The sequence below is a fragment of the Pongo pygmaeus genome, chromosome 13 (assembly GCF_028885625.2).
Source record: "Pongo pygmaeus isolate AG05252 chromosome 13, NHGRI_mPonPyg2-v2.0_pri, whole genome shotgun sequence".
Taxonomy (NCBI): domain Eukaryota; kingdom Metazoa; phylum Chordata; class Mammalia; order Primates; family Hominidae; genus Pongo; species Pongo pygmaeus.
In genome coordinates, this window is record NC_072386.2 from 97,721,252 (window position 1) to 97,793,340 (window position 72,089).

General features: G+C 40.7%; 1 protein-coding gene across 3 annotated transcripts; it reads left to right on the plus strand.

The window, feature by feature from the left end:
* Positions 1-4,423: 4,423 nt before the first annotated feature.
* RAD23B (RAD23 homolog B, nucleotide excision repair protein) lies at positions 4,424-53,349 on the plus strand. 3 transcript variants are annotated; one of them, XM_054501251.2, is made up of 10 exons: positions 4,424-5,239; positions 21,594-21,675; positions 23,485-23,564; positions 27,820-28,088; positions 33,143-33,198; positions 40,167-40,294; positions 43,299-43,434; positions 45,203-45,330; positions 46,140-46,310; positions 51,999-53,349. In XM_054501251.2, exons 1-10 carry the CDS (start codon positions 5,174-5,176, stop codon positions 52,110-52,112), a joined length of 1,230 nt encoding a protein of 409 aa, XP_054357226.1. In that variant the 5' UTR covers positions 4,424-5,173; the 3' UTR covers positions 52,113-53,349. The 3 variants fall into 3 exon arrangements, with proteins under 3 accessions (XP_054357226.1, XP_054357230.1, XP_063505865.1); XM_063649795.1 differs by lacking the exon at positions 4,424-5,239 and adding an exon at positions 5,661-5,736; XM_054501255.2 differs by lacking the exons at positions 21,594-21,675; positions 23,485-23,564 and having other exon boundaries at positions 4,779-5,239.
* The last annotated feature ends 18,740 nt before the right edge of the window (positions 53,350-72,089 follow it).

Genomic DNA, 72,089 nt, shown 5'->3' on the forward strand with positions numbered 1-72,089 from the left:
TTGACCACCCTAAAGGCTTAGGCTAATGTGTGTTTCTTAGTTCTTAACAACAACAAAAAGTTTAAAAAGTAAAAAAACAAAAAAAGAAAAGAAAAAGAAAAAAAAATGGCCAGAGGCAATGGCTTGTGCTTGTAATCCTAGCATTTTGGGAGGCTAAAGTGGGAGGATCTCTTGAGGCCAGGAGTTCGAGACTGCAGTGAGCTATGATCATGCCACTGCCCTCCAGCCTACATGACAGAGCAAGATCCTGTCTCAAAAAAAAAAAAAAAAGCTTATAGAATAAGGATGTAAAGAAAATATTTTTTATTTTTTATAGCTGTACAATGTTTGTATTATAAGCTGTTATTACCAGTCAAAAAGTTAAAAAAAATTAGAAGTTCATAAAGTTACAGCAAGCTAATTTATTATTGAAAAAAGAAACACTTTAAATTTAGTGTAGCCTAGGTGTGCAGTGTTTATAAAGTCTACAGTAGTGTACAGTAACACCCTAGACTTTCACATTCACACACCAGTCACTCACTGATTCACCCAGAGCATTTTCCAGTCCTGAAATCTCCATTCATGATAAGCACCCTATACAGGTGTGCCATTTTTAATCTTTTTATACCACTTTTTTAACCATACCTTTTCTATGTTTAGATACACAAGTACTTACCATTGTGTTACAATTATCTACAGTACTCAGTACAGTAACACGCTGTGCAGGTTTGTAGCCCAGGAGCAATACATTACACCATATATCCTAGGTGTGTAGTAGGCTATACCACCTAGGCTGTATATGTACATTCTCCGATGTTTGCACAACAACTGAATCGCCTAACGACACACTTCTCAGAACAAATTTCTTCATTAAGTGACGCATGACTGTATTTGCGGAAACATATTCTTTTTTTTTTTTTTTGAGACAGAGTCTCACTCTGTTGCCCAGTGCAGTGGCACTATCTCAGCTCACTGCAACCTCTGCCTCCCGGGTTCAAGCGATTCTTTGCCTCAGCCTCCCAAGTAGCTGGGACTACAGGTGCGCGCCACCACGCCCAGCTAACTTTTGTATTTGTACTAGAGATGGGGTTTCACCGTATTGCCCAGGCTGGTCTCGAACTCCTGAGCTCGTGATCCACCCATCTCGGCTTCCCAAAGTGCTCGGATTACAGGTGTGAGCCGCCACACCCAGCTGGGGAAATATATTCTTTTACATATCTAGAAAGTTTCTAAGAACTCAAAACAATGCTTACTTCTAGGGAGGTGGGAGGAGGACTTTTATTTTCAATCAGTCCCTCCCTTTCTACATGGGCTTTTTTTTTTCCTTTTGCCATGAGCAAAAAAAACTTTTTTTTTTTTTTTTGGATGCACTAATATATGGAAAGGCATCTCTCTTCTTTTTTTTCTGCAAACAATAATAGTTGTAGAAGGAAGCTTTTAATATTACAACTGTACAGTATATTTTTAAATATTTTCACATTTTCTTACAACTGTGGTAAATTATAACTAAAATGACCTTACCATGTTTTCAAACAACATGTATAGAGTATCCACATTGTGCTAGCTCCTTCAGATAACAAGATGCACAGGACTGACTCAGCCCCTGTATCATGGAGTTTACAACTGAGTTAGGAGTCAGTCAGCATACACTATTGAGCACCTACTGTGTTCTAGGCACTGTTGTAGGTGAAAACAGTCATGAATACGAGAGTCAGTGTCTCTCCCTAAAAAGTAAGTGGCTTGCCTAGAAAAAAGGCTTAGGCCAGGCCTTTTTTCTTACGCCTATAATCCCAGCACTTTGGGAGGCCAAGGCGGGCAGATCACAAGGTCAGCAGTTCCAGACCAGCCTGGCCAATATGGTGAAACCCCATCTCTACTGAAAATACAAAATTAGCCAGGCATGGTGGCGGGCGCCTGTAATCCCAGCTACTCGGGAGGCTGAGGCTGGAGAATCGCTTGAAACCAGGAGGCAGAGGTTGCAGTGAGCCGAGATTGCACCACTGCACTCCAACCTGGGTGACAGCAGAGCGATACTCCATCACAAAAAAAAAAAAAGAAAAAAGGCTTAACACATGTTTAATATATATTATTAAATTTGTTGGAGAAGTCCTCTCTAAAAAAGTAAAATTTGAATTGGAACCTGAAGATGAAAAGGAGTTAGTCATTCAAAGATCTGGGAAGATAAGAGTTTCGAGCTGAAGGAACCTGAAGTGCAAAGGCCCTGAGGCTAGAACCAGCTTAACCTGTTTGAGGGCTGAAAGGGAAATGGATGACAGTGAATGAGTGGGTGAGAGAAGGAAAGAGATGAGGTCAGAGAAACTGGCAGGAGTCAGATCATGTGGGCTCTCCAAGGCCACATAAAGTTTGACTTTTATTCTAAAATGTAATTAGGTACTAAGCATAGATACAACATGCTCTGATTTATGGGTTTAAAAGGCCACTCTGGCTGCTGGGGAGGCTGTTGGGGGTAAAGGGTGGAAGCGGAGCGACCAGGTGGGACACAGGTGAAGGATAATGATGGATTAGCTTAGGGCTGTAGTAAGTAGAAACGGTGAAAAAAGGCTGACTTGGGGATATACTTTGGAGAATAAGGTTGACAGGGCTTGATAATGAATTGCATGTGGTGGCTGGGAATGGGTGAGTGAGGGAAGAGAGTTATCAGGGATGAAGACCAGATTTTTGATCTGAGCACCTGGGTAGATTGAGGCCATAAACTAAGATGGGGGAAAACTGGGAGAGGAGCAGTTTGCATGGGTGAAGGAGGTCCAGAGAGAAATCAGTTGTTCTCTTTGGCCACATTAAGTTTCAGAGGCTTGTTACATATTCAGGTGAAGATATTGCTTAGGCAATTGGCTAACTCTACAGCTAAGGGCAAAGGTCCAGGCTGGAGGTATTTCAAAACAAGGGCCAAGATGAAACCACCTGGTGACTACGAGTAGCTACAGGAAGACAGAGGGCAGAAGATTGCATATTTAATTACTATGAAGGGAGTTATGTGTTGTGAAAGGAGAAATATCAGGTTAGTGGAGGGAGAAGCTGGTCAAGGAAAGTTTCTTGGAAACATTAAACCCAAGCTCCTTGAAGCCACTGAAAACCAAGCAGTGACATTGTATTAGTGAGGACGCTGTCCCAGAGAAGTAATTTGTAATTGGTCATAGAGCTAGTGGCCTGACTAGAACTGTGTTTTATACTTGAACCAAATCAAATGTGCCACAGGTACAGTATAAAACAGAGGCGAATAGCTGGGCGCGATGGCTCACATATAATCCCAGCACTTTGGGACTCCGAAGCAGGAGGATTACTTGAGCCCAGGAGTTCAAGACCAGCCCTGGCAACATAGGGAGAACATATCTGTACAAAAAAATAAAATATCAGCCGGGAAGCAGTGGTGTGTGTCTGTGGTCCCAGCTACTCAAGAGGCTGAGGTGGAAGGATCTCTTGAACTCGGGAGGTTGAGGCTGCAGTGAGCCGTGTTTGTGCTACTGCGCTCCAGCCTGGATGACAGAGTCAGACACTTTAAAAAAATAAGTAATTTTTAAAACAAAAAAGAGGGGAATAGTGGCACACCCTGGGACACAGACTCTGGAGTCATTCTGTCTGAGGTCACATTGTGGATTTGCCATTTATCACTGGCTGGGTGATTCCAGGTGCATTACTCAACATCTCTGTACTTCAGTTTTCTATCTGTAAACGGACTTTCTACTAATAGCTAACTGCTTACAGACTGTTTATCATGATTCTGGTACTAAGATTTTACATACGATATTCAACTTCCCCCTCCAATAATCAATGAGTGACATTATTGTTCTCATTCTACTGCTGAGGATCCGGAAGCACATTCACCCATTCCACAAATATTTACTGTGCACCTGCAATGTGCCAGGCATGTTCATGGGTGAACACAGCAAAATATTTGCCTCTGTGCAGCTTCAGTCTGGGGTTTACAGGAAAAGGATAAAGATGATAAACAAGAGATACGTACATTACACGGTAATTATAAGGGGATACCCACTATACAAGAAAACAGAGCAGGATAACAGAGATAGCAAGTTGGGATTTTAAGTAAGGCAGCCAGAGCAGACCTCACCAAGAAGGCAATATCTGAGCAACGATGTTAAGGGAGCCGGGGGCAACCTAGAATCCACCAGTGGGGAGAGTAAGGCGACTCGGAGAAAGGCGAGGGGCTAATGCATCCGTTCTAATAACTCTGACTTTAACTCGGGGCTAGATGGGGAAACACTGGATAGTTCTACCACGAGGTGTGACAGAACTTGACCTTCATTTTAAATTGGTCCATCTGTTTAGGCCCAAGGTCCCAAGGCTAGTGAGAAAAAACAATATTTGAACGCGGGCAGTTCGGCTCAGGAGTCTGTGCTGTCGGAATTAATCACTCGACACCCCCAGGGCTGAGCCCCGCAGCAAGCGCCCCGCGGGTGCTGGCCCCAGACTGCGGTTACCGCCATCCTTTCACTTAAACTCCGCCCCGATTACTTCCCCGCTCCAGGGCTCCGCATCCACTCTGCCGGGTCTCCACGTAGCGCTTCCCGGGCTACATATTGCGTAACTTCGGCCGCCTGGCGGAGCCGCGGCGGGCGGAGAGAACGCCCCAGCAATAGTCGCTAGGAGGAAGCCCCAAGAGCACTTGCCGCCCACGGAACGCGCCTGCGTAATCCGGGTCCGGGCCGCCGACATTCCAGAGCCGCCTTCCGCCCCGCCCCCAATTCCGGGGCGGAGTCCTCGGCCGCGCCGGCGCAAAGCGTCGCCGCACCCCACGCCTGCGCGCTTCGCCCGCCTGGCCCCATCCCCCCAGGTTTTTCGCGTGGGGGAGGGGGCACGTCTCGGCGAGTCACGATGATGGCGGCCACCATCCTGTGGTGAGCTAGCGGATTCCCTGCTTGTTTCGCCGAGCCCCTCTCGCCTTCTGCAGACTCGGTGGCTGGCGCTCGGCGCGTGAGAAAGCACGGCGGCCCGAGTTCGCGGGGAAGGCCGCAGTCGCGGACGCAGCGGCGCGGTCCGGGGCACGGGCTGGGGGAGAGGCCGCTCCGCTGGGCGAATGTGACAAGCCCCCACCCCCACCGCCTTCCTCCCCAGAGCGCGAGGAGCGCGGGCGACCCCGGGGCCCCGCCAGGCCACAGACCCCGCCCAGCGGCCAGCACCCGGCGCAGGCCCGGCAGCCGAGCTGCGCGGCGGCACCATGCAGGTCACCCTGAAGACCCTCCAGCAGCAGACTTTCAAGATAGACATTGACCCCGAGGAGACGGTATGCGCGCGGGCCGGGGGCAGGGGCAGCCGCGTGCGGGCCGCGGGGAGCGCCAGGAGCTCGTGGGGCCGGGCGGCGCTCTCCAGCGGGGGAAGCCCCGGAGGGCGCGATGAGGGCCCTGGGTCCTGGTGCCGGCCCTGGCCCTGGCGGCGTACAGCGGAGCCGATCCTCCTGTCTTGGCCGTGGGCTTTGTGGCAGGAGAATGGGGAAGCAGTGGCCGGACGCCGAAGGCCTGGTGGCAGATGGCGTGGAGCGCACGCCCGCGGGCCTGGGCCTAGGAGCTCGTGCTAGCGGGGCCGGAGGGGGATGGGGAGGTCCAGGCCGTCTCGGCCGTGGAGCCTGGCTTTCTGGTATGGGTGCACAGGTGGGGGAGGGAGACAGGCGTCGCCACTACCCCTGTGTGGACCTGGTTAGCCGCTTAGTTCCCAGAGTTGGTAACCCGAGAAGATGAGCCTTAAGAAAAAAAAAAAGTATCAGGTTCCTTTTGCCGCCGAGAGGTGAGTGGTGGTGAAAATGAATTTGCCCCTTTCGCCTCAGAATTGTTAACCCTTTTATTTGCAAATGAATCGTTCTGCTGCCTTCCTCCCGCCACCAAACCCACACCCTTGCGTAGATTGTACTTTGAGGCCTCTTTGGTGATGGTTTTAGCTGTTAGAGCTCTTCAAATCCATCCAGGCTCAAACTAAACTTCAGATTTAACGGGTTTTCTGTGTTAGAAATCTTGGAATTGTAGGATTGGAACCCTGCAGCCACCCTCCCCTGATCCCCCAAACAGTAGCGGTTCAAGGGGGAAAAAAGAAAAAAAAAAAGCAAAAAACAACTTTGAATCCTTTCTGCAGTTAAAGCCTTAAACATTTCAGAAGTCCACATTATACATTTTTCTGTATTTGTGACTGCATAAAGAGACACTGTTGAGGTCAGTACAACTTTATGCCAAGAATCTAAAAACGCTGTGAGTGTAAATTTACTGCTTGTGTTCGGAAATACACCGGTAAGATTGTCATAATACTAAGTTTAAACCAGCAGCTTTCTGCCCAACTCTATTTTTAAAAGTAGTTTATTCTATTTTGGGTGGAGATCAGGGGCTTTGGTGTTAAGTAGACCTGAGTTCCATTTGTGGTTTTGTAACTTATTTGCTATGACCTTGGGCAAATGACGCTTAGTTTCATCCTCTGTATAATAGGGATAATACCTGCCTTGCAGAGATGTGAAGATTAAATGGTATGTATTTACTTGGTGGTCAGTAAATGGAATCGATTATTTAAACAATGGATTCCTTTGAGTGGAGATACAGTGTTTACGTTTTACTTATCTCATTTAATCTTAAGTTTTGTACATCTTTAATTTTTTAAGAAACAGCCTTTTTGGGATTTTGGTACAAAATTATTTGATTTCAGAATATTTATATGTAGGTGTATGCTGTGTGATTAACTTCTTGAAAGTACAGGAGATCTCAGTTATACATGAGAAACTTTTCAGTGTCCTCAGAAGTAATTGACAACACCCTGTGGACTGACAGTACTAATAGAATCTAATTTCTCTTGAATATTTCTTTACTGCTTAATGTGCATTAATAAGTTGAAGGGTGAAAGTTAAAATGGAGTTTGATGATTTCAGACAAACTACATAAAATGCCTATTTGACTTTGGTTCTTTGTGGTAACAAATGTTGGTGCCACAGTAACTTAATCGGCTTATAATACTCAGTTAATTTCAGAATTATTGAAAGCTAAAGAAATATTGTGGCTTTTTGGTAAATATGTGTGGGTGTATTGAAGTTATGCAGTGACTTGACTCTTTCAGCAGCTCCACTGAAGTATTTATGTTCTGTAAGATTTGTTTACCGTTTTAGGCACTTTACACATACAGTGTTAACTGAGAGTCAATGCTGTACCTGTGTTTGTATGAATTCTTAACTATTTTTGCTGTTTTCCAGTTTATTTCTAAGGAAAAGTAATATGTTATACGTCTGGAAGTATATTTTTGAAAAGCCCATTGTTAGGGAGCGGTTTCTACGGCTTTCGCTGCTATTTGTATACATATAATTTTGTTGCTGTTAGTATAAAAAAACTAATACTGTTAGTCTGGGGCAAGAAATTAAAGCATTTCCCCTGGGATATGTGGAACGTTTGCATTTAATGACTTGTCAGTTTTTATTTTAATGACTTTAGGAAATATTTTCATGACAACTGTTTCAATTCTATGTTTGTAGTGGGTTTTAATTAGTATTTGTTTTTGATACGACACCTTACAATTCCAGTAAGAAAATAAACAATGAAAATTATGTTTTCTAGGGCAACGCTAAGTGTCCTGTTTCTAAGTTGTTGTGAGAACGAGGTAACCAAGGATATTAGAAATAGATCTAAAATAAAGACAAGATAGGATCTTATTGAGACCTGTTTTTGGTCTGGTCACAGATTTGTCCTTGTTTAATTTTTACCTAGAAGGAACCAAGGAAATTAAGTAACTTACGTAGCCAGTATAGCAACTTTTGTGAGCTTGAGATGAGCATGAGCAAAAATGGAAGAAAGGACTGTGCGATAAGTGGAGTCATGGGAATGATTCATTTGTTGAACAAGTAAATGTTTAGTGAGCTTTGCTGGCAGAACTGGAGGAGTACAGGGACCTGTAGAACGTGGTCTGGGGCTTCTGGGAGCCTTATTGACTTAGTCAAAGCTCAGTGGCTATAGAGTAGGGGGATATACAAAATGGAAAAAGGAAGATAATTTGTTTTAGGGTGTTTTTATTTGCCCTAGTTTTAACAAAACTTTCTTAGACTTATTAGGCATTTTGTACCATTTACTTGACTATTAACCGTGATACATTACATGACCACTGCATGACCACTGCCTTTAGTGTTAATCTTTACAAAGATCTTTTTGTTTTTACAATCGTAATGCAAGCCTTCTTACAAAATATTCAAACAATACAGAAACAAAATGAGAAGGTGGTTTGTGTGGGGTAGGGAGACCATTGCTAGGAGATTTTCTTCATTATGTGCTTTTTTTTTTTTTTTAACTGTAAAAATTGTGGGAGACTTTTAAGTAGCCTACATATTAAAGCATTTTGAGATGTGTGATAGAGCACTGCTTCTCTGAAATTCTTAAAAATTCTGAAGTTTAGGCTGGGTGTGGTGGCTCATGCCTGTAATCCCAGCACTTTGGGAGGCCGAGGTGGGCGGATCACGAGGTCAGGGGATCAAGACCATCCTGGCTAACACAGTGAAACCCCGTCTCTACTAAAAAAATACAAAAAATTAGCCGGGCATGGTGGCATGCACCTGTAGTCCCAGCTACTCGGGAGGCTGAGGCAGGAGAATCACTTGAACCCAGGAGGCAGAGGTTGCAGTGAGCTGAGATCACTCCATTGCACTGCAGCCTGGGCGACAAAGCAAGACTTCGTCTCAAAAAAAAAAAAAAAAAAAAAAAAATTCTGAAGTTTAATGGTGTGATGGACATTTAGAGGGAAATGGAATACAGTTTTTAAGCTCAGTTTTATAGTCAGTCAGTGTTTTATATTACTGTTGCTTAAAGCCATTAAGAAAGGTAGATTTAAGAATAAACCTTTTGAGATTAAAAAAAATACAGTGCAGTATTTTATTGCATCACTGAAATGGTGACAAGAAAGAGTATGTGATATACAAATTAATCCTGCAGTCTAACTCTTGACACTGTTTGCCTTGAACAACTAAAAACCAAACTCAGTAAATTTGAGATGAGACTTTAAATGTAAAAGCTGAAATGTGATTGGATTAGTATGTAAGTGACATTAAAATTCTACATATACATTGGATGTTTTTGCTAAGAGAACTGCAAAGATATCAGTTTTAATATCTATAAATAGCATATTAGTGTGCTGTGAAGAATTACCTAATTTCGTGGTTTATCTCTATAATGTGATTGTTATAAAATACTGCTTTACCCAGCACTTTGGGAGTTCCGAGGTGGGTGGATCACCTGAGGTCAGGAGTTCGAGACCAGCCTGACCAACATGGTGAAACCTGGTCTCTACTAAAAATAGAAGATTAGCTGGGCATGGTGGTGCATGCCTGTAATCCCAGCCACTTAGGAGGCTGAGGCAGGAGATGCGCTTGAACCTGGGAGGAGGAGGTTGCAGTGAGCTGAGATCACACCGTTGCACTCCAGCCTGGGTAACGAGCGAAACTCCATCTCAAAAAACAAACAAACAAACAAAAAAACTGTGTGTGTATATTGCTTTAGTACTTGCTCTGTATTATACAGTATTTACTAGCCATCATTTATTAGTGAAGTATTCCTGTGGTGGTTTATTGTATTTTCATCATAGTCATGCTAGATACAATTTCATATTATAGAAGCTTCCTAGATTAAGGCAATGAGTAGTAAATGTATTAAAAATACTATATCACAGAGGTGAAATTAAGAGTTCTTGGCATATTGGTAGAACAAGATACAGGAAGAAACTGAGAAATCTGGTACATTTTTGCCAGACTTTTGCTGTTTTGATGCCGTGCACCCAGTAGGCGTTCAGTAAAGATCTTTGAATGAACTGAATATATTCTTTTGGTGAACTGGCAAGGCAGTGATCCCCCAATGTAGTGTGTTTACATGTTGATTTATTTATTTAATAAATACTTGCTGTGTTCTTACTAGATGTCAGGCCCTGCTATGATGGTATGTGCATTCTAGTGGGATAAAACCGTCAAAAAATAAATTTTAAAAACCAGGTAATGGTAAGTGCTATGCAGAAAGTTGAAATAGGATAAAGTATTTGATAATACTTCACTGGGTGGCTACTTTTTTTTGTTGTTTTGTTTTGTTTTTGAGACGGAGTCTTACTCTGTAGCCCAAGCTGGAGTGCAGTGGCGCCATCTGGGCTCACTGCAACCTTCACCTCTGGGGCTCAAGTGATTCTCCTGCCTCAGCCTCCCAAGTAGCTGGGACTAGAGATGTGCCCCACCACACCTGGTTGATTTTTTTGTATTTTTAGTAGAGACAGGGTTTCATCATGTTGCCCTGGGTGGTCTTGAACTCCTGAGCTCAGGAGATCTGGGTGGCTACTTTTAAATTTACTAGTCACTGAAGGCCTTTCTGAATAAGGTGACATTTAAGCCGAGAGCTGAGTAAAAATGAGCACTCGAGAATGTTTTCTGTAGGGAACTGCTAGAGCAAAGACCTTTAAGAATGTGCTTTGGGAACTAAAAAAAAAGCCTGCATTGCTAAGGTGATGGGTAAGAGATAAGAGAGTGAGTTGGATAAGAGATAAGAGAGTGAGTTAGGCTAGGGGTTTTCAGGGTAAAATTGGAAACACAAGCAGGACAGAAATCTTTTTGTTTCTTTGTCTCTGTCTCTCTTTTCTCTTTCTTTTTCCCTCCCTTCCTCCCTTCCTCCCTTCCCTCTCCTTCCCTCCTTTCCTCCCTTCCTTCCCCGCTCCCTCCTTTCCTTCCCTTCCTTCCCTTGCTTTTTCGACGAGGTCTTGCTCTGTCACCCAGGATAGAGTACAGTGGCGTGATCATAGCTCACTGCAGCCCCAAACTCCTGGGCTCAAGTGATCCTCCACCCTAAGCCTCCCCAGTAGCTGGGACTACGGGGGCATGCCACCACGCCCAGCTAATTTTAGGTTTTTTTTGTAGAGATGGGGTCTTGATGTTTTATCCAGGCTGGTCTCCAACTTCTAGCCTCAAGTGATCCTTCTTCCTCAGCCTCCTAAAGTGCTGGAATGACAGGCATGAGCCAGCACACCTAGCCAAGAAATACTTCTTGTAGGATTTTTAAAGGTTACTTTGATGCTGTGGGGTGGGCAAGAGTGAAAAGCAGAGACATCAGTTAGGGGGCTTGTGCAGTAGTCTTAAGTAATTGCAGCTTGAATCAGGGCAGTAGGAGTGGAGATGTAGAGAAGTAGATGGAATTAGGATATGTTTTGAGAGGTACAGTTGGCTGTACCACTTGCTGTGTGACCTCAGGCAAGTTACTCAGTATGTGCTTTTTGGTCTTCTGCTGTAAAATGAGAATACTAGTATGAAAGTACTAACTTACTGGTATATGAGTTTTGAAATAATATTAACAGTGCTTGGCAATGTGGTTCCACTCTCCCTCCATTGTTCTTGCTTAGAAAGCCTCAAATGTGATTAAATTGAACTCAGTGTTTGTACTTGCACCTGAGCGGCCAGAGATGCACCTGTAGCCACATTGATTTGTCTCACTTAAATTTATGAACATTAAGGAACTTAAAGTTCATGAGCATTAAGGAACATTAAGGCACACTAAGGAACCTTAATTGAGTCCGTAGTGTGCAGCACCTGACAGTCTTATAGTTTACTAGTCCAGTCACTCTTCCACTGCCACAGGATGCTTTCATATCATCTACCCTGTTTATTTTCACTTGATGACTGTAGTCTTTATTTGATTGAGAATTTGGAAATAATCGAGACAGAATGTCTACAAGGTCCTACCGTAGCTACCTACCGGCTAGCCTCCTCTTACTGTAGATAGTTCTGAATTGTGGGCGGTGCTATCTAAGGCAGGTCTTTCCACTTTTCCACTATACCTCATCCACTGTCATGTGTGAAGGACATCACTCCATCAGATCTTCTTTTCTCTTCATCACTGATTTTTCCCATTTCTAGGGTATACAAACATTTTTTCCCCATCTTAATGTTACACTCGCTTGTGTCCACATCCCTGTTTAGCTGCTGCCCTATTTCCCTGCTTCTCAAGAAAATTCAGGAGTATCTCTTAATTCTGTTTACTTTTTTCCACATCTTGCTCTTTCAGATCCACCATACTGTTCCTAAAAGGGAGTCCTCACAACTTTGTACTTGTGCTTTGTCCTTAAGCACAATACTTTTAACAAAGTCTTTCTCCTCTTTATTAAAATGGGAGTAATAATAATTGAACTGCTTTCCTAACAGTTGTGAAAATCAGGTGAGATCATGGGCATGGAAATATTTAGTGAATTGTGAAATTAGAAATACATTTTGCAGTTTTTAAACAAATCCTGCTTTCATCAGTTTTTATTTCGATGATTTCACTATCCTTTCTTTAAAAGGTTTGTATGAATGCGATATTCTCATTTTCTTAGATTGACATAATCAGCAGTTTTGAACAGTGTGTAAAATCAATGAACAAGGTCCTGCCGCGATAGATGCCGTATAGGATTCCGGTTAATTTCTGAAAGAAATTTGCTAAATTTAACCCTACTGTGGCACAGCGAATCATACGAAGGACACTACACCATCTGTTCCCTATAAGTTTAGATAAATAAATGTTTTTTTATAGTGTCACAAAAGCTAATTTTAAACTGAATGAGCTTTATAAAACTTTTAAACATTATATAAACTTATTTCGAGGAGGTAGACCAGCTACAAATGACTGATAATACGTGAACAGATTCTAGAGGCTTAAATAGGTAGATAAAATTGTTCTCACCCATTATTCCCCACACACTTCTGGTTGAATTAGGTAGGCACCTTGTTTTTGCTAGTGCACTGGAGGGATCCATTCTTTGCCTGTATAGAAACTTACAGGTATCTTGGGAATTCTGCTTACTCAGTTATCAAATTCCTGGCATGAATTGGTTGGCTTAATTTCTGTGGGACAAATGGGTTTTGGATTTCAAATCATATATTTAAAATAATAGCCTTTTGGATCATAACCCAAATTTGAGGATTGCCTTTGTTACAGTGCATGCCTCTTCTCACATAATTAATGTTATGCTATCAGTTATTGTTTCAATTGTAAAAATCTCCTGTACTAAATTATTTTATTCCTTGGGTCCAGTGAGGAGATTTTTCCTGTTTGTACTGAAGTCAGCTGACATTTTTAAAATCAAATTTGTATTTGTAGAATTATCAGGAACCTACCTTGGGACAGAAATTCCCCAGGAAATACTCTGGTGCCTGTACCAGTTTCTCAAGTGGAAGGAGAACAACCAAAGAACCAAAAAAGAAAAAGCATTGCCTGTAGTGTAAACATAAGAAATCCTTTAGTAAACATTTGGCTTTGGGAATCTCCTTTATTTTGCTAATTGTTGATTGCCAAAATTTAATTGCTATTATTATTTTTTAATTAGGCCGTGTAGTATTAGAACTGCCTTAGACCTTTTTCTTTTAAATGAAATCTCTTTTTTCTCTTTGAAAGTCCAGTTTTCCCTAAATTACTCAAATAATTCAGGCTCGTTATAGTAAATAAAGTATAGTAAAATGTGAACGGCTTTTGCCTTCGGTCTAAGGAACCACTGTAGACTCTGTATATCCCTCTAGTCTTTTTAAAAAATATATTTACACATAATACGTGAACACAACTACACTATTTGCTTTAAAAAGTTAATTAGCAACTAGCTTTTTTTCCTCAAACATAGTTATAAATATTTCATTCATTTATATTGCATAGTGTTCAAATGAATGTATGTACGTTAATTTATTTTACTATTTCTCCTTTGTGGATGTTTAGGGTTGTTTTCAGTTTTTAGTATTGCAAAAAGCAGTGTAGTGCACATACTTTGTACCTTTGTCTTTGAAGCAGTTACATGAGCAACTCTAGCATTGATTTCTAGATGTGGAATTATTTGGTCAAAGTGTGGCAGGTTGCCTTAAAAAATGCCTGGTCAGGCTGAGCGCGGTGGCTTACGCCTGTAATCCCAGCACTTTGGGAGGCTGAGGTGGGCGGATCACGAGGTCAGGAGTTCGAGACCATCCTGGACAATGTGATAAAACCTCGTCTCTACTAAAAATACAAAAAATTAGCTGAGTGTGGTGGCGTGTACCTGTAGTTCCAGCTTCTTGGGAGGCTGAGGCAGGAGAATCGCTTGAACTCGGGAGGTGGAGGTTGCAGTGAGCCAAGATCGCACCGCTACGTTCCAGCCTGGTGACAGAGCGAGACTCCATCAAAAAAAAAAAAGCCTGGTCAGTGCTTACAAACATTAACAATATTTCTTATTTACAAGTACCATCTCCCATATGAGTAGCCAGGATTCAAATTTAGGGACTCTGCCTCTAGAGCCTATATGTTTAACCTTTTTATTTCATCTGCCTTAGTGTCCCCATCAGAAAAAGAGGATAATAGTATCTACCTGTGTACTAGTTAACCTATTACTGCATAACAAATTACCCCAAAACTTAATTAAAACAGTAAACACTTACTGTTTCATAATTTCTGTGAGTCAGAAATTCAGGGATATTTTAGCTCTGTGGTTCTTACTCCGAGTCTCAGGAAGTTGCATTTCAGGACTTCATTCTATGCATTAAAGGCTTGACTGGCTGGAGGGTTCCCACTGAAAGTGACTTCCTCACATGGCTAACAACTTGGTGATGGTTATTGACTGGAAGCCTCAGATCCTGCCCATATGGGCCTCTCCCCAGGATGCCTGAGTGTCCTCATGACATTGTGGCTGGCTTCTCCCAGTGTTAGTGATCCAAGAGAGCAAAATAGAAATGATGGCTTTTATATATAAACCAGCCTCAGAAGTCACACTTTTACTTCAGCAGTATCTTACTGTTCTTGTGGACTAGCCATAATTCAGTATGTGAAGGGTATGTACCAAAGGCTTGAATACCAAGAGATGGGAGTCATTGGGGGCCATCTTGGATGATGGCTACTACAACCTCATAGAGATGTAGTACAGATTAAAAGAGTTAATTATTGTGAGGCTCTTAGTATACTGCCTGGCATATGGCAAGTACATAGCTTACATTAGCTTTTATTCAGATGTTATATTTCGGGGCTACCCATTAAAACTTTACACAATTATTTATACTGTATATAGTTACAACAGTAATAAGGAACAACATAGTTACAAAAGTAAGAAGGAAAAATAATACTGTAACAGTGAGCAAGCTGTTATATGGAATATGCAATTGCTGACCTAATTAACAAGCAGTAGCCTAGAAATCTTATGCAAAGTGCTGTGTAAGAAGATTGACATGGCAGCTCATTATACTATCATAGGAATATGATTTACAGGATATTATTTTGATGTCTTATGCATGACCTAAATTTGTCAAATGAAAATGACTGCTTTTTTAAAGAGACAGAGTCTTGCTCTGTTGCTCAGGCTGGAGTACACTGACAAGATTATAGCTCACTCCAACCTTGAACTCCTGGGCTCAGTCATTCCTTTCACGTCAGCCTCCTGAGGTAACTGGGACTACAAGCGGGCACCACAGCACCCGTCTAATTAAAAAAATTTTTTCTGGAGATCGTGGGTCACTGTGTTGACCAGGCTGACCTCAAACTGTTGGGATAACAGGGGAAATGACTACTTTTAATGGTTGTTGGCCTGAACTAGAATAGTGCCAGTGCCACAGAGATGCACGGGAGTGCTCACATTAGGGAATAATTAGATGGTAAGTTTAGCTTGTGGCTTTGTGGTGGCACTTTTAAATACACTATTATGATTGTCTTCCTTTGGAGGAAAAAAGAAAAACCATGCCCATCATGTTTAATATTATGTTGAGTACGTTTTTATTTTTAAATGCACGATTTTGTAAGAGAGAATTAAGTAGTTAGAAAAAATGTTTGATTTCTTCAGTGTTAACCATGTCTTTGTCTCTAGTGGAATTGATGATAAACCACCATTATTTATATAATGGGAAATGCAGCACAATGAAAGTTCTAGCCGTGGTTATGTACTGGGACTGTGGTGCTCAGGTTTATATTCACTCTGTTGAGATGGCTTACTGGAATGGGAGCGTTGGCGTGGGGCTCAGCGCAGTTAAAGTAGTCATAATTGCATCTATTGTGGGCCATATCCTTTCCAAGAGAAACCTTGTGCTGAGTTCATACCTCTTCCTTTGAAGCATCCAGAAAGAAGGCAGTCTTTCTTGCTCATCTGTTTTGAAGTATGCTCAATTAGGTTGGATTAGGGATGATTTAAACAAAGTAATTTAGATACAGTTCTTCTACAGATACATATGGTTTAAATGCCCGCAAAGGTGTTCAGTAGAGAGTTAAGTGTGCATAAATGAAGGTCAGGGAGAGAGAGCTGGGCTGGAAATACAGATGACATCTGCATGGTTATTGAAACTACGAGTAGACATGATGGATTATCCTGGAAGTCTAAGTAGCACTTAAAGGGCTGGCCAGGGAGGAGGATTTCGTGAAGCAGTGAATGGAGAGATAGGAAAACCAAAAGTATGGCATCCTGGAAGCCAAGGGATGGCAGTATGTAAAGGAGGGACAGGTCAGTACTGTCACACGTGACAAGAGGAAGATAGGAGAGGATTAAGAAGTGTCCTATTGTGGTGTTGCAGAATTCAGTGATGTTGGTAAAGAGCAGTGTTAATGGAATGGCCAGCGGTGGGTTGGGGGGGACTACCAGAGAAAATAAGCAGCAGAATGAGAATAAATTTCATGTTTTTGTTTATCAGCACAGTATTGCTCTCTTTTGAGTAGTTGGTTTGGGATTATGAATAAGTGAAGACAGTGGTGTGTATTTAAGTTTTTGAAGAATTAGATTGTTGGGGGAGAGAGTCTAGGAGGAGACGTGATTGTTAAGTGTTTGTTTTTAAAATGATAAAGAATTAGGTCTAAGTGTGAATGAAAGTGAACTGAGTGAGAGAGAGGCTGAAAAAGCTGGGGGAGATAGGAAATATAATGAATTTAGTAAGATACTGAAAAATACTTGGAGGAGAACCAGAGGACAGGTGGAAAGAATTAGGTTTGAAAGAAAGGGATACTTTTTTCTTTTAATAGGTGAGAAGGAGATGTAGGTGGGTCTGGATGCAACAAAGTTAGACAAAGTTGAAAATAAGTTCCTCTGTCTTCTGTTTTTAATAAGGTAGAAAGTGGTCACCTGCAGAGAGTACGAGAGGATGCTGTGAATCAGATTTAGAGTAGAATACAGATTTGAGATATTCTTTTGGAGGATGGAGAAGAGGCCTAACTAGGGGGAACAGAAGATTTAGTGTATCCTTTTCTCCACTAGCATTTAGAAAACGGTATAAATGTAGATAGGCAGTCTCTTAGGTAAAAGTTGAGATTTGTTAGCTAAGCAAGGTTAGGACAATGAGACACCACAGAGTGGTTGGAGTAAATTTTAGAGGTTGAGTACTGACAGAAATAAATGGTGTTGGTCCAAATACAGAATTTTGTGTGTCAGGAGCAGCAGAAAGACAAGGAAGTTTTTGATATTAGAAAGAAGGTGATAGGAGCAATGATAGTGAAGATTGAAATGAAAGTAGAGACTCTAGGGACCAAGTCTTAAGGAGATTCAAGAGCAAGTATAGTGAACAGTTATTAAGAGCTGGTAGGAACAGAAGATTGGTTACTTATAATTTTAAACATGGAGTGGTTTTTAGATGACAAAATTCAGCCTGTGTTCTGTAAGTATAGATTGGATTGTAAGTATAGATTGGATTGTAAGTAAAGATCATGGTTTTGTTCAAGGTAAGGAACAATGCCAGAATTTTAGACAGGTCAGTGAACCTGGTTCCAAAGTCTGGTTCAGATATTTTCTTTGAAGTGATAGTGTTGGGTCAAATCCCCGTGCCTTCCCCCACCACCTTAAAAATATTGAAGCATCTTGGCATGTTGCCCTCAAAAATTTTGATCATTTGATACTTTAATTCTTACTCTAAGAAAGTATTTCTTCACTTTCAATGCCAAGAATTATTCGAAACAATCTTTCCAGTGTGATAGTCTATTGGATTAATAACATGAGGCATCAAAATTTATGTCTTTGATTACTAATGAGGTTGAGTTTTTCTGTGCTGTGACTGTGTAATTGTGACTTGCCTGCCCTATCATTTGTCCAGTTTTTTTATTAGTGCAAAAACAGTTTTGTGCCTTGTCTCTCTCTTTTTTTTTTTTTTTTTTCTTTTTCTTGAGACAGTCTCATTCTGTCACCCAGGCTGGAGTGCAGTGGCGTGATCTTGACTCACTGCAGCCTCAGCCTCCCGAGTAGCTGGGATTACAGGCATGCGCCACCATGCCCAGTTAATTTTTGTATTTTTAGTAGAGATGGAGTTTTGCCATGTTGACCAGGCTGGTCTTGAGCTCCTGGCCTCAGATGATCCACCCACTTTGGCCTTCCAGAGTGTTGGGATTACAGGCATGAGCCATGGCACCCAGCTGCCTTTTCTCTTTTTTAATTGCTTTTTTTTTTTTTTTTTTGAGATGGAGTCTTGCTCTGTTGCCAGGCTGGAGTGCAGTGGCACAATTTCGGCTCACTGCAACCTCCGGCTCCCTGGTTCAATTGATTCCCCTGCCTCAGCCTCCCGAGTAGCTGGGACTACAAGTGTGCACCACCATGCCCGGCTAATTTTTTTATTTTAGTAGAGACGGGGTTTCACCATGTTGGCCAGGATGATCTTGATCTCTTAACCTTGTGATCTGCCCACCTTGGCCTCCCAAAGTGCTGGGATTACAGGCATGAGCCACTGCACCCGGCCTCTTAATTTCTTTTATTTTTTTAAATTTTTATTTGTCCTTTTTTTCTGTTTGAGTTGCATGTTTAGCCTGTTAATTTTTCTTCTTTGTTGAATAAACATTTTTAGTGTTTAGTCTATGATTACTTCTTTAGCCAAATCATATAGGTATCTTGTATGGAGCTCCCATTGTTAGTTCTTAATAGTCTGTGTCTGTTTTGTTTTGTTTTTGAGACAGAATCTTGCTCTTGTCATCCAGGCTGGAGTGCAATGGTATGATCTTGGCTCACTGCAACCTCTGCCTCCTGGGATTCAAGCAATTCTCCTGCCTCAGCCTCCCAAGTAGCTGGGATTACAGGTGCCAGCCACCATGCCCGGCTAATTTTTGTATTTTTAGTAGAGATGGGGTTTCACCGTGTTGGCCAGGCTGGTCTCGAATCCAACCTTAGGTGATCCGTCTGCCTTGGCCTCCCAAAGTATGGGATTACAGGCATGAACCACTGTGCCCAGCCTTAATATTTTTTAATCAATTTTGATTTCTTTGAAGCAAAAGTTGTTTAGTAGTAAATTACTAAAGGGCCTTTTTTTTTTTTTTTTTTTGGTCCAGCTTTTCTTAATTTATGGGGCTTTTTTTTCCTTCTGTCCTCCCTCATTTTTGATATAAAGCTAGATAGTCTCGTTATTTATTTAAGCGTTTTGAAATATGAAATATTTAAGTCTGTCTTATACTTCATTGTAACCTGTCAAGAATGAGATATTCCTGCATGTTTATTTTCTTTTATTTGTTGCTTCGTAGGTGTCTTTTTTTTCTTCACATATGTCTATGCTTTGTTCATTTATTCATCCAGCACAGGATAATGGAGCACCCACTCCATGCCAAGCCACTATGTATTGTTCTGAGAACTGGGTTCATGCATAGAGATAACACTTGGTCTGTAATTTATTTGTAGTTTTCCTAAATAATCACACTTGCAAATATTGTATACTTTTGTCCCTCTATAAACAAAGTTTGAGAAGAAATTTACTATGCACCACTGAGTGCTCCACCCATGCTCTGCTCTGCCATCAGTTGGTTGACTTGGCAAGTCTCTTAGCATGTAGGATAGCAGTCCTCAAATGATTTGGTTTCAAGACTTGTTTACATTTAAATAAGTTATTGAGTGCTTCAAAATAACTTTTGTCCATATGCTTACGTTTTATTTTATTTACTTATTTTTTAAGGCAGATTCTCACTCTTGTCACCCAGGCTGGAGTGCAGTGGTGTGATCTTGGCCCACTGCAACCTCAACTTCCAGGGTTCAAATGATTCTTGTACCTCGTCCTCCCAAGTAGCTGGGATTACAGGCATTTACCACCATGCTTGGCTAATTTTTTTTTTTTTTTTTGCATTTTTAGTAGAGACAGGGTTTTACCGTGTTAGCCAGGCTGATCTCGAACTCCTGGCCTCAGGTGATCCTCCCACCTCAGCCTCCCAAAGTGCTGGGATTACAGGCGTGAGCCACTGCGCCTAACCCAGTGTACTTACATTTATTAATGTTTACCACATTAGAAATTAAAACAAATTTTATTAATGTTCATTTAAAAATAAATATAAACTTATTATAATAAATATTATACTTATTTTTTTGCAAAAAATAGCTGTGTGCCAAAATAACAGTAACAACAAAGCACTGAAAAGACTGACACTGTTTTACTTTTTTTTGCAAATCTGATGTTTGGCTTTAAAAAAATTTTTACTTGTGTTTTACCTTTGAAATGGGGAACAGTGGAAAATAGTGGATTGAGATTTTTGTGATGGATTTCTCCTTTGGGGAACATCAGAGTAGCAGTGATGCTACTGACCCATTTCAGGAAGATCAGTGCAGCAAGGAAGGTTTATATGGTATTTGCAAAATACTCTGCTTGGAGTCATAAGGGATGGTAACCTCTTTATTTCCGTCTCCTCGTCTATAAAATTGAGTGGGTGACATTTCCTTTTGTCCCAGAGTTTTGAGGATTGCGTGAAATTGTATGTTAACATCTGAAGCTAAATAAGCTTTTTTTAATCTTTGAAGTACACACCATCACTTTTTAATTGTACAAAAGAAACCTTTATTTGTATCCCTTTCTGTCTAAAACTCAGGAGAACTGTCAACTTAGATAATTTTCAAGAAGTATTGAATTTTTCTCCTTGGTTTTTGTGCCTTTAATGAAAGTAGTTCTATAAAGGCAAATGGGAAAGCCATCTCTGCCTTTTTTACTCCTGTACCTCCCTACTTAACAAGTTAAGAAGTCCATTAGACTCATTTTTGTAAATACTGTATAATGAGCCTAATTGTCACACAATTTTAGGAAATGAAGAGACTATAAAGGTCATGGATTCCACCACCTCTTATAGATGAAACTGATGTTTAGAGAAGCTAAGCTGCTTGTTTAAGAGCATTGAAGTTGTCTGGTGGTTTTCAGCCTGGGCTGAACTTTGGAACCACCTGTAAAGCTTTTTAAAAATACTGATGTCAAGGTCCCACTCTCAGAGATTATGTTTTAATTGGTGTTTGTAAAGTCCCCCTGGTGATTGTAATGAAACATAACACTTAAAATGAATCATTTGCCTTTTAACATTCACAATTTAACCTTTAACATTGAAGTATTCTTATTGTTGATGAGACTATTTTATTTCTTAGACTTTTTAGGTGATTGAGCTTTACTTTCTTGCTCTGTGGGAAATAAACCCATAAACACTATATAAACCAAAACTTTGATGTTGAAAACTTTATTTTAAATTATCAGGTCAACTAGTAAATTTTTAAAAATCTATGTGTATCAGATGGTGTTAAAGTTTATGCCTATCATAACTAATAATATGAGTTAATGTTGAATCTTTTTTGATATAAATTGGAAAAACATAATATTTGAGGTTTTGGAAGCATTAATAATTATGTATATAATTTTTGTCTTCCATTATTTATTCAGATTCTGGATTGTCATTTTTTATTTAGACTTTTTCCAAAACAAATCTTTATTTTTCCTATAGGTGAAAGCACTGAAAGAGAAGATTGAATCTGAAAAGGGGAAAGATGCCTTTCCGGTAGCAGGTCAAAAATTAATTTATGCAGGTATGAATTAAATATTAAAATTAACATGCCATGTCTTGATATTCTTTTAGTTTTAGAAATGTTATCTTACATATTGTATATTCAAATTGTCAGAAAAATGATTGCACAAATAAAAGCAGTGAAAGAGCAATCATTTGAATCTAATATTAATATTCAATCTTCTCTTTATTCACATTTGCCCCATGTATTTTTCCATCAAATGGTATTAGTTTTGTTTTATCTTTTGTAAGCATCATGTAACTGGCTTTTGTGTTTTTAATCAAACTGAGCTTTTTTTTTAAATTGAATTGAAACCATTTATACTGATTGTGTTATTATTAGTATGTTTGGAATCATTCCTGTAAAATTATTTTAACCAAAACTGACTGAAGAGTACAGAAAAAACACATCACACAGACACCTACAGGAAGAAAAAAAATTAATATTCAGATTATGTAAAGAATTCTTAGAAATCAATAAGGAAAGGATGACCAATAAAGCAACAAAGGATAAGAGTAGGAATTATACATTTGACTAGTCTCACTAATAACCAGGAAAATGTATATTAAAAATACACTTGATATCCAAATTTAGTAGAGAAAATGCTTTCATCGTAGATGTTAGTAAGGTGGGTGTTTGCTCGCCCATGGATTCTTCTCTTTTTCTGAATAGTGTTTCCTAAAGTGAGACAGCCTGGAGGAAATGCTAACCTGGTGATTCAGTCCCATTATTTTTATAGGTGAGAATTCAGAAGCCTAAAGAAGCGGACATAAAATTCAAATTTCCAGTTTCTCGTTTTGGCCTGTTTTCTCATTCCTATCCCTGTTCCTTTCTGACTTAATGTTAGCAGCTTTTGATTCAATAGCTTTTTAAAGGTGGAAAACTAAATTCATGGAGCAGGAAACACCAGAGAGTCCTACCTACCTAATAGTGACCTTCAGCATGACCACAGTCTTGTGTACTTCGTGCATTTCTGAGTTCTGTAGCATCTTGCCCTTTATTGTGTATCATGTCGTTTTCTGAAGTACTTTTAGTATCTTGCTTTGATAGTGTTAGAACATTTCTGATTTATCAGATATCAGTATTTTGGGGAGCAGGAAATTTGTTTGTCTCCCCTTCTTCATATCATAAAAGAATATAGGTTATTTTCCAGAGGACCCCTGTGCAATCGGAGTATTGAATTTTCTTTAACTTCATGATCTCCTTTTCAGGGCCTCTTTCATATTTCCTTGCCCAGTAAGTCTTTTATATAATCAATACATTTGTAAAAATTGATTGTCATTCTGTATACACTATATAAGTTTGACATCTTTTAGTCAAATGCTTCTGCTTTTTAGTTTTATTTGTTTGAGAGAGGGTCTTGCTCTGTCACCCAGGCTGGAGTGCAGTGGTGTGATTATAGCTGGCTGTATCCTTAAACTCCTGAGCTCAGATGATCCTCCTGCCTCAGCCTCCCAAGTAGCTAGGACTATAGGCATGTGCCACAATGCCTGGCTAATTTTGAATTTTTTTTTTGTTTGTTTCATAAACAGGGTCTTGCTATGTTGGCCACGCTGGTTTCAAACTCCTGGCCTCAAGCTATATTTCCTCCTCAGCCTACCAAAGTGTTGGGATCACAGGTGTGAGCCACCATGCCCTGCTACTTAGGAGTTGTTTTATTTTTATCTTGATTGATTGGTTTTTCTTTGGGAAAAGTACTAACTGATAGAATTTATGTTGGTGATTCATATTTTAATATTTCTGAAATTTTCATATTTCGAGTAGAAAGTTGTTTTAAGTGTAAGAGAAAGATTATGCCTTAAATGATTTTTTTTTCTCTTAATGTATTAGGCAAAATCCTCAATGATGATACTGCTCTCAAAGAATATAAAATTGATGAGAAAAACTTTGTGGTGGTTATGGTGACCAAAGTAAGTTTCAACCTCGTTCTGTATATCTTTATGCATGTAGGTCTTTTTAAAAATGATGATCCCAAGTCCACACAATGGACACAGTTTATACACATCCATAGTGGTGTACACTTAACTACTATGAAAGGTTTTTAAGAATTTACCTTAAGTGAAACATAAAGTTATTAATGTTTTACATTAATTACACATTAAACTATAATGTAGTTTTAATAAAATTTTATGTAAATTAAAACAATTGAAATATAAAATGTCATGTTAAAATTATTTTTGCTACAGTAGTGAAATCATTTATTATATAATTCTTTTAAAATGCCTTTATAAGTGGAATAAATGTTTATTCTGTAGTTTTTGTAAGCTTGCCTTAAACAGACTTGCTAAATTACCTACTAGTCCTAACAGATTCCTCAAGACAAAAGGCATGAAAGCTTATTATTATAGTGATAGTTCTTAGTGAAAGAATATGTTTTTAGAAACTAAAAAAAGGGAAAAGGTAACTAAAGAAATGATGGAATGATTTTTGTGAGGAAGTTTTTTTTGTTTTTGTTTTTGTTTTTTTCTTTTGAGATGGAGTCTCACTCTGTTGCCCAGGCTGGAGCACAGTGACGCTATCTCGGCTCACTACAAGCTCTGTCTCCCGGGTTCATGCCGTTCTCCTGCCTCAGCCTCCCTGGTAGCTGGGACTACAGGCGCATGCCACCACGCCCGGCTAATTTTTTTGTGTTTTTAGTAGAGACAGGGTTTCACTGTGTTAGCCAGGATGGTCTTGATCTCCTGACCTCGTGATCCTCCAGCCTCAGCCTCCCAAAGTGCTGGGATTACAGGCGTGAGCCACCGCGCCCAGCCTGGAAGTTTTAAACAGATACTTTTTTGTGATTTAGTAGGCTGGAATGTATTTGGAACAATTTATAAAAGTAAATTTTTTTTAAAGCAGAGAATGAACATGGATTTTTTAAAGTGGCTATTTATATACTTGTTTATTTAAAGATACATAATGCAGTGTAGAATTAAGAGACAAATGGAGAAGTGGTACTCATGACATTCATTTTTAGGATTGGATTGTCATAATCTGAGAAAGAACAGTGTTACTTGTAGCACTGAAAATGAGTTTAAATCACTAATTGAAACCACTTCATCAAAGGCCAAAGTGGATTAAATGTGGATTTTTTCTCAAAGTCACAAAATAGTTAATAGAATAGAAAATAGAGTTGAAGAAATAAATTTTAATTACCACATGCTTTTGTACTGGGAAACAAGCAGCTAAATAGTTTACATGTGTTGAACTTGAACATTTTTTAATTCTTTAAGAACCATATTGATTTTGCTATACTTAAGAACTTAACTCATTATATGTTAAGCTTAAAAGCAGAGAAGCAGAATCCTGAGGAAACCTTGTATCTAGGTTTTTTTATTCAACTGTGGTAAAATATAATAACAAACTTCCAGTTTAATCATTTTAAGTGTACAGTTCAATAACATTATAGTTACATTGTTTTGCAGCTATCACCGTCATATAAGTGGAATCCTATGGTATTTGTCTCTTTGTGACTGGCTTATTTCACTTAGCATAGTGTCATCAAGGTTCATCTATCTATGTTATAGCTTGTGCCAGAATTTGCTGAACTTTTAAGACTGAATACTATCCTGTATTCCCATCTAGTTTTAGCATACATAGTACATAATGGGAAATGTGATAGCCACACATTTAAATATGTTTTGTTACTGGTCTTAGTTTCTTTTAATATTACAGTAATCCTGACTATTTAGAACACAAGAATTAAACAGAAAAAGTCTCAATAGGTGCGTGTGTTTGAGGAATAGATACTTGAAGCCTATCGTTATATTGCATACAATTCTTTTGTTTTTCCTTAAAATCTTTTACTCCTAATATTACATAGGATTCTAATGATATTTATGATTGTTTTATTTTGAAGTTAATAGTAGAGGACAACTATGAGAAGGGAGGGAATGCTGCTACAGTAAGGCATTATGGAAGCACTGAGAAATGACCTTATTAATACAAAGATGGGAAAGGAAAAAGCTATTAAGATCAAAAGCAAGAATAAAAACTAAAAAGCAGAGAAGGGCTTGGTGCTGTTTAGAATAAAGTATAAATAGCTGTTCTTGGCAGTAGGAACCTTGAAGGCAAGTTATATTGCAATATTATTTTGATACAAGGAAAATATTAAATGAGTATACCACATTTAAAAATACATTTTTATCTAGATTGGTTATTATGAAGTTTTGGTGGTTAAGACTCTGAATTTTCACCTTTGTGAAGCTCCAGTTTATCCAGAATAACTGAAGATCCAGAATGATCTCAGGATTTCAGCTCATTTTAGAGCTGAAATTAATTTAGAACATTAATAATCTGCAGAATATTATATTGGCTGTTAAGAAAGTTAAGCTAACTAGGAAAAGAAGGGAGTAATGCTACTACTAGTATGTTTTAAAAACCTATCAGCTTTCACTAACCTTTTTCCTAGTGTCTTATTAGTCAAATCAAAAAGACATAAGGCAGCTCATTGGTTTTAGAGTTTGTTTATGCTTGTGGCAAATTATGTTGAATTTAAGCCTTGTCTTCCACTAAAACAGCTACCTTTTGTCCTTGGGAAAGTTATGAACTAAACAGGTAGCGAGCATTGACAAGTCTTAGGAGAAGACTAAAAATCATGTAGTGTGATTTTTACACATGTACAGTTGACCCTTGAACACCACTGAGCTTAGCAGTGCCAGCCTCTCCCCTACAGTCAGAAATGTGCATATACCTTTTGACTTGCCCAAAACTTACCTACTAATAGCCTACTCTTGACCAGAAGCCTTACTGATAACATAAATTGTGGATTAATACATGTTTTATATGTTACATGTATGATATACTGTATTAAAGTAAGCTAGAGAAACTATTAAGAAAATCATGGCCAGGTATGGTGGCTGATGCCTGTAATCCCATCGCTTTGGGAGGCCAAGGTGGGTGGGTCACTTGAGCTCAGGTGTTGGAGACCTGTCTGGGTAACATGGCGAAACCTTGTCTCTACAAAAAAAAAAATACAAAAATTTAGTGGGGAGTGGTAGTGTGAGCCTGTAGTCCCAGCTACCTGGTGGTGGGGGCGGGGGCAGTGGCTGAGGCAGGAGCCTTGGGAGGTTGAGGCTGCAGTGAGCTGTGATCATACCACTGCACTCCAGTCTGGGTGATAGAGTGAGACCCCCTCTCAAAACAAAACAAAAGAATATTTTTAGTGTTCATTAAGTGTAAATGGATCATCATGAAGGTCTTCATCCTTGTCTTCACACTGAATAGGCTGAGAAAGAGAAAGGGTTGGTATTGCGGTCTCAAGGTGGCAGAGATGGAGAAGGTAGAAGGAGAGGCAGGCACACTCAGTGTAACTTATATTGAAAAAAATTATCATATAAGTGGACCCAGTGCAGTTCAAACCCTTGTTGTTCAAGGGTCAACTAATTATTTTTTGCTCTGTGGGAAGCTTTATGGCTCTATTTCCAGTTCAGAAAGTCCTGAACGTGTGGAGGTAACTTAATTTGGCCTTTATTTTTCTGCTTAACTACATATACGTCTGAAAGTATTGTGAACCTTTTTGTACTTGGATCTGTTGATCTGTAGTCAATTTTGGGATTTCCCTCCCTCTTCTAAAATACAGTACGACAGAATATTTGACATGTTTATAAATAAACATTTATACTGCCATTTCAAGAACATTATTTTGGGCTGGGCGTAGAAGTTTATGCCTGTAATCCTAGCGCTTTGGGAGGCCGTGGTGGGAGGATTGCTTCAGGCCGGGAGTTCAAGACCAGCCTGGGCAAGGTAGCAAGACCCTGTCTTTAAAATTAAAAAAAATTATTTTGTTAATGCTTTTAAGTGGTATTAGGTACTTTAAAGTTACAACTCAGGTACATAAAGTTTTTTTGGGAAAATGATACGGTTTTTTTTTTTTAATGTATATATACTCTATATTTCAAATTTTTTACTTTATATTAACTTGATATGAAGACGAAAATTGTTGGGTAAAATTAATTGTGGTTGATAGTTAAGATTAACATATGCTGACATGAGCTTTGAAAGAGTAACCATGAGTCAGATTGTTAATATTGATCATTTATTGTGTCATTTTACAAAATTATTTTCAAGTTATAGGTTGTTATTGGTGCTACATTTGTGGCATCCTGTAACGGTACAGTCTAATTAGAGATCAGGCAGTATGTAGTATTTTATCGTAATTATTTTGTCTTTTAATGTGTTTAGCCCAAAGCAGTGTCCACACCAGCACCAGCTACAACTCAGCAGTCAGCTCCTGCCAGCACTACAGCAGTTACTTCCTCCACCACCACAACTGTGGCTCAGGCTCCAACCCCTGTCCCTGCCTTGGCTCCCACTTCCACACCTGCATCCATCACTCCAGCATCAGCGACAGCATCTTCTGAACCTGCATCTGCTAGTGCAGCTAAACAAGAGAAACCTGCAGAAAAGCCAGCAGAGACACCGGTGGCTACTAGCCCAACAGCAACTGACAGGTAGGAACTGGATTCTAGGAAATTCTACCTCAAAATCCGTGTTGAACAGGAACTTCATGCATTTATTTTGATTATTGTTTTGAAACTGACTGTATCTACTATGTTAAGCTTTTTTTTAAACGTTTGACTTAAACATATGCTGCGTCTGTTTTGATAGCTTACTAAGGAGAATATAAGTACAAATTTTCGTAATCAGATTTCTGTACTCTGTTGATTTGGGCAGGGTGGGGGGCAGTGGGAAGGAGAAAGCAGGTGAAAGTCTTTTTTTTTTTTTTTGAGTAGAAACGTTAAGAAATACAAATAACCAAAATGAATAAGGATTATATCATGACATTGCCACCCTGATCATCATTTGTACTTGATCTGTATTCTTTATGGTCATTGTCATATATATCATAAGTATCCTTCTATGTCAGTAAATCTTTCCCGTAGTTATATAGCATTGTGTTTGGTTCTGACATTTGTTAGCTCTTGTAACCTGAACCTGTGGATTATTTCAGTTTTTCACTGTTGTATCCATATCTTTGTGAACTTGTGAGAAATTCAAGCTTCTGCCTGTGTTGATCTTTAGGGGAAAAAAAAAAGGAAAAGAGTGTTGAGATATTTGAGGAGGAAGAAATAATTTCTTGTGGGAAGTTGACAGCAGGGACACCTCAACTAAGTGGCTACTTAGGCAGTTAGGATTATTGAGCAGTTTAAGACAAGATTTTTTTTTTTTCTCCCCAGATGATCAGGTAAAATAACCAAAGCAAATGCTTAAGTCAGAGTTCTCTTGGTTGGAAATCATACAGCACAATTCCTTGATCTAAGAGCATGAGTTATATTATGAGCAGCCTTCACTGGCACTACAGCTGTTTGTATTTTGTGACTTAGTGCAACTCAGGACCTCAGAGGCAGTAGTTACATGATCTTTGGAGTTAGAATCAGACACAGTGGAAAACTATGCAGTGACTGGAAGGATTTACAGACATGGAAAGGGGTTAAGATACATATGACAATGATCAAAAAGATATAGTTGTGATCCTTCATTTTAGTGTTCTGCCTTTGAGTGTGATTTCTGTGTCTGACTTAGTCAACCATGTTTGGAGGAGTCTGAGCCACCTGGTTCATTGCTTACTCGGGGGTCTCTTTCTAAATAATTGATTCCCTAAGAAGACAACATGGGTTTAGGCAATAGAATATTTGCCCTGTTACTTTCCTAGAACACTGCTTTAAGCATTCTATTATACACCATTGCCTAACTTGATCCATCTTTCCCATGTACAACTAGAAATGCATTCAACCATCTTATCCTAGTGGATACCACCTAGAGTCAGGTTAAGCTGTTACATCAAAGGGCTGTTGATCAGGTCTGTATATGAGAGGGAACTTACAAATTTAAAAAATTGGTTTACCAAGGCACTTAAATATTACAAACTTATTATGTCTTAAGTCAGTCAGCACAGTACGTCTTATTCTCTTAATTGCTTTAAGCTCTTTTAAAAAAAAAAAGCTTACAGTGTGAGAATTTTAGAGTCGATCAATACATTTTTAATGTGCTAATGCCATCAATTTAAATTTGTTTCTTCATTAACTCCGCTTTTTTTTTTTGGGAGACAGAGTCTCGCTCTGCCACTCAGGCTGGAGTGCAGTGGCGTGACCTCGGCTCACTACAACCTCCACTTCCCGGGTTCAAGCAATTCTACTGTCTCAGCCTCCTGAGTAGCTGGGATTACAGGCGCATGGCACCATGGTCAGCTAATTTTTGTATTTTTAGTAGAGAAGGGGTTTCACCATGTTAGCCAGGCTGGTCTCGAACTCCCGACCTCAGATGATCTGCCCACCTCGGCCTCCCAAAGTGCTGGGATTACAGGCATGAGCCACCATGCCCAGCCCATTAACTCTAGTTTTATTTTCTTCCTGGAGTTGCAGTTTTACTTACCTATCCTAAAAAGAGCCAGGATTATCTTTTCAGACTTACAGAAGTTGCATAAGTAACTTGATGGTCAGTGATCCAGGAAAGCAGACACTAGAGTTTCTTACTTAGTTGGACTTTGTACACCAACTGCTTACTCTTATTTCTCAAAATTTTACCTCAGAAATATAACACAGGAAGAGAGGAATGAGAGAAACTCAGAAAACAAGCTGCTTAAATGTGTCTTAGTTCCTTTATCTTTGCTGGAAAATATCTAGTGTCTTGTGAAGCACAAAACCTAGTGAATAATTATCAGGAGATAAGCTGATAAGAGTTTGTGGAGTGTCGGGAAGTCTGTTTATGACCACTGACCTGACTGTTTTGTTATTAGGGATTTGTTTCTTTAGGTCAATTTTGTTCTTTTAAAAATTGTCTATTACAGTGCAGATTCCACTTGATATCTACCTGAGAGAAACTGCACTTGTGCGCATGACTGTATTGTTTGAAATAAAGGACAAATTGGAATCCTAAATTGACCTGTGGTTTATTCGTAGTAGAGAACAGGACTACTCAAAGTGTAGTAGTCAATAGGCTGCATCAGCATCACTGGGAGTGTGTTTGACATGAATTCTTGGGCCACCCTGGACCTGTAAATCAGAATTATCTGGGAGTGGATCCCAGAAATCAACAAGTCCTCCTGGTGAATACTTGGGATTCTTGGACTTTGTAAAATTTGAGAAACCCTGATATCTGATACTACAAGACAGTTAAAGTATGTACTGTATAAGCATGTTAAATGAGTGTGGTTTTGAGGCTTTGTTATTGAGTGAAAAAAGCAGGTTGCAAAAGAGTATAGGCGATAACCGTAAACCAGACAAAACCCATAAACAACATTGTACATTTTCTGTGGGTATGCATGTTAATGTGTAGAAGAAAAGAAGGCAAGCGTTGACATATAACTAATGAGTGGTTTCCTCTGTGGTTGGAGAGGGGAGAAGTAGTGAGACAGAATCAAGATTAAAGAATAGTGGTTAAAGTATATGTACATCCAGTCTTATCTATGGTGTTTAAAGAGAACTTTTTAAAAACAATGTGTGGGCCGGGTGCGGTGGCTCACGCCTGTAATACCAGCACTTTGGGAGGCAGAGGCAGGCGGATCACAAGGTCAGGAGATCGAGACCATCCTGGCTAACACAGTGAAACCCTGTCTCTACTAAAAATACAAAAAATTAGCTGGGCGTGGTGGCGGGCGCCTGTAGTCCCGGCTACTTAGGAGGCTGAGGAAGGAGAATGGCGTGAACCCAGGGGGTGGAGCTTGCAGTGAGCCGAGATTGCGCCACTGCACTCCAGCCTGGGCAACAGAGTGAGACTCCATCCCAAAAAAAAAAAAACCAATGTGTGATAATAGTGTAAATTATTCTAAGGGAGATGTGTCTTACCGGTTTTTACAATGTATTATACAGTAATGATTAAAACAGTTTGGAATGGCTCATATTAGAAAGATTGGTCAGCGAAATCAACAATAGCTTCGAAGTAGACTCAAATAGATACAGGAACTTAATATAAAGGTACAGTTTCAGAACAATGTGGGGAAAATGCTATTGAGATCTCACCATCTGGAATGAAAAAAGAATGATCCCTCATACTTGTACACCTGCAAAAATAAATTATAGATGGATACGGATGTAATGTAAAAGCAAAGCCATAAGCTAATGGAGAACAAGGGAACAAAAGAGAATAGTCTTCACTTTGAGAAGTCATTCCTAAGCAAGACAACCAAAAAAAAAAAAAAATTATAACAGGAAAGATTGATAAATTTGACTATAGAAAGAATTTAAATGCAGGAAACCAAACTACACATTCCTTAATAAGAGCTTGATTTGGTCTTTTAAATGGAATACGGTGCACCTTTGGGAAGAAATTGAAGTAGATTTGATTGTGCCGACATAGAATGATTGTTAAGTTAAAAAACACAAAAGCTAAAAAAAAAAAAAACAAAAAAAACACCAAAGCAAGACACAAGTTGTTATTCTTTTAAATAGAAATTGGTGTCATAGTGGTTGTCTCTGGGTTAGGGGTAGGAAAAATTTAGTTTTTATATATTGTGCTTTTTGAAATTTTATTTTCTCTATGTTAGTTTTACAGTATATTTAATGAAGAACTTAAAAAATTATACCAAAGGATTATATTAATATTCATATTGGGTGTTACGATGCCAGACACTTTGCTAAGCACTGTACTAGTGTAGCCCTACCCACAACACTTTGGAGTATACGATACTGTCATTGACATTGTGGTGAAGAAACAGGCTTAGAAAGGTTAAGTAATTTATGAATCCAAACTTGAGTTTTCTGCTCTTATTATATACTACCAAGGGCTTTCTCAGAACTGAAATATAATGTGTGTGTTGTTTTTAATTGAGACACAGGTCTAAGTGTGTATGTGTGTCTGCTTTAATTTAAACTTCTAACTACTACCTTTACCACTGTTGTAAACTTAAGTTTATTTTTCTTTGGCCTGCTCTTGGTCTTTCATAATTTTCTGTCTTTTATTGCAGACTTCTCTGTAGTTTCCCAACAGAAACTTAATCTCTTTAAACTGATTTTCATTACATTCAAACTTGGATTTAACCCATATCTACCTTTTTTGCATATGCTATATTTCTTTATTTGAATGTCTTCTTTCAGTGTCCTCATTCAGAACTTACCTATAAGACCTCATTATGTAAAGACTTTATAGCCTAATTTGGTTTCTCCATGTGTTATTTCGTATACTGCTTTTGATATTTCTTCTGGTGTGACTTGATTTATAAATTATTTAACTTCTCATGTAAATTATTTCAGGTAAATAGTTGTGCATTATCTTTTTTGTATTCAATAGATAGCTATCTGTTAGGATATTATTTTATATATTTTGACATTTAAAGTGATGGAGTCTCAGAATAGAAAGAGTACCAAGATTGAAAATTTTTCCCAAACCACAAATGTTGTAGATAAAGCTTTTGGATTTAATCTAGAAGAGACAGTTTAAATACTGTAGTCAGACTTTTATATTTAATTAAAATCAAAGAATCTGTTTACCAATTGGATAGTTACTAAACTAATGTAAATTAAATTTTACATACTTTTTAAAATGTGATTTTTCTAAAATCCTTTTATAGTACATCGGGTGATTCTTCTCGGTCAAACCTTTTTGAAGATGCAACGAGTGCACTTGGTAAGTATCTACTTTTCCTTGTAAATAACTATAAAGAGATAGGAAAGAGGTTTCACTTTTCTAGATCATGATAAAAGTAAGTGTTAATAATTTGCATGGTTATTTATAAGCTGTAAGATGATTGATTTAGGTAATTATTCAATTAATAGTGTTACTGAAGACTTTTAATATTTATGTATTGAATTCTTTAAAACTTGCTCTGAGTTGAGCATACTCGGTTAAAGCAAATAAGTTTCTATTTTCCAGATGTGAATTTTAAATGTGATCCTAACATGGTTGATCCGTGTATGGATTTATTACAAAGGGTCTTTGAAATGGGTATGAAATTTTTCTAGATCTGCCTCACACTTCATGTGTATTCACCATCAGACTTAATTCCAACTTGATGGCACTATACATTCCCATCTACATCTTGTTGCTTGCATTGGCTTGCAGCAAAAATGCCTTTTTATCCCAACTTTTAATTTTACCTACTGAATAATGCCTTTCCATCTCCCATCACCCCAGTCTGTCAAAATGAAGCAGCTTTTTTTTTCTCCCCTTGTAGCATCTCTGATACAGTTCCTGCTAATTACTTGTTTATTGGCTGGCAACTCCATTCCTAGTTTGCTACTCTTAAATGGCAGGGAGGGAGAAAGCGAGGAATAGGTAGAAACAGCAGCTTTGGTGCAGTACAGGCTTCTGGATTCCTGCTTAACTTCTACAGCAGCAGGGTTCCAGCAGCAGTACCACCTCCTAGCATCTGAGTTGGTTCTCTGAGCTAGTTGGGCTGGAGCTCCGTGATACCCTCGTTGCTGTGGAAAATGGCATGTACATTTAGTGGCAAAACAGTAGTTTAAATTATCTAAGATTGCCTGGGTGTGACAACCCCAGATTTTCATCTTTGAAGAACAGTGTCCTAAAACCACTCTGCTATCAAATACAGTGTGAGTTAGTCTCTAGCCAGGAAAACAGAAACCAGTCTATTTCAAAGAGGGAAAGGCTTAATCTTAGGAAATTGTTAGGAATTGGAAGGGCTGGAAAATAGGATTACCCAGAGAGGCAGTAAACTGTCTGTGGCCTCGGGGCTGGAGCCAGCTGGCACTTGCCCCTGATGGTGCTGAAGGCTCTGGCTGTGGTCACTGCTGCTGCAGCTGGAATGCATTGATGCTCCTGAGTGGGAGCCTGGGAGGCCATGCTGTAGCTGCTGCTACTCAAGCCTCTGTGACGATGTCTTCCCATTCTCAGCTTTATGGTCTCGGGATCACTCTACATTTTCATCTTTAATTTACCCAAGTCTCTATGTTGATTCCCTGCTTTTTAATTTTATTTTATTTTTCTGATTTATCTTGCTTCTTTAAACTTTCCTTCTTTGGCTTCTGTGACACCACTCTTCCTGATCCATACCTCAGGCTCTTCCTTCTCAAGCTTTCTAGTTAATTCTTTTCTTTTTTCTTTTCTTTCTTCCTTTCTTTTCGTTTCTCTTTTCTTTCTTCCTTTCCTTTTCCTTTTCCTTTTGTAGTCTAACTCTGTCGCCCAGGCTGGAGTGCAGTGGCGTGATCTCGGCTTACTGCAACCTCCACCTCCCAGGTTTAAGCGATTCTCCTGCCTCAGCCTCCTGAGTAGCTGGGATTACAGGCACGTGCCACCACGCCTGACTAATTTTGTGTATTTTTAGTAGAGATGGGGTTTCACCCTGTTAGCCAGGATGGTCTCAATCTCCTGACCTTGTGATCTGCCCGCCTCGGCCTCCAAAGTACTGGGATTACAGGCGTGAGCCACAGTGCCCGGCCAGTTAATTGGTTTTATTTTACCTGACCATTAAATGTATGAGTTTTCTATGGTTCCATTCTAGGTCATAGTTCAAAGTTTAAATTATGGGAATGACCAATACCATCCATATACTATATAGATTCCCCAAATTATAACTGCAATACCGATCTCCCTCTGAACTCCCAAACTCGTATCTTGACACTGTCAACTAGAAAACTTTAGAACCTCCATGACTTCAGGTTTCAAACTGACTCATTTTTTATTCCCCAGTCTGATTCTTTTCTTGTTCACTTCTTACTTGTACCATCATTCATTCATCTACCCTCTGCCTCTTTTGGCCCAGTGAGTCTGTTTCTTTTCTTTTCCTTTCTCCTCTCTCCTCTGTCCTCTCTCCTTTCTCCTTTCCTTTCTCCTTCCTTCCTCCTTCCCTTTCTTCCCCTCATTCCACAGTTACTAATGACTGTTTCTTAAAGTCTCTGGAATATTTGTTTTCACTGTCATTTAGTTGCCTTAGTTCAGGTCTTTTATTTCACTTGTCCTCTTGCATTATCCTTATCTACCTGGTCTACCTCTTCCTTACCAGAGTGGAAAGCAACTCTAATGGGGTCTTTGTTAATTCCTTTAATAGTTCCTCATGACCTAGAAGATAAGTCCAAAGCTTATTCTTTTTAATTTTTAAAATTTGTATATAGGGAGTACAAGTGCAGATTTCTTACATGCATATATTATGTGGTGGTGAAGTTTGGGCTTTTAGTGTAGCCATCACCTGAATAATGAACATTGTACCAAACAGGAAATTTTTGAACCCACAGTCCACTGCCCACCTTTTGTAGTTTCCAGTGTCTATTATTCCACTCTATATGATGTGTGCCTGTTGTTCAGCTCCCACTTGTGAGGACATGGGGTATTTGACTGTTACTGAGTTATTTCATTTAGGGTAGTGGCCTCCATAGTTCTATCCATGTTGCTGTAAAAAAGACATGGTTTTATTCTTTTTGATGGGTGAGTATTATTACACACACACACACCACGTTTTCTTTATCTCATCCTCCATTGATGATTCCATATCTTTACTATTGTGAATAATGTTGTGATCAACATACAAGTGCGGGTATCTTTTTGATATAATGATTTGTTTCCCTTTGGGTATATATACATAGTAGTGGGATTTCTGGATTAAATGATAGTTCTGTGTTTAAGTTCTTTGAGAAATTTCTGTACTGTTTTCCATAAAGGATGTACTAATGGACATTTCTGCCAGTAGTGTATAAGCATTCTATTTTCTCCGCATCCTTGCCCAACATGTGGTGTAAGATGGGGCATCTCATTGTGGTTTTAATTTGCATTTCTCTGATGATTGGTGATGTTGAGCATTTTTTTCATGTTTGTTGGCCACTTGTATGTCTTCTTTTGAAGAATGTCCAGTCATATTTTTGCACACTTTTTAATGGGGTTATTTGGTTTTTTCTTGATGTTTAAGTTCTGGATAATAGCACTTTGTTAGATTGCCTAAGCCAGTGTCCAGAAGAGTTTTTCTAGGTTTTCTTCTAGGTTTTTTTGTAGTTTCAGGTCTTAATATTTAGGCTTTAATCTGTCTTGAGTTAACTTTTGTGTTTGATGAGAAGTCTGGGTCTAGTTTCATTCTTCAAAATATGGCTATCCAGTTTCTCAGCACCATTTGTTGAATAGGGTGTCCTTTCCCCGGTGTATGTTTTTGTTGACTTTGTTGAAGATCATTTTGGTTGTAGGTATGCAGCTTTATTTCTGGGTTCTCTATTCTGTTCCATTGATTGATGTGTCTGTTTTTATACCAGTACCATGCTATTTTGGTTACAGTAGCCTGGTAGTATTATTTGAAGTCAGGCAATATGATCAAAGCATATTCTGAATGACATATATAAGGTTCTTCATCACCACCTCTTTTGCCTCATTACTCTGTTTCGTGTCCAATCTCTTTCGTTTTTTTTGTTGTTGTTGTTGTTTTGTTTTGTTTTGCTTTGTTTTTGAGACTCACCGTCTCTCTTTGTCACCCAGGCTGGAGTGCAGTGGCGCAGTCTCAGCTCACTGCAACCTCTGCCTCTTGGGTTCAAGAAATTCTCCTGCCTCAGCCTTCCAAGTAGCTGGGATTACAGGCGCCTGCCACCATGCCCAGATAATTTTTGTATTTTTAGTAGGTACAGGGTTTCACCACGTTGGCCAGGCTGGTCTCGAATTCCTGATCTTAGGTGATCCACCCACCTCAGCCTCCCAGAGTGCCGGGATTACAGGTGTGAGCCACTGTGTTGGCCTCTCTAGTTCTTTTTACAAGTCATTTGCCTTTGGACTTTTAAGATCTAAAAAGTATCACACTGCTTATGGGTATTTTTTTGAGATTGTATAATTTAACTAGGAAACATGATTTTAGGAGTCATAGTGTAATGATTAGGTGTGGAGACTCTTGACTGTCAGCCTGTGTTTGTATCTCTGCACCATGACTTAATACTTTCACGATTTTTTTTGTTTGTTTGTTTGAGACAGTCTTGCTCTGTCACCAGGCTGGAGTGCAGTGGCGTGATCTTGGCTCACTGCAATCTCCGCCTCCGGGGTTCAAGCAATTCTCCTGCCTCAGCCTCCTGAGTAGGTGGGACTACAGCCGCGTGCCACCATGCCCAGCTAATTTTTTTTGTATTTTTAGTAGAGACGGGGTTTCACCATGTTGGCCAGGATGGTCTCGATCTCCTGATCTCGTGATCTGCCCGCCTCGGCCTCCCAAGTGCTGGGATTACAAGCGTGAGCCACCATACCTAGTCTTTACCAAATTATTAATCTCTCCAAGCTGTACCCTCCTCATCTTTTAAAGGAGTTGAAATTAAACCTTTCTTATGAGGTAGTGAGAGAGAACTAAATGAGAAACACCATGTTAAAATAGTGCAGTTCTGATTTTCTGTGGCTCGTAATTTCGTTTGTATTGATACTGATTTCTGTATCTGGGAATTAGGCTACTGAAAGTGTATTGCTACTTTAGTTGCTTTGTGCTCGAATTATATCAGTAGATAAGAAAATAATTAAAATTTATTGTTTTATGGGATGGGAAAAGGAAAGTCATTATTTTAAGCAAGATATCATGCTTAATCTGTTTGTGATATTTAGGGGGTTTTTAGCTATTAAACACCTTTATTTTTGAAAATTCTGCAGAAAAAAATTATTTATTCAACAGATACTCGGTGTCAGCTGTGTATCAGGGAAACATGCAAAATGACATGGTTTCCTGCACAGTCAAACTTGCATTCAGTTGGGGCAAGAAAAAAATAATGAAACATTAAAAAAAAAAAGATAAATGATATTAAGAACACAAAGGGCTTCGCTAAAGAAGAAACAGAAGGCCACCTAGGATGGCTAGGCAATGCCTTTTAAATACGGAACTGAAGCACGTTGAAGGAACTGGCCATCTAAGATGGCTGGTGTTGTGTAAAGGCCCTGGGGCAGGAGAAGGTGTGGCCTGCTGAAGTAACACCGGGAAGATGAGTATGGTGGGTGGAGAATTGTTGAGGGCTGGGAGCCAGAAATGAAATGAGAGGTTTTGCGCGCGCGCGTGCATGTGTTTAATTGACTTTTGCAACTGGCTGAAGAATAGATTGTAGATATGGAGACAAGAGTTGGAAACAGGGTGTAATCCCATCTAGAGACTGTTGTGGGCTTGTCTTCAGTGATGACAGTAGAGAATGAAGAGATGGGTTTGGGGTGTAATTTAGAGATGGAAGCTACCAGGTATGCTGGTAAGTGAGGTGTGGAAGGAAGAGGAAAAGGAACTGAAATCACCAGGGTTTTTGTTCAAGCGCTTAGGTAAATAGAGGTGCCATTTGTTTAAAAAGAGCAGACAGACTATGGTGGGACACATTTGAGAGGGAGATCTGAATTGCAGTTAGTTGAGGAATGAGTGGAATGTGAGAAAGTGGACACATGTTCAATAGCTATGGCTGTGATGAGAAGACAGCACATGGATGAATTAGGATGAAGTCAAAGGTGGGAGGTGTGTTTTTGTTTTAGAGTGAAATATAGGACATAGTTAACTACTGACCCAGGATAATTACACAGAGGGGGAAAGATGTTGGTGGAGAAGAGGGAGGATAACCAAATCCAGTTTGGTTTGAGTGTGAGGCAACAATAAAGGTAATGGTCCCCAGAACACAAGCGGAAGAAAGGATAGTTTTAAGTGAGGTAAGTTTATGAGGAAAATAGCTTTCATTTATTCAGAGTGTTGTCTGTGCTGAGAGGAGGGAGCATAGGAGTCTGTAAGAAGTGACTTGTTGGAATATTAGCACTTTGGGCATTTTACCAACTTTGTGTAGTGTACAAGATTTTAACTTTCTAGCTCCTAACCTCTCTTTCCCCCCTGTTTCAGTTATATAAGGTATCAAAAGGAAACTGTGAACTTGTTGCATCGGAGTTGATGGTTCGAAATACCATCCCTTCCCCAGCATGTTTTCAGAATTCAGTCTCTTCTTACCAGTTGCCTTCTCTGACCTCCTGCTAATTCTCCCTTACCTTCGTACCTCATTTTTCTACTGTACTCTGAAACATATTATATGTTTCCTGTTGCTGCTGTAATAAGTTACCACAAACTTAGTGGTGTAGAACACAGATTAACTGTCTTCTAGTACTGTAGGTTAGAAATGTGACACAGGGCTCACTGTACTAAAATCAGGGAGCCGGCATTCCTTTTTGCAGACTCCGGGGAAGAATTTTTTTCCTGATCCTGTCCAGCTTCTAGAGACTGCTCACATACCTTGGCTGGTAGCCCCTTTCTCCATCTTCAAAGGCAACAGCGTAACATCTCTCATCCTGGTTTTGTCTCCTCCTCCTCACACCTGTTTCTCTGACCCTCTCATCTGCCTCCTCCGACTACTGTTAAGGATTCATGTCATTACACTGGACCCACCTGGATAATCCAGAATGAGGTCTCTGTCTTGAAGTCAGCTGATTAGCAACCTTAATTTTATCTATAACCGCAATTTCCCTTTGCCATGTAACCTATTTATAGGTTCCAGGGATCAAACTGGAGGGCATCTTTGGGGGACCATTACTTACTACATATATGTTGTAATTTATACTGTTACTCATCTTTGTATTCCTAGCATAGTAGTGCCTGAAATGTTGTATACGTGAATCAATAAATGTATAGAGAATGCTTATTTATTAAATGTTCCTTTTCTTTCCCCTCCACCCTCCCTTTTTAGTGACAGGTCAGTCTTACGAGAATATGGTAACTGAGATCATGTCAATGGGCTATGAACGAGAGCAAGTGATTGCAGCCCTGAGAGCCAGTTTCAACAACCCTGACAGAGCAGTGGAGTATCTTTTAATGGTGAGAAATGTTTGTTTTACTTTACTCCATTCTGTTGTTTAAGATCAAAATCTCAAAGAAACAGATTTTAAAGGACCAGTTCAGTTGTCACTGATATATGCTAGATGATATACATAATGCTTTTTTTTTCTAGTATGTTTGTATTTTGTGTTAATAAAATGTAACCTTTTTTAATCTAATGGTCCAACATTGTAGTAGCTTTTTAGGTGCCACTATGGGTGAATTATTCAGAACAAAAAATTTTTTTTTTTTTGAGACGGAGTCTCGCTCTGTCGCCCAGACTGGAGTGCAGTGGCACGATCTCTGCTCACCGCAAGCTCCACCTCCCAGGTTCACGCCTTTCTCCTGCCTCAGCCTTCCAAGTAGCTGGGACCACAGGCGCCTGCCACCATGCCCGGCTAATTTTTTTGTATTTTTAGTAGAGATGGGATTTCACCATGTTAGCCAGGATGGTCTTGATCTCCTGACCTCGTGAGCCACCGCGCCTGGCCAAAATTTCAAGCTTGAGAATCCGGGCCAAATTCTTTTGCTTATACTGTGTATATTTCTGTAATAAGGTGCCAGCTTTTTAAAAACTGGGAAATTTCACATAAAAGTACAGATTTCTGGTTTATCTGGACAACTTTGATCCCAGATTTTTACAAGGGATTAAGGAAAATATTTTAGATCGTGGAATCTAATTCATTATCCTCTGATTCACTCTGTTACCAATGTAACATCATGCATTTAATGAATGGTGTCACTTACCTGGTCCTGTTGGCATTTGAATTTGTTTTTGTAGTCGGAGTTGAGGGACTTTTTGAATAAAGTCTTCTTTTTTTCCTGGTAATGGGAGTTTTTGAGAAATAGGTTGTTGTGGACATTAACTGAAACCCTTGGTATTAAGATGAAAGTATGCTAGTTTTACAGATGTGACACAGGCTGAAGTAATTGAATTAACTTTTTAAAAATCTTAGACTTCTATAATTATCTTTGGTGTTTTGGAGTATTATCAAAGTCTGAATTGCCCTAAATATCATCTTAAAAGTTGCCTGATTCTAACCCTTTTGGGAATTACATCCACAGTTTAACCCATTCCTTTGTGTCTAGGTTGTACTTCTGTTAAAAACTCCTTTCAGGTAGCTAGCTAATTTCAGAAGAGTCAGTTATAAGACTCATAACTGTACTCTGCCTCCACCATTTATTTGCCCATGCATTTGCATGTGAAGTTCACAAAACCTTTTTCTTAGCATATTATTTTATCTTTTTAAATTCACTTTTTCATTGTCTTCTTGAGTAGTGCCTTTAAATGCTGGCAGTTTATCCAGTTTGTTTGGAATTGTGGAATTAATAATTGTTGTGAATTTGTTTGGTGAGGAGTGCATACCCTAAACAGATTGTATAAAAGTATTAGCTTTTATGGAGTGGCTTTCATTTACACCTGATTTAGAATTCTGCATAAGTTCAACAGTATCAGTTATTTTGATCTAATGGATGTGGAGTTTTGAGGTATAAAAAAAACAGAATCATTGTTACCAAATGCTAAAACTGCTGTAGAGCATCAAATGCAAATAAATAGATGAGACATGAATTCATCAAAAACAATTTATAACTAAAATGCTTTTTATATATTTGCTCTTTGTTTCATAGACTGGAGGGGAAAAGTTGCCTTTAATTGTTACTAGTTAAGAGATAGGTTAAGGTGAATGGATGGAAAGAAGAAATGTTGAGCATTTATGTAAGAGGCTATGTAATGTGTGAGAATAGAGGTCGATCTATAGCAATGAAGATTAACTTTTTAGTTTAATAAAACAGAATTTGATGGACGCTCTGGATCCTAAATTTGTATGTAGTTTGTTAGCACTTAAATAACTGCTCATCTGAGTTAAGGGTTTGAATTGGTGAACTCATTCAAAAACATTGGTTTTAATGCCTGGAGTGACACCTAATGCATGCAGCCATTTTCCTGCTGTGTTACTCTTCATGCTTTATATGTTGTTGCTTTTGGCTTCTGGTTTATTAGGGAATGGAAGGATTTATCATCTTATTCAATTATAATACTTGGTTCTTTATTCTCTTCTTTCCAGAATCTATAAGAACTTGATAAAGACTTTTTAAAAATTTTAAATGACAAGTCTATCAATCATGTGCATCAAAATAGGTGTCCCAAAAGATTTTAGTGCATGCAGTTTTAAGCTCTTAATAACTTTAAAAGATAAGTACTATAAACTTACAAAAGGCATCACCTAAAAACTAAATGGTTTCAATTTCTTTTATATCGATTTTATGAATTTTGAAAAATTAAATTTTTTGAGATACTTTAAATATCTCATTTATGAGATACTTTGATACTTTAAGAAACACTTCACTCAAAAGTATCTCAAATTTATGAGATACTTTCTGAGTGACACTTTCTCAGTACCATGGATCAGTAGGGGAGATCCTCCTGCCTGGCCACTGTGTACCTGGTCTGTATCCATTAGATATTTTTTTCCCCAGGAGTCATTTCAGAACTGTCAAGTGTGCATCAAAACCTCTTTTTTTGGATTATCTTAAGCTAGAGTTGCAAACTCAATCCTTTTTATCACTGAGTAACAGCTGATGAAGATTTCTAAAAAGTTAGAAAGTCAACTGAACTAATAGGTAGCACAAAAACCTTTGGTTATGTTCAGTTTTAAGAAGGTACATGTATCAATATTTTTCAAATTTGATGCTAATTACATGTGCCTGGTAGGCATCTTATTGAACAACACAGAGAATATTTCCATCATCATGGTAAGTTCTGTTGGACAGTGCTGCTTTGCATTATTATAGCAATGTGGGTTTTTCTATAATGTACCCAGGTCATTTCTAATCTAATTTGAATCCATGCAGCTTAATAATCCTGTACTTTTAATTGAAGCAGACATCTGTTTGATGCTTTTGAAAATCAGACAAGATGTTAAATAGACTATAAATCTTTTACTCTGTATAATATTTAGTTTTGCATGATGGGATATCTTAAAGCTTGGAAATTCTATTATAGGGAATCCCTGGAGATAGAGAAAGTCAGGCTGTGGTTGACCCCCCTCAAGCAGCTAGTACTGGGGCTCCTCAGTCTTCAGCAGTGGCTGCAGCTGCAGCAACTACGACAGCAACAACTACAACAACAAGTTCTGGAGGTAAAGTGGAATCTTTTGGATGGGGAGGGAATGGCCCTGAATTTTTAGTGTAAAATAATTTAATCTGAAATACTTCAGAAATGACGTTCATTCCCAGAGCAGTCGAATAATTCGTTAAGTTCTCTCTTCACTAATGTTTGAGAAAAGCCCAAAAGAAACTTTCCCAAGTGGATGTAAAAGGTATCCTTGCTGATATTAAACATCAGTGTTGCAGTTTTGCCGAAGGGCATATTCTGTTTTATTTGTTTTAAGGAAAAGATGCTTTCCAGTTTGTATTTAGTGTTACTTTCTGATGCCATTCAGAATGGTTTGCTCACTTTGTCTCTTACTCTCTCCATATATGTTACAAAGTGTATGTAATTTCAAAGCCAGCAGGATGTTAGTAATTATACAACCAAGGAAATGAAACCGTGAGAGGTTTAAAACCTTGTATCTAGAGGAGAAAGCAAAGCTTGAATTGAAGTCTCCTTACTGGGGTGCTGACCATACCCCACACATTGCTATAGGTCTGACTACAGAGCAAAGCCTGGAACCTGCGGTCAGCTTAGGAATTACGCAGTGTTCTCCTTCGTTCGTTCTTCTGTATATTAATAAAGTAATTTAAACTGTTAATCTTGAAAAGGCCATTCTTCCATGCATTTCCTAGCTCTGATAATGATAGTCACCTCTGGTTGACAAAGGTCTCTCAGTGCTTTGTGTACAGTCTCCCAAGGACAGGCCCTTTGTTGTGATTCAGCATATGGGAGTGGAAAGAGATGACCACAGCTCTGCTTTGGATTTGGGGTCCTGTTCTTTTCAGCACTTATTAGGTGACACAGTCTCTAAGTCTCACTGCCTTCACCTGTAAAGCTAGTATTATATATGGAAGAACAAAAAACCCATGTGCTGTGGTCATTTTGATTGGAATGATTGTCTTCCTGAATAGGAAATTACAACATACATCTAGAAATTCTCTTTTATTCATTAGTAACCTCAAAAAAATTCCTGTATGTATGATTTTTGGTTTCCTATAGCATAACCAGACAAGTACCAGCACCCTGAAAAAGCCAGAAGTTCTGTATTTTATATTTTATTTGGCATTATTAACATTTATTATTGTGAATGGATTTTAGACCGAAGAGTTTAGATATATTAGTACTAGATTGCCATACAGCTTATTTATCCGAGTTTTTGTAGTTCACAAATGTTTGAAATTTAATGGTAATAACGGGAAGTCTTCCTTAATGTAAGTTTGGATTAAAGTTTCTCCTGATTTGCAAAACCTGACCTCAGACTTTAATTATCTTTTTCTTCTTTGGTTTAGCATTTCCTAGGAATTCAAGCTCAGATTGTGTTCTTTTAGGGGTTTTCATTGTTTATAAAGTAAGTGAGTTTTTGTTTTTGTTAGTTGTGGTGTATATTTTTCTTAGGAATTTTAAGCAACAGGAACAACTTTTAGTACTTTTTATTTTGATAGAACACACACGGGAGACAAGTTTCTAGTATTATTTTATAACGTTGAGTGCCAAGGGCAATTATAAGAAAGTTTGGTTCATATTACAGTCAGCGTTCTGCACTCCCTGCCTTTACTAATAGGAGTAATTTTTGCTGTATAAAACTTGCAAGTTGGTACAGTTGGAAGATTTCATCATTATTTACTTCATTTTATTACATCTGAGAACTCAAATCATTTTTTCCTTGATAGTGTTTGCTGTCTAAATGTATTGTTTAACCACTCTTTGTATATGTATTTACTGCTTTTGTTTAAAAATGTTTATGTGTATTTTAGGACATCCCCTTGAATTTTTACGGAATCAGCCTCAGTTTCAACAGATGAGACAAATTATTCAACAGAATCCTTCCCTGCTTCCAGCGTTACTACAGCAGATAGGTCGAGAGAATCCTCAGTTACTTCAGGTGACTAATCAGTGTCAGTTTCACAAGTGATTTAGAGTGTGTCACAATTTGAAAAAGTCTGTGAACGGTCCTTCCCCTCCTCAAATACAACTCTGTATTTGAGAATGGTGAATGTATTCTTCCAAGCTACACTTAGATATTGTAATCTAGATAGGTGTACTAAAAAAACAGTTGGGATATGGAGGTTGGGTTAAATTAAGTTGACCAAATAGTAATAAGTTTGGGAAACATTTTATATTTCCTTTTTGGAGATTCCCACTACACATTAATATGTTAAAGAATTTGGGAAGCTGTTTACAAAGAAACTGCCTAACTTTAAATCACTTTTCACAAGCTTATTACTCCGTTCCTTTTTCTTAGGAACTTTTAAGCAACAGGAACAACTTACTCTTAGAAAAAATAGCTGTGGGGCTTCTTTAATGCTCAGATCACCAAGTATTTGAATTTTATACAGCATTTTAGTGCCCACTAGTGTGGAAGGTAAAAAATATATGCAAGTATTAAGAATAAGTTCTATTCTTATAGTCCCACAGTAGTTTGTTTTGTTTTGTTTTGTTTTATTAAGCACAGGAGGCTTAGAGCACTTAAGAATTTAAATTTCTTCACTGTTTACTTTGCCCAAAACTATTGAATTTCTTTACTAATGTACAAGAAATCACATCCTTCCAAAGACTGAATAATCCAGAATCACTAAATTACTACGTTTGCAAAAGTGTAGCCTTTTCTCTTAGTAATATTTAGAATTTCTCTGTTCCTGCAGATACTTAATATCAGTGTATTATTTTTCTCTTTCCTTCATATCACCACAGCAAATTAGCCAACACCAGGAGCATTTTATTCAGATGTTAAATGAACCAGTTCAAGAAGCTGGTGGTCAAGGAGGAGGAGGTGGAGGTGGCAGTGGAGGAATTGCAGAAGCTGGAAGTGGTCATATGAACTACATTCAAGTAACGCCTCAGGAAAAAGAAGCTATAGAAAGGGTGAGTTTAAGTAAAACTTAAAAAAAATTAGTTCTTGGCTGGGCTCATGCCTGTAATTCCAGCACTTTGGGAGGCCAAGGCAGGTGGATCACCTGAGGTCAGGAGTTCAAGACCAGCCTGGCCAACGTGGTGAAACCCCATCTCTACTAAAAATACAAAAATTAGCTGGCGTGGTGGCACATACCTGTAATCTCAGCTACTTGGGAGGCTGAGGCAGGAGAATTGCTTGGACCTGGGAGGTGGAGGTTGCAGTGAGCCGAGATTGTGCCACTGCACTCCAGCCTAGGCAACAGAGTGAGACTGTCTCAAAAAAAAAAAAAAAAAAATTCCTTAGTCACACTAGCCCCATTTCAAATGCTCAGAAGTCACATATTAATAATAAGGTTTTTCTATAATTTCTTTCAATAGTGTCCTGTAGTTTTCAGGGTAGAAGTTGTGTAATACTTATGTTAAAATTATTCCTAAGTATTTTTACTCTTTTTGATGCTGTTATAAATGGATTTTTCTCTTAATTTCGTTTTTAGACTGTTCATTGCTAACTATATAAAAATACAATTTAATTGTGTATATTGATCGTTTATCTTAAAACCTTCTTGAACTCTTATTTATTCATTAAGTAGTTTGTGCATGTGTTCATTAGGATTTTCCATATACAAGGTCATGTCATCTGCATATGGAGACAGTTTTACTTCTTTTCCAATATGGATACTTTTTATTTCTTTGTCTTATCTAATTGCCCTATCTGGAGCCTGCAGTATATTATTAGACTAGCAAGAACCAACAGCATCCTTGTCTGGTTCTTGATCTTAAGGGAAAGCATTCAGTCTTTCATCACTAAGTATGATGTTATCTATGGGTTTTTTGTGGATGCCCTTTATCAGATTGAAGAAATTCTCTTCTGTTCCTAGTTTGTTCATCACAAAAAGGTGTTGGATTTTGTCAAATGTTTTTTTCTTGTATTAAGATGATCATGTAATTTTTGTCCTTTAGTATGCTTTATTACATTGATTGGTTTTTGTATGTTGAAACAACCTTGCATTTCTGAGATAAATTTTACTGGTTACAGCATATGATCTTTTTTATACGTTGCTGGATTTAATCTGCTTGTATTTTGTTGAGGATTTTTGCATCTGTTCATAAGTCATATTGGTCTGTAGTTTTTTTTGTTTTTGTTTTTGTTTTTTTTCTTGAGACTCAATCCATTTAGAAGTTTATTTTGCCAAGGTTAAGGACACATGCCTGGGAGACAGGGAGACAAGTCTGTGCCTTTCTCCAAAGATGATTTTGAGGGCTTCAATATATATATATTTTTTTAATTAAGTATTTATTGATCATTCTTGGGTGTTTCTCGGAGAGGGGGATATGGCAGGGTCATAGGATAATAGTGGAGAGAAGGTCAGGAGATAAACACATGAACAAAGGTCTCTGGTTTTCCTAGGCAGAGGTCCCTGCGGCCTTCTGCAGTGTTTGTGTCCCTGGGTACTTGAGATTAGGGAGTGGTGATGACTCTTAAAGAGCATGTTGCCTTCAAGCATCTGTTTAACAAAGCACATCTTGCACTGCCCTTAATCCATTTAACCCTGAGTTCACACAGCACATGTTTCAGAGAGCACGGGGCTGGGGGAAAGGCCATAGATCAACAGCATCCCAAGGCAGAAGAATTTCTCCTAGTCAGAACAAAATGGAGTCTCCCATGCCCACCTCTTTCTACACAGACACAGCAACAATCTGATCTCTCCTTCCTTTCCCCACACTTCCCCCCCTTCTTTTCAACAAAACCGTCATCGTCCTCATGGCCCCCTCCCGATGGTCGCTGTCTCTTCGGAGCTGTTGGGTACACCTCCCAGACAGGGCGGCTGGGCAGAGGCGCTCCTCACTTCCTCCCAGACGGGGTGGTGGCCAGGCAGAGGTGCTCCTCACCTCCCAGATGGGGTGGCCGGGCAGAGGTGCTCCTCACTTCCTCCCAGACGGGATGGCGGACGGGCAGAGGCACTCCTCACCTCCCAGACGGGGCAACCGGGCAGAGGCGTTCCTCACTTCCCAGACGGGGCGGCCCGGCAGAGGCGCTCCTCACATCCCAGGCAATGGGCGGCCAGGCAGAGACGCTCCTCACTTCCTATACGGGGTGGCGGCGGGGCAGAGGCTGTAATCTTAGCACTTTAGGAGGCCAAGGCAGGCGGCTGGGAGGTGGAGGTTGTAGCGAGCCAAGATCACGCCACTGCACTCCAGCCTGAGCAACGTTGAGCACTGAGTGAGGGAGACTCCGTCTGCAATCCCAGCACCTCGGGAGGCCAAGGCGGGCAGATCACTCGAGGCTAGGAGCTGGAGACCAGCCTGGTCAACACGGCGAAACCCGGTCACCACCAAAAATACAAAAACCATTCAGGTGTGGCACGCGCCTGCAATCCCAGGCACTCGGCAGGCTGAGGCAGGAGAATCACAGGAGCCCGAGGCAGGGAGGTTGCAGCAAGCCAAGATCACGGCAGTACAGTCCAGCTTCGGCAACAGAGGGAGATCGAAAAAAGAAGGAGAGGGAGACCGAAGAAAGGGGAGAGGGAGAGGGAGAGGGACTTTTGTGATGTTTTTGTCTGAATTTGATGTCTAGGTAATACTGGCCTCTTAGAGTAAGTTGGGAATTACTCTCTCCTGTTATCTGGAAGTATTTATTAAGAATTGGTGTGAATTCTTTGAACAGTTGATAGAATTCACCAGTAGTCTGGGCCTGGGCTTTTGTGTTTTTGGGAAGTTTTGTGATTACTGATTCAGTCTCTTGTTACTTGTCTATTCAACTTTTCTATTTCTTTTTTTTTTTTTTTTTTTTTTTTTTGTGTGAGACGGAGTCTCACTTTGTTGCCCAGGCTGGATTGCAGTGGCGTGATATCCGTTCATTGCAAGCTCCACCTCCTGGGTTCACACCATTCTCCTGCCTCAGCCTCCCGAGTAGCTGGGACCACAGGCACCCGCCACCATGCCCGGCTAATTTTGTTTTGTATTTTTTTTAGTAGAGACGGGGTTTCACCATGTTAGCCAGGATGGTCTCGATCTCCTGACCTTGTGATCTGCCTGCCTCGGCCTCCTAAAGTGCTGGGATTACAGGCGTGAGCCACTGCACCTGGCCAACTTTTCTATTTCTTTTAGAGTCAATTTTGGTGGTTTTTGACTTGGAATTTGTCTATTTTATCTAAGCTGTCTAATTTGTTGGCATGCAATTGTACATATTTCCTTATAATCATTGTATTTCTTCTTTTGATAAAGTAATAATGTTCCTGCATTTATTCCTGATTTCAGTCATTTGAGTCCTAAGATATTTTTGTTTTTTACCTTCAGTTTAGCTAAAGGCTTTAATTTTGTTCATTTTGTTGTTGTTGTTAATGACAAAAATAACTTTGGGTTTTGTTGATTCTCCCTATTTTTCTAGTCTTTGTGTTTGTTTGTTTTGTTTTTTAAGTCTCTCTAATGTTTATTTCCCTCTTGCTTGCTTCTAGTTTGTTCTTCCTTTTTTAGGTTAGGTTTAGTTTAGTTCTTTGCTTAGTTTTAGTTTAAGATTAAATTATTATCTATCTTTGTTAGCATAGATGTTTATAGCTATAATATTCCTTCTGTGTTTATGCTATAGCAGCATCCCATAAGTTTTAGTATGTTGTATTTTTGCTTTCTTTCATCTCAAAATGTTTTTTAATTTCCCATTTGGTTTCTAATTTAATTCATTCGTTATTTAGGATTGTGTTAATTTCCACAAGTTTATGAATTTCCCGCATTTTCTCCTTTCGATTTCTAAATTCATTCCATTATAATCAGAGAATATACTTTCAATACTTTTCAACTTATTGAGGTTCGTTTTGTGGCCTAACATGGTGTTTCTGAAGAATGTTCTATGTATACTGAAGAAGAATATAATGTAGTTCTTATTAAGTGGTCTATAAACATCTGATAGATCTCGTTTGTAGTCAAGTCTTCTTCCTTAGCTGTTTTATCTATTACTGAAGGTGGAGCTATAGATGTCTCTGTTATTGTTAATTGCCAATTTCTACCTTTAATTCTCAGTTTTTATTTTATGTATTTTGTGGCTCTGTTATATATATTTATATTTGTTGTGTCTTCCTGATCCTTTTTTATCATAAAATGCCTTTTGTCTGTAGTAACAATTTTTATCTTAAATCTGTTTCCTCTGATATAGCCATTCTAGCTCTTTTTTGGTTACCATTTGCATGGTATATACCTTTTTCTGTCATTTTACTTTCAACCTACTTGTGTCTTTGAATCTAAATTGTGTGTTTTGTAGAAGCAGGCAGTTGGATTGTACCCTTTACTTCACGTATCCTAGCCTTAATCTGGATAAAACCCAGATAACAAACTGATTTTTTAGTTTCTTCTGCTTTCATAGATGAATAGTTATTCGTGATGAATTGGGATTTTTGCCCAACTTTTAAGGGTTATTTCTGAATATAATCTGACACAGCAGTCTTCAACCTTTTTGGCACCAGGGACCAGCTTCGTAGAAGACCTTTTCTTCTACCAACAGAGGTGGGCTGGGCGCGGTGGTTTTGGGATGAAACTGTTCCACCTCCGATCATCAGGCATTAGTTAGGTTAGGAAGTGGGGTGGGGCGGTGCTTTTGGGATGAAACTGTTGCACCTCACATCATCAGGCATTTGTTAGGCTATCATACGGAGTACAGACCCTAGATCCCTCTCATTCACAGTTCACAGTAGGGTTCATGCTCATATGAGAATCTGATGCCACTGCTGATACAACAGGAGACGGAGCTCAGGTGGTAATTCGAGGGATGGGGAGCGGCGGTAAATACAGATGAAGCTTCACTTGCTCGCCCACTGCTCACCTCCTCCCGTGCGGCCCAGTTCCTAACAGGCCAATGGCTGGTGCCAGTTCACGGTCTGGGGGTTTGGGACCCGTGATCTAACTCAAGGTGATTGAGACAATTGAGGAGGGTGACATTTGGCTGAATTTTTAAAGGCTTTTAAAAGGAGTGAGTATTGTCACAAGTGATTTTTAATATAATAGACTAGAAAAATGAAATTAAGTAGCTGGTATTACCATTTAAAATGCTGTAACTTAAGCAGATAAAAATAGAACACTATCTTCAAAATGTACCATGTATTACTAATAATTGGTCACCTGTTTTTCTAGTATGGAGTGTTGAATAAAGCAAGGAGATTGAGAGTGATGTTTGATCCAAATGAAAGACATGAGTTGGCATTAATAAATACAACATAATTTGTTTTAATTTACAAATAATTAGGTGAGGTGGTTAAACTATACTGCAGGTACTCTCATCCTTATCTTCACTCTTAATATACTAAAAGCCATTTGATTTACACACTTCTGTAGAGTCATTTATTTTTAAACCATAGCAGTTAGCAACTAATTTTTAATAAGGCCAAAGAGTATTTGCATAGTATCTATTAAGCTTTAACTAGAAACAAAGACTTTTTTTAGGTGATTAGTAAAGGAAAGGGTCTAGATTCCATCTAATCCCTTGAGTTGGGCAGTAAATCCATATTGATAGAGATGAATTCATGTAAAATTCTCAAGAGCTTTTTTGGGTTGCAGTATGTTTTTGAGTAATGATCTGTCTTTAGTGCTATGCTGGAATCTATAGTATGTAAATAAAATTAAATGTGCCGTAATTGGTGTGTTGGATTTATATTTTTTTCCTTTTTCTTCCAGTTAAAGGCATTAGGATTTCCTGAAGGACTTGTGATACAAGCATATTTTGCTTGTGAGAAGAATGAGAATTTGGCTGCCAATTTTCTTCTACAGCAGAACTTTGATGAAGATTGAAAGGGACTTTTTTATATCTCACACTTCACACCAGTGCATTACACTAACTTGTTCACTGGATTGTCTGGGATGACTTGGGCTCATATCCACAATACTTGGTATAAGGTAGTAGATTGTTGGGGGTGGGGAGGGAGGGATCTAGGATACAGGGCAGGGATAAATACAGTGCATGTCTGCTTCAATTAGCAGATGCCGCAACTCCACACAGTGTGTAAAATATATACAACCAAAAATCAGCTTTTGCAGATCTTTATTTCTTCTGTAAAACAGTAGGTAACTTTTCCTAGGTTTCACTCTTTTTAGTGTACTAGATCCAGAAACTTAGTGTAATGCCCTGCTTTATATTTCTTTGACTTAACATTGGTTTCAGAAAGAATCTTAGCTACCTAGAATTTACAGTCTCTGTTTCATGGCAACACTGGATAATGACTTTGTGAAATTTAAAAAATTTTTGTAGCGACTGTAAACAGAAATGCCAAATTGATGGTTAATTGTTGCTGCTTCAAAAATAAGTATAAAATTAATGTGTAAGGAAGCCCATTCTTTCATGTTAAATATTTGGGGTGGGAGGGGAGAAAGGGAAACTTTTCTTAAAATGAAAATAATTACTGCTATTTTAAAATTTCTTGATCATTGAATGTGAGACCCTTCTAACATGATTTGAGAAGCTGTACAAGTATAGGCAGAGTTATTTTCCTGTTTACATTTTTTTTTTGTTTTGGGGAAAAAATTGGTAGGTGTCTAATTACTGTTTACTTCATTGTTATATTGCAGTAAAAGTTTTAAAACAACCATTGCATGTTTGCTTTTGATGTATCCCTTTGTGAAATTAGCACTTTTGGGGCCAATGGAGAAATGCAGCATTCACTCTCCCTGTCTTTTCCCCTTCCCTCAGCAGAAACGTGTTTATCAGCAAGTCGTGAGTCAAACTGCTGCCTTTTTAAAAACCCACAAAATGCTGATTCAGTTCAAAATTAATGCAAATGTTTCAAAACTGGGTTTCTGATATTTGTAAATGTGTTTCTTTATTAGATAAGAGTGTATTACCATTAAAGTCATTAGTATAATATTGCTTTCAAAAAGAGATGGTAGACAAAACTATAATCCAGCATCTTTTATTGCATTGGAAAGACTGGCAAAGTCTTTTGGAAGGGTTGGGAGATGTGGCTGGAAAGTACTTTGGAAAATATACAATCAAGATATCTCATGGCATATTAAAAGAAAAATCTTAATAGCAGTGTTGGCTTTTATTTGGATTTTTTCATCTCAGTTTTTTCTTTGGAATCTCCTTCATTGGCATTGTTATTTAATGATAAACGGGGCAGATGTCTACTTGTTCAGTTTTTCAAATCTGTTTTCCTGAGTATAAATAAGAGTATTTAAAGAAATAATTTGGGTTGCTTTTGTTCTTTGTTTCCTTTTTTTTTTTTTAACCATCTGATACTAAGAAGATGAATTTGCACAGATATCTCTGCATAATTTCGCAATATCTTTAGCACAGTATGGTGATGACTTTTAAGCATTTACATCACGTACTCATAACCTATTTCTTATGAAAATAAATGAAACTGGCTGGGTATGGTGGCTCACGCCTATAATCCCAGCACTTTGGGAGGCCGAGGTGGGCAGATCACTTGAGGCCAGGAGATTGAGACCAGCCTGACCATCATGGCGAAATCCCGTCTATACTAAAAATACAAAAAATAGCCAGGCATGGTGGCGCACGCCTGTGGTCCCAGCTACTTGGGAGGCTGAGGCATGAGAATTGCTTGAACCCGGGAAGTGAAGGTTGCGGTGAGCCGAGATCACACCACTGCCATATAAACATGACAGGCTTTTGGACTTTGTATTACCTGTATGTTTTATGATGGATCATGCATAATTTCTCAGGAGAATAAAATGAGAATTCATATATACGTTCATCTTTCAAGTCAGAGCAATGAGTTGAGAAAAGAGGTGGCATTTCTGATCGGATAATGGAATACTCTGATTTATTTTATGGCATTCTCTGTCTACTCAGATCATAGTGAAAACTGGAAACAAAAAAAAAAACAGCAGCCTCTTCCTTGGAAAGTGACAGCAGAAGGTGGCATGGAGCTTTTGTCCTTGGACAACAGATCTGGATATACTAGGATTAATAATTATCAGAAGACAGCTCAGGCCAAGTTTTGATCGTTCCTTACAGTACCTTGTTTATCTGCTTCTTAAAGAATCAGCCGAGACACCATAAAAGAAATAGGCTTTTTGTGCCTTTTGCTGTTATTGTTTAATTTACAAACTGTTTTGATAAATCTCTTAATGTAAGTAGCTATTTGACTTTGGAATTTTGCATTTGAGGTATACTGTCATTTCTTGAAATCTTTTTCTCGTTTAGTTGCTCTGTGGGAAATGTGAGGAAGCCTAAGTTTGTATTTGTAAATTTCTTATGCCATCCTCTAGTCAAATTTTTTTTCATTGTTTAAAAATACTGAAGTGTTCCAATATAATTTTTTCCTGTACTATGTACTGGATGGCTAGGATTCTAGAGAATTGATTATAAAATATTTTCAATACATTCAACATTGCACTTCTCATTTTTTAAATGATTCTGTCACATAGAATCAGATTGAAAGTTGACAATGCTTCTGTCACTGATATTTCTTTTTACTTCAGTAATTGGTGAGTGTATCATATAGGAGGCCCAGGCACTAGATTGACTTTATTGGGTCTCCTGGTTCTTTTCTCAACACAGAGATGGGATACTTGCTGGGATGTTAAGGTTAGTGAGGTCTTTTAGGGAATGCAGAAAATCTCCATTGTTCCATACTTCTTGTCTGAAGCACCCAGCCAAAGCCTGCTACAAAATGTTCTACCGAAAGTAAGCAGTTGGAGGGAATGAGTGTTCCTGACCCAGTCAGTTCTGGTGGATTCTCCAGCCATGAAGTTCAGTTGGCCTCCCCCGTCCATTTTCCCCATTTTTTCCCCCTAAGCCAAGGGTTGGCAAACTACAGCTTCATGAGCCAAATCTGGCATATACCTGTTATGTGGTCCATGAACTAAGGGTGATCTTTACATTTTTAAATGGTTTCAATTGTATATGTTTTTTATCACCTCAAAAGTTTCAATTTACATTTCAGTGTCCTTAAAAGTGTTACTGAAACAGCCATCCTCATTTGTTTACGTATTGTCTATAGCTACTTCTATGCTACAGAAGTTTGCTGTTGGATAGCTGCAGCAGACTGGCCTGCAAAGCCTAAATAATCACTGTCTGGCCCCTTACAGCGAAGGTTTGGTGCCCCTGTTCAAAACTGACTAGTCTACCCTAAGTTATATGATGCTTTTTATTCCTCTCCTGACATTCTTGGACTCTTGACTTCAGGTCTTAGCTGTAGTCTGGCTTCCATGTGACTGTCACAGATCTTTCCAGAGGAGTGGTGTAACCCCTATTATCCACTCACAAAGAAAAGGAACATTGTGAGCCTGATGTGCTGGCCTAGTGGTGTCTAAGTTACTCTTGGATGTTGCTACACTGTTTCTTAACTCTTACAGTAGGATAATGAAGTCCACCACCACATTGTCAAAAGCATCTGGCAAAAGTGTGACAAGTCAACCAGAAAAGAAAAGCCCGATGAAAGCATCTGGAAATTCTTACGCCCTAGGATTGGAGTTGGGGCAACTGGAGGAAGCATCTTAACTGCAGCTGGAAGAAGAGAGTGGGTGGAACCTTGGAGGGAGAAGTTGTAGCAATTGGACATGTTTTGGTGGGTGGGTGGGTGGATAGGTTCCAGAACTGTGTACTTTGTGGATGGGAGGATGGAAAGGAGAGTGATGAGTCTGAGTGAAGGCTTGGACTTGCCATGAAAAAGATACTGCATTGTCAGTAACATTTGGGGAACTGCAAGAAACAGTTACAGGTTGGTTGTAAATAGCCTTCACTGTGATGAAATTAGATTTAGAAAGCAGTGGTCCCTCATGTAGGGTTTTCACTGTGGAGAGGAGGCTGGGAGGACCAAAGAAATGGATGACAAATTTGCTTCATGTGTGGTATGGTGCTGTGGATACCAACATGGTCTCTGCCATTGAGTTTGATGTACTGTGACAGTGGCCATTTTAATAATAATGGATCCTTTACAGATCTAACCTAATTTGTCTTCCATGAGCACAAATTAGAAAACAGTCATCCCAGACTTCTGCCTCATGTCTTAGTCATACTTAATTTTCCATTCTTGTTGCCTTTGAGTTATGCACTCCTCATCTTCCTATTCCAGAGCTTCCTAACTCGGCTTGCAATAGGTATAGATATTTAGAGATGGTGATTTTCCTCAGCCCATGAGGTCATCCTCAAGGCAGTTGGGGAACCTGGGCTCTAACCCCGGGCAACCTCATCTGTTTTCCTAGCATGTTATACCAGTACCGTGTTTGTCATGTTGAAAAGATCCAGAAGCTCTGTCCTACATATCTATTAGCTTTCTAGATGAGCTTTGCATAAGTCAGCATTCTCCAGAAAAAAAACAAATGGAGATTTATTATGGAAATAGACTCATCTGATTATGGAGACCTAGCAGTCCTACAGTATGCTGTCTGCAAGCTGGAGAACCAGGAAAGGAACTGGTGTAGTTCAGTGCAAGATCAGAGGCCTGAGAAGGCCAAGGGTGGGGTCAGGTGCACTGGTGTAAGGCCCGTGGTACCCAGAACAGGAGAAAGTGGACGTTCCAGCTCAAGAGCAAATTGGCTCTTCCTCTGCCTTTTTGTTTGGGCCTTCAACAGAATGGATGACACCCACCTGCATTGGTGAGGGTGGGCATCATCCAGTAGATGAACTCTGGTCTACTGATTGAAATGCTAAACTCTTCTGGAAACACCCTCACCTACACACCAGAAATACCATTTTACCAGCTATCTGGGCATCCCTTTACCCAGTCAGGTTGACACACCGCCATCACAGGCTTCTCAGCTGTAAATGGCCCTCCACACTTCAGTATGCTGACCAGGGCTGGAACTGCCAATTGGGTTGCCACCTCCGGCTCTTGGGATGTTTGATATGGGTTGACAGCTTCCACCTTTGTAAGTCCAAAATTCTTTCAAAACTGCTTTTGTTTGGCTGCACAATTGTACAAGCCATATGGGTTTTGTTTGCACAAAATAGCAGATTTGAGCACAATAATATTGCTTCAAAATTCATTGAAATTTTGTTGAGAATATTTGGTGGTGGGACTATGTCTTAGAACAGCTTGGGGGTTCAGTTTTTTGTTTATTGAATAATTTTATGGACCCTGGAGTGATTTTTGCAGCTTAACATTTTAGTTCATTGTAGGTGTTTTTTTGTTGCTGTTATTTTTTGTATAGGGAGCTGTCAATTAGGTCTGCTTCTGCTTAACAGCATTTTAACTAATTTTTATATTGTCTTTGATTCTAAGGAAATTGCAAAGTTAAACTTTTTTAACCAGTTTGTTCTTAATTGTAAAATATTTTCAGTCATATCTTTAACTGTTGTAATTCAAGATGGTTTTATAATTTTTATACCATATTTGCATTTTTGCAAAGATCATTGGCAGTTTTTTCATACTTACACAATTTCACACTTGCAGAAGAAGTTGCAGGAACAGCACCAGAGCTCCCACATACCCCACCACCACCTTAGAGAACCTTATAAAATTTTACACTTGCACCAACATTGTCCTCCAAGCAAAAGGGCCCGATCCAGGTTAACACACTGCATTTAACTGCATTTATTGAAACTCCAGTTCACTTTCTCAGTCCCTCTCCCTCCTTGATCTTTATGACCTTAACATTTTTTGAAGACTCTAGGACAGTTGTCTTATAAAATGTCCCTCAGTGTATGTTTGGTGTTTCCTCATTATTACCCTTGGTATGCGTGTTTGGAGGAAACAGAAGTGCCGTTGTGCCCCTCCAGCTGCACCCCATAAGGTGACACAGGGTGTCAATTTGTCCCATCATTGGTGGTGTTCACTTGGACCCTGAGGCAGGTGGTGTCTGCCAGTCTTCCCTGGAAAGTTACTCTTTGTCCCTTTGTATTGGATAAATATTTTATAGGGAGATATTTTGAGCCTTTGTAAATATCCTATTTCTCATCAAAGTTTGGCCCATTCGTTTTAGTATTGTTGTTTCTTGCCTACTGTAATGGTTTCCAAGTGGTGATTTTCAAATTCTTTCTACTTTATTAGTTAACATTGTCCTGTATTCTTACTCTTTTTCCCCTCATTTATTATTTGTATCTGTATGGACTTTGATTCCTATTTTATTCGATGGTATATAATCCCTTACTATCATTACTTTGATGTTGGAATTGTCCCGGGTTCTGTGATTGTGTGTTTTCTTTTTTTTTAGTAGAGACAGGGTTTCAGCATATTGGCCAGGCTGGTCTCAAACTCCTGAGCTCAAATGATCCGCCTGCCTCAGCCTCCCAAAGTGCTGGGATTACAGGCGTGAGCCACCGCGCCTGGCTGATTGTGTTTTGTTAAAGCTGGCTTCTGTGTTTCGACGTGCCGTTACCGTCTGAGTACTTCCCTACTTTCTGGCACAGTAATGTATTCTCAGGCTCTTGCACTTCCTGTGCCCTAGTCCTGGCATCAGCCGTTTACCAAGGAGCTCTAGCTCCCCTTAATGTAGGTTGTATTTAGAAAGCAAACCCTTGCTCTAGGCATGCTCACTGCTATTAGAGTCTCACTGCTCCCAAGCCGTCTAAGTGGACACACAGTAAATACTTATATTTACATTTGATACATAGATACTGAAAAGGGAGTTCACTCTGGTACCATTAATTCTGATCCAGTGCCATAAGGTTCAGGCTGGGCATGGTGGCTGAAGCCTGTAATCCCAGCACTTTGGGAAGCCAAGGTGGGCGGATCGCTGGAGTCCAGGAGTTCAAGGCCAGCCTGGGCAACATGGTAAAACCCTGTCTCTACGAAAAATACAAAAATCAGCCAGGTATGGTGGCGCATGCCTGTGGTCCCAACTACTTGGAGGGGGCTGAGGTGGGAGGATCGCTTGACCCCAGGAGGTTGAGGCTCCAGTGAGCCGAGATCACGGCACTGTACTCCAGCCTGGGTGACAGAGGGAGACCCTGTTTCAAAAAAAAAAAAAAAGAATAAAAATGCCCTAAGCTTCATTCTATCTTCTCCCTTCCCATATTTCTAACTCCTTCCAGGGCAGTGAGAAACTTGGCTCCCATTATCCTCAATATAATTTCACCTTCCCCGAAGGTAACCAGCGCCCTGCAGCACTCTGCTCCCTTTCTTGTGCTGAGCTGCCACTGGGCTCGGCCACTTTCCTGCACGGCCGAGGCATTTGTATTTGAAGTAGACTTGGAAATGGAAGGGAAATTTGTTTAGATTTCCTAGTGTAGCACTCCTATGATGGAGCTTCTAGGAAAGCACAGCTGCATGGGAAAGGAAGGGCCTTATTTGTTCTACTCTAGTTGCTGTTCCACCGGAAGGTTACCTCCTACGTGGAGTTTAGGACCAGTGTGTTTCAGGTGCTTCTTGTGGTGAGAGACAGGTTGGGGGTTAGGGGAAAAAGCAGCCCCACAGGCTAGGCTGGTAGTGCACCCCCCACCCTGGCATTGTGCCCTCCTCTCTGTCCTGGCACATGTTGCTGCTCTGATTCATGCATCCCGTGAACAAGGAGCAATCGCCATGTGGTTTGGAATTTTTCCCACCTCCTTTATGTTGCTAATTTTTTTTATTTACAAAATATGGCCCCTCTTCCAGGAAGCCTTCCCATGACCCCCTTTTCCCCTCTAATTTGGGCCAGGAACTCCTCTGGGTTCCCTCAGCTGCTTCTAAGTATCGGCCATAAAAGTGAAAACCCTAAACTGGGATTGTCTGCATTTGGTGTATCACTGAAGGAACTGAATGAGAGAAAACTGGTGAGCTCTCCCAGATTCAGGGCTGTGCCTTTCATCTCTATCCCCAGAACCTGGTGAAGGGCTGGACCAAAGACCAAAGGAGATGCTGAGGCATCATTAGATGGATAAACAGACAATGAACAATAGTTGAGATGCCTTTTGTCATCTTTCTTGTGGCCCTAAGCTCCTCTTTACCTTTTCCGGAACCCTTTGGTTCTGAAAGTGGCCTAAGATAGTCAATGAACAGGGCCTCAAAGGCAGCTCTGTTTTTCCTTCCTCAGCTCCAAGGACCTTTCCACCAGGTTCTGAAAGACTTGACACATAATGCAGTGAGCTGGCTGGTGGTGGAGACTGCAGGGTTCTACTGACAAGTTCCAGATGGGCGTGCATCTGAGACTTAGTTGGAGAGCACACTGACAGCTGCACTCCCAGAAAGCCTGTGCTGAGGCCAGGTCTGAGGGCCTGGGTTTGAACTTGGAGTCCGTCGGGCCCCGATTGTTATGTTCACAGCCACATCAGCTGGGTGACCTCAGCCAAATCAGTCTACCTCTGCTCTTGTTTTCTCATTTGCAAAATAGAGCTGCGGATGCCTGCCCCAGGTTGCTGGTGGAGATAAGGGAGAGAGTGGATTGAGAACATCTTTACAAAGGCCAGGTTTGTTTTTTGATGTGGGTGCCAACTGCCTACCCTGAAGTCAAAGACCGTCTGGGAAGAGAAGTTCTCTTTGCCTTTCTCCCACAACGAGCGTGTTGCCGAGTTATTTCCAGGAGCATGGGGTGAGCCTCTTTGATCTCAGGGTGCCATTGCCTTCCCTGCTTCACTGTGATCGGCTCAGCGTTCCCAAGCGGCCAGGGTGCTTCCCACTCAGCTGGGCAGCACCGCCCAAGCATTTGGCATTTGGGGAACAGAAAGTTTTTATTTTTATGAGCTGTTTCTGAGCAATGCCTTGTTTTCTCCTGTCTGTTTCTAGGCCACAGGATTGGCAGCTACTTCCAATCTCCAGGTCAAATTTGGCAAAGAACCAAGCAAACCTGCCCAACAGAATGCCCACTGCTGCTCCTTCCCATCTCGAGGAACTGTCTCTTCTCAGTGTTTTCTTTTGATTTCCTCTGACAGTCTTGCTGCTCTTCCAGAGGCACAGGAACTCAAGATTGGGAAGGGCTTGAGGGTGACCCCCACGATCAAGTGCAGTGCCTCCCTCACGCGTGACTTCCAGCCTCCACATACACACTTCCAATAACTGCACACACTCCCTCCAGCTCAGACCTCTTGGATTTCAGACACTCCAGTGGTTGAACGGTCGCTGTGTTAGGATCTCTGATCTTCCTCTCTAACGAGGCTATCCTCAGGTTCTAGTTCACTTCTGGGGGTCACCCTGAGCCAATGTAACCCCTCTTTCCTGTGTCAATCCTTTAGGTCTTTGAGAAGAGTGGTTGTGTTCTCTCCGACCATGTCCCATCTTCTGGCCAAGCCTTCAGCTGAAAAAAGTCCCTCAGTTGGAATGAGTGTATTGAGTCTTTCATTCAAATGAACCCAATACTTAAGGAGGGGCTGAGCAATAGGCAGTACAGGGGAGCCCTCACCTCCCTTGTTCTGTGCATAATACCTCTATTAATACAGCCTAAATTTAGTCTTGCTGGTTTGGCAGCCACATCACACTGTGCCCTTAGACTAAGTGACTGTGCTAATAATACACCAGACTTTTCAAGGTGTCTGTGCCTTTGGGGGTCATGTCTGACACATGTTATAGAAGCAGAAACAGCCTACTAAACAAATAGTGCTGTTTTCATAAAGTTATATTCTGGACCAAGAAAATGGAGCTATACAAGTCCAGTGTCTCACCCTGTGCTAAGTGCTTGTATGAGGCACTTTTGCCGTTTTACAAATGGGATAACTGAGGTCAGTCAGGGTAGAGCTACACAGCTACCAAGTGGCAGAGCCAGGTGGCAAACCTAAGTTGATTGGTTCCAAAGTCACCCTAAGTGGCACTGCTTCCCTGTAGCCCCTGCCCCTTCACATTCCCTGAGCCAGTCTCTATCCCGCCTGTGATTTCTTTCTCTCTCTGCTGTTTTGTTCCTCTGGTGATTTGCCTGGTTATTAATAGACCAGCAGTTCTTAACATGCAGTATGAGGACTATTTTCAGGGGGTGGTTCTATGAAATCAAAACTTCTTTTTTTTTTTGAGTCAGAGTCTTGCTCTGTCACCCAGGCTAGAGTGCAGTGACATGATCTCGGCTCATGGCAACCTCTACCTCCCGGGTTCAAGTGATTTTCCTGCCTCAATAGCCCAAGTAGCTGCAATTACAGATGCCTGCCGCCACATCTGGCTAAATTTTTTTTTTTTTTTTTTTTTTTTTTTTAGTAGAGATGGGGTTCCACCATGTTGATCAGGCTGGTCTTGAACTCCTGACCTCAAGCGATCTGCCTGCCTTGGCCTCCCAAAACTGCTGGGATTACAAGCGTCAAAATTATTTTCATAAAAACACTAGGCCAGGCACGGTGGCTCATGCCTATAATCCCAGCACTTTGGGAAGCCGAGGCTGGCGGATCACCTGAGGTCAGAAGTTCAAGACCAGCCTGACCAACATGGAGAAACCCCATCTCTACTAAAAATACAAAATTAGCCAGGCATGGTGGCACATGCCTGTAATCCCAGCTACTCGGGAGGCGGAGGCAGGAGAATCACTTGAACCCAGGAGGCAGAGGTTGCAGTTAACCGAGATCGTGCCACTGTACTCCACCCTGGGCAACAGAGCGAGACTCTATCTCAAAAAAACAAAAAATCTTCTGGGTTTCTCAATAATTTTTAAGAGGGAAAAGGGCATAAGATCAAAAAACTTGAGAACTGCCATGTTAGGCGACGGTTCTCTGTTAGATGTGTTAGATGACTCAGAAAAGAGTACCTGGGAAGGCCACTGGGGCACTGGTGAAGTGTCCCCTCTTGTCTGCTGGAGACACGATTGGAAGCTCAGATACCTGGTGCTGTGTGATGCTTCTCCGCCATTCTGCTCTCCATTCCTGCTTTCAGGAAAACAAACTCTAAACTCCCTGCTTGGCTTTCAGCGTTCCTTGTAAAATTGCTCCAATTTACACCTTCAGCCTGGTCTCCCTCCCTCCCCACTACATTCAACAGGGCTTCGTTACCCTGGCCTTTTCCACCCCTCTATGCATTTACACTCTGGTGTGCTCTGCCTAGAAACTCTCCCCTATTCCTCTCTCCTCAGTAGGCCAAGGTTTAAAACCCACTTCAACGTGGCCAGGCGCGGTGGCTCACGCCTGTAATCCCAGCACTTTGCGAGGCTGAGACGGGTGGATCACGAGGTCAGGAATTCGAGACCAGCCTGGACAACATGGTGAAACCCCGTCTCTACTATTAGCTGGGCATGGTGGTGGCGCCTGTTGTCCCAGCTACTCGGGAGGCTGAGGCAGGAGAATCGCTTGAAACCGAACAATGTTACAGGCTCTGTGAAGGCTTTCCTGCCCAGAGCCAGCAGAGGATTGTTCCCTTGTTCCACTCCCTGAATATGTGGTACACAAACGGTGCATATCTGACTATAGCTATTGATTTGCACATTTGTTTCATGGACATCGGTCTCAAAACCAAAAGCAAAACTGGCCTTATTGGCAGTAGTGGGAGTTCAGCACCTATAGCTGACAAGGGAACTAAAAGGAAGTTTGCTTGAAGTCTTTGAAGGATAGAGGGTGGGAGAGGAAGAAGAGTCTGTCTCACATCGTAGGGAGGAAGTAAAACAAAAAGTCCAAGTGAGTGATGGAAAAAGCCAGGACCAGACATGCAACAGGCTGAACACCTGGAGGGCAAGTGCTGTCTGCCATGCGCCGGCACGCCCCCTTGTGGTGAGGGAGAGCTGTGTAGTTTCAGGGGAGGAGCACAAAGTGGGAAAGACCCAGCATCCGTGGGTCGCTGAAAAGCTGTGGGAAATCGGGTCGCTGGAGGAAGGGAAGACGCTGGTCTAGAGACCCAGCTCATACTTGCCTCTATTGCCCAAACTACAGGGGAAGGAGGAAGAGAACTAAACCACTATAACTTCAGGTACCGAGAGCTCTATCTGCATTGACTCATGCCATTCTAAGAAGTGTCGGGCCGGGCGCGGTGGCTCATGCCTGTAATCCCAGCACTTTGACAGACCGAGGCGGGCGGATCACCTGAGGTCAGGAGTTTGAGACCAGCCTGACCAACATGGAGAAAACCCGTCTCTACTAAAAATACAAAATTAGCTGGGTATGGTGTCTCATGCCTGTAATCCCAGCTACTCGGGAGACTGAGGCAGGAGAATCACTTGAACCCTGGAGGCGGAGGTTGCGGTGAGCCGAGATCACGCCATTGCACACTAGCCTGGGCAACAAGAGCGAAACTCCGTCTCTCACACACACACACGCACACACACACACACACACAATGTCATGCAGAGGAGGAAACTGAGGTTTAGAGAGGGTGAGCTGTGTGCCCAAATTCTCATAACTAGAACATAGCCGAGGGAGGCTGGGAACTCACTTGGCTCCAGGCCTCCTCTGAGCCCATTTAGACCAAATTTTTTTTTTTTTTTTTTTTTGTCTATACAAATATTAGGGTTGAGGGGACAGTGGGCTTTTCTTCAGGTATCTGAGATAGCTTGAACTTTTACCCTTCTAAGCCATGGCTGGAGGAAGAGGCACAGGGAAAACTGATAGGATCTGGAGTCAGATGAGTGGGTTTTTTCCTTTTCAAGTTTATTTTGCCGTAAATGCAGCGGAATAGGGATAGGGAAGTCTGCCTCTTTAGAATAATCAATCCTTCAAAATAATAATCACCTTCAAAAGCCATCCAAACAAAGACAAGTGCTCTGTGAGGCATCCATAGGTCATGGCAGGATCCCCTATCTGGCCTGTGATACCACCTGAAGCTCCCCGTCTCCTCTGTCTAGCCCTGAGCCACTCTAGGTGCTATCTTCCAGCTGGAGCAATGGCCATTCTTAAGCCAGAGGTCCCTGCAGCCTGGGGCAGGGGAGGTGTCTGGGGAAAAAGTGAACCAAGAATCTTTCCAAAAGGCCATTCTTTCTTGTGGCCTGGAATGCCTCTCGGCCTCCTGTATCCGTTTCTATGGGACCTTACAAAGCTCGTAATCTCAAGCTACACAATGCAGCTTTCAGCAATGATGGATTTGCGATAACCCCAGAAGAGCTGGCTTAGCCCTCATAGATTTCTCAGTTAGCTTGGAACTCACACACGTACAAATAGCTATTAGCCTGTTTCAGGGCCCAGGGAAACAGGGCTGGCCTCCAGACCTTTGCATATATCCCTCTAGGGTCTCTCTGGATACTTCTTCCCCTTCTATTCCCATTCAGCCTTCTAGACTCAGCCCTTATTCTTCATCCCAGATATTCCTTCTTCCCCAGGCTTTGCCACTGGGTGCCACTGGGTCAGGGGCCTCCCATGACCCTCTCACTGGACCATGGGACTCTCAGGAACACCTTCACCACCTGACACTGGACCGGGAGTCTCCTGTGACATCCCTCACGTCCCCACTGGACCAGGAGTCTCCCATGGACTCTGCTGTCAATACTTGCCCTCGACGCAAAGCATTGCCTCTGTCTGATTTTTTTCTTTTTTTTGCCATCATGACAGTGCGAACTCCTGGAGGGCAGGCCTGTATGTTTTTCTTCTGGATGTCCTTACTACCTGGCACCTAGTAGGTGCTCAATACATTTTGGTTGAATAAATGAATCAGTGACAAGCAGTTTCAAGCCTCAGATTAATAATCACCTCCATACAGCCTTCCCTGATGCTTCCCTACCGCAATGGAAAAAAATTTATAAGTGAACAGCTTTTATTTTCAAAACATTGTTTTTCTTTTCTTTTTTTTTGGAGACGGAGTTTTGCTTTTGTTGCCCAGGCTGGAGTGCAATGGTGTGATCTCGGCTCACCGCAGCCTCCGCCTCCCAGGTTCAAGCGATTCTCCTGCCTCTGCCTTCCTGAGTAGTTGGGATTACAGGCATGCACCACCACGCCCTGCTAGTTTTGTATTTTTAGTAGAGATGCGGTTTCTCCATGTTGGTCAGGCTGGTCTCAAACTCTCGACCTCAAGTGATCCTCCCACCTCGGCATCCCAAAGTGCTGGGATTACATGCGTGAGCCACCGTGCCCGGCTTTTTTTTTTTTTTCTTAACCAATGAATTCATGTCATATATTTTCAAAGTTTCTGCAGCAGAGTGATATGGGTTCTGGCCATGGCTCTTATATTGTCATTGTATGTCTGTAAGTCCAGTTTTCTCATCTAGAAAATGGAGATGTTTATAATCATCCTTCAATAATCTGATGAGCAAGACTTTACCAGGTATGACAGCAACTGGTACCTGGCACACTAGTCACTGCTTAATGCAAGTATGTCCATGTATGAAGCCCACCATGTTGTCATTGCTCATTTACCATGTTTTCCCTTACAGTGGAGCTCCTCGTGGCTTCTGTTCCCACCCTAGGCTTGGCTATAGTTTGTTCATGGAATTTAATGACTTTTCTGTCTTACCAAAGATTTTCCAAGTACTTAATATTCACTGAACCCTTAAGGCAAAGACCAACATTTGATACCCCCTTGGGCCAGCAGAGAGAACAATGAATAAGGCAGGACCCCAGTCCTCCAAAAGGATCACCATCTGGGAAGGGGCCCACAGAACAGCCAACTATAAGATTCCTGAGGAAATTCAGAGGTTAGAATGTGGGAGAGGCTCTTCCAAGACCTCCAGGGCCTGAGTCTGGGACTGAGGAGTGAGGAAGGTATGGATATTGTTGGAAAAGAGGAGTCCTGAGACAGCCCCCACTTTTGCAAGAACTAGCTCCTGTTTGGCTGCTACTTCTCAGCCAGCTGGAGATGGCAGAATCCCAGCCCCATAGATTCCTGGCCCTCCCAGACTTTGGTACAGGTACAGCCACCTTCTTTGGGCATGACAAACATTTCCAGGTATCTGCCATTGCTGCTCCATCCAGGAGCTCTGTCCTGGGCTGACTACTCAAATAACAGACATCCATTGGGTTGACTATTGTCTCCATATTCAATTGTTGAATTTGTGCTATTGATTCACTTATTCATTCATTCATGTAATATTTGTTCAGCACTAACTGCCAGACCGAGTACTAGAGTGAGAACATGGACTAAGAGCTCCAAACCCTGTCCCAAGGAGTTCTGTGACAGATAAAGCTTTCCAATGCCATGAGAAGTACTATAGCAGATTCATGATCATCATAAAGATGGGACCAACAAGGTAATTGACAAGAAATCAAGGAAAGCTTCATGGAGCAGGGGATATGTGAGCTGGGCTGCAAAGGTTTTGTAAGAGTTCACACAACAAGAGAAGTGAGAGGAAAGGCACCCCAGGCTGAGGAAACAGCTTTCACGAAGGCACAGATGCAGAAAAGAACCAAGCAAAGTGGGGAATGAGGAGATTGTTGGTGTGGCTCAGACACTGGTCTAGAGGGTGGGAGATTAAGTTAGGACAGAGCCAAATTTACAAGGGGCTTAAATGCCATATTGGAGGCTCAGCCTTGAACTCAGGGTCAGCTGATAATTAACTGGGTTCCATAGACAGTCTCCAAAGCCTTCTTTATTAAGCCAACAAATATTTCACATAATACCCACTGCATGCCAGGCACAAGGAGGAGGCTCAACAGGAGTGGTTCCAGGCCACTTGTCTCTAAAGCTACATTTTAATGTTTTACATTTGGGGCTTCTGCATGTGAATCTATTCTAGAAAAAAGAGGTATATTAGCTAAAAAGAAACCAAAACAAGCCAAAGTCTGCAGCCAATTGCTTCCTCGGAGAGCCATTGCAGGTTTTGTTTTTTCTTGGAGTGGGGTATTGTTATATGTTTGTTTTTAGCAGAGGGCAGATGTGTTTAGATCTATTTTCAAAGGATAAAGATAATTATGAGGCTTCCCAGCCCTTCCCTGCAACCATAATACAGGAAGCAGGAAGCTCACTGAAGTGGGGGCTGTTTCTCTGAGTCCTGAGCTCAGGACTGGTTCTCTCTACCCTGCTGGGTGCTCCCTAGGGAAGCCAACAATGTGGCTTCATGGGTTCCAAAAGGAAATATCAGTTTCTTCTGGGAAGGAACTTGACCTCTTTTGAGGTTGGGAGCATGAAGCCAAGGCAATCAAAACACCATCTCCTTCTTTTTTCCTTAATGGGAAAGAAAGCCAGCTCCGAAGATAGCCTGGTGGTGGGGAAAGAGCTCTCAGTCTTTGAAATAACTCAAATCTGAGTTCAAATCCTCCTTTGGCCCACTTAGCTATGTGATCTTAGACAACTTCCTCAAGTTTTCCCAGCCTGAGTATGTTCATCTGTGATGATAATTATTACTTACACCTACCTTCTTACCAGTTATTAAAACATATTACAAAGCCAGAGCCAAAAAAGCAGCACATGACAAAGCAAACAAATGGCACAAAATAGAAAATCCTAAAACAGATCTATGTTTATCCTAGAACTTGATAGGTGATAGACATGCTATCAAGAATCAGTGGGCAAGCCGGGCACGGTGGCTCATGCCTGTAATCCCAGCACTTCAGGAGGCTGAGGCGGGTGGATCACTTGAGGTCAGGGGTTTGAGACCAGCCTGGCCAACATGGTGAAACCCCATCTCTACTGAAAATACAAAAATTAGCTGGGCATGATGGCACATGCCTGTAATCCCAGCTACTCAGGAGGCTGAGGCAGGAGAATCACTTGAACCCAGGAGGTGGACATTGCAGTGAGCCAAGATGGTGTCACTGTACTCCAGCCTAGGCCACAGATTCCGTCACCAAAAAAAAAAAAAAAAAAAGAGGAAGAAGAAGAAGAATTAATGGGCAGAGGGTGGAATGTTTAATAGATAGAGTTGGGAAACTGGCTCCTATCTGAAAAAAAAAGTCTTGCGTGTCTGAGTGTGTGTATGTGTGTGTTTAGTTATCTTTGGTTGACTGAAGATCTGAATGTAAAAGGTAAGCCTATAAGAATTCATAAATAGACGATGAAAATTATAGGCTGGTGCAGTGGCTCAAGCCTGTAATCCCAGCACTTTGGGAGGCCGAGGCGAGTGGATCACCTGGGGTCAGGAGTTTGAGACCAGCCTGGCCAACATGGTGAAACCCCGTCTCTACTAAAGATGCAAAAATTAGTCAGGTGCAGTGGTGAGTGCCTGTAATCCCAGCTACTAGGGAGGCTGAGGCAGGAGAATCTCTTGAACGTGGGAGGCAGAGGGGTTGCAGTGAGCCGAGATCGTGCTACTGCACTCCAGCCTGGGTGACAGAATAAGACGCTGTCTCAAGCAAGCAGGCAAGCAAGCAAGCAAGCAGGCAAGGAAGGAAAGAAGGAAGGAAGGAATGAAGGAAGGAAGGGAGGGAGGAAGGAAGGAAGGAAAAGACCCTGTGTCTGGAAAGAAAGAAAGAAAGTGAGAGAGAGAGAGGAAGAAGAAAAGAAGAAGAAGGACAAAGAAAGAGAGAAAGAAAAAGAAAAGAAAAGGAAAAAAAGGAAGATTATTGGCCGGGCATGGTGGCTCACGCCTGTAATCCCAGCACTTTGGGAGGCCGAGGCAGGCGGATCACGAGGTCAGGCGATCGAGACCATCCTGGCAAACATGGTGAAACTCCGTCTCTACTAAATATACAAAAAAATTAGCTGGGCGTGGTGGCGGGCGCCTGTAGTCCCAGCTACTCGGGAGGCTGAGGCAGGAGAATGGCGTGAACCCGGGAGGCGGAGCTCGCAGTGAGCCAAGATCGTGGCACTGCACTCCAGCCTGGGCTGACAGAGCGAGACTCCATCTCAAAAAAAAAAAAAAAAAAAAAAAAAGATTACTGAACCTCAGAGTAGGTAAGAATTTCTTAAAGGAAATCTCAAAGTTGGGAGGTGAGATGGAGGAGGGCCCTGGGGGAACACATGCTGCCATGCAGAGAGGGGCCTCTATATGATGCTTGCTCACCTGTCTTTGTTGTTAACCACTGTATTAAGTCTTCGGCTTCTAGTTAGGCTCTTTCCCCACTTCCTTCTGTAGAAGATGAAAGTTTCTTTGCCTGCAATTAAAGAAGCCCTCTAGCTTCCATTTCTGCCTTTCCATTACTTGTTACTAGCTTTTGCTATTCACTTTCTTTCTGTAGGGACATCAATGGTGTTTAGCAATGGCCATCCAGTGCTGTTACCTTCATAGCTACTATCCCAACTCCCAACCCCCAAGTTCAAGTGCCTGATACATTAACTGACTGCCAGCACACTCCAGCCACAGGTACACTAGCCAGTTCACCATGGTGGGAAGCCACTGTGTGCCCAGGCTTTCCTGTATTCCACCTGCCATGGGGCTGGGGTCCTCCTTGCCAGCTGAGAGGTGAGTAAAACAGCTCCCAAGCTCCATCTAGTCACCAGCTTTCTTGGACTATTCCCAGCAACAACTGCTGAGGATAAGGTTCTTGGAAAGAAAACACTCAGATGGGATGTTTATTACAGATCAGCACCTGTGAAGGGATTGGGTAGAGGAAAAAGCCAACTGCCACGAGGACTTGACAAAGCCTCCACCAGGCCATAGGGAGACCTGGAGCAAGCATTGCCTGGCAGAGCTGTCCTACACCTGGCAGAAGTGGCTGGACCTTCATACTCAACCCGCCAGCCCCCACCACTCGGTCAGCAGGTATGGCTCCCCCAGGAAGCACAAGAGTTCAGGCAGGACTTCTCTCTGCAACTGGGCCACAAGTCCTTCCATGAAGAGGGGACTGAATGGTGGTCTCCATGTCTATCACCACCTCTGACAGCAGTTTGAAGACTGTGTGAATAATAACAATGGCGAACATCTATTGAGCATTTGCTGTACTGGACAAGGCTAAATGCTGTTCAAACTCCAAGGCAGGGGCCATTACTACCGCCATATTTGTGGCTCCAGATGAAGAAGCTAAGTAATGCACATGAAGAGAGTGCGAATGACTCACAGAGTGTGTGATGAATTTCCATTTCAGAGAATTTTTAAATTATTGGAATAAAACCTTTCTGGAATAATTTTCCATTTTCAGAAAAAGTTGCAAAGATAATGTAGAGTTCCTTTGTACCCCTCACCCAATTTCCCCTCATATTAACAGTACACAACCATGGTCCATTCATCACACTAGTACATTACTGTTAGCTAGACTGCAGACTTTATTTGGGTTTCCACTCATGTCCTTTTACTGTTCCAAAATCAAACCCAAGATGTTACCTTTTATTTAGTATCCCAGAGGTGTGGACTCTCAGGTGTAAACTTTTCACCCGTCTGCATTACTGCTGTTCCCACAAAGGCTTTGTAGCCATAAACCATTCAGGTGTCTGCTCATTGCCTCAGGTGTACGTGGGCAGCCCCAGAATGTGCCCTGCTGGCTGACTAGGTCACTGTTTAATCTGTGAATGTTTCCTTTATGCTGGCATGTGGGAAAAAACTCCCAGCAGGCCCAACTTAGCAACGTGCTGGTGTTTACTTGGCCCAGCAAGCATTTCCTGGGCCTCTGCTGTGTGCATGGAGATGGGTGCTGTATGAAGGTACCTATGGCTGCTTCAGGTCGACCCTCCTCTCCAGGAGCTGCTAGCCAGCATGCAGCTTCTCTCACCTGCCCATCACCTGTGCTCACTGGCGAGCCGGTTCGGCTTGAGTCAAAGAGGAGTTAAGAAGGTGAATCCCTGCTCTCGCCCCCATATCACTGAGCTACCTTGCAGAACTCAAACATGCCCATTGTGTCTACTCTGGGTCCTAAGCCCATGGGTCTCTCTGTGCCTCAGTTTCCTCATCTGCAACATCTACTTTATAGAGTTCTGGTGAAGATGAAGGTAATGAATAGGTGCAAAAACATTTAGAACAGTACAATATGCGGCATGGATAAGCTCTCAGTAATTAATAGTTATTATTACCCAGCTCAGGTGGATGTTTAGAGAGAATCAAATGAGATTATTATCTTAAAGGTACATTGTAAATGGCAAAGCTTGCTAAAAAAAACGTTAGCACGAATTTTTTTTAAAACCACAGTGATGCATGGCTTAACAATGGGAATACATTCTGTGAAATGCATCATTAGGCAATTTTGAACACCATAGAAGGTACTTAGACAAACCTAGGTGGTATAGCTTACTACACACCTATGCTAAATGGTATAGCCTG

Coding starts and splice junctions, on each gene's coding strand:
- RAD23B (XM_054501251.2), top strand. CDS start 5,174: ATGCAGGTCACCCTGAAGACCCTCCAGCAGCAGACTTTCAAGATAGAC. Junction 21,676..23,484: donor TCAAAAATTAATTTATGCAG/GTATGAATTAAA, acceptor TTAATGTATTAG/GCAAAATCCTCAATGATGAT. Junction 33,199..40,166: donor AGATGCAACGAGTGCACTTG/GTAAGTATCTAC, acceptor CTCCCTTTTTAG/TGACAGGTCAGTCTTACGAG.